The sequence below is a fragment of the Pseudophryne corroboree genome, chromosome 2 (assembly GCF_028390025.1).
Source record: "Pseudophryne corroboree isolate aPseCor3 chromosome 2, aPseCor3.hap2, whole genome shotgun sequence".
In the NCBI taxonomy this organism is placed as follows: domain Eukaryota; kingdom Metazoa; phylum Chordata; class Amphibia; order Anura; family Myobatrachidae; genus Pseudophryne; species Pseudophryne corroboree.
In genome coordinates this window covers 386,439,095-386,511,183 of record NC_086445.1, presented here as the reverse complement: position 1 = coordinate 386,511,183, position 72,089 = coordinate 386,439,095, and the positions used below count along the sequence as shown (strand labels likewise).

Genomic DNA, 72,089 nt, shown 5'->3' with positions numbered 1-72,089 from the left:
TTGGAAAATAACAAAATGTAATAAAACATTATTGAATTTAAAAAAAAAAATTTGTCCAGTCCGTTCTTAAATGCATTTACAGAGTCTGCCATTATTACCATCTCTGGCAGGGAGTTCCAAATCTTTATTGCCGTTACCGTGAAGAACCCTTTCCTACATTGTGTACGGAATTTTCTCTCCTCTAGCCTCAGCAAGTGCCCACGTGTCCTATACAGAGTTCTTTTAATAAACAAATCCCCTGCTAACTCCTTGTAATGACCCTTTACATATCTGAAGATATTAATAATGTCTCCTCTTTGACGCCTCTTTTCTAGAGTATACATATTTAACCTAGTAAGCATTTCCTCATACTCCAGTGTCTCTAACCCTTTTTTTTTTTTTCAAAACAATGTTTATTGAAGAAAGGTAAAGATAGATGTACAAAATTCCATGTCTGGATTCATAGTGGAGAGGTACAAATAATAGAAATACGAGGTAGGTCAGGGTCATACAATAATGTCTCGGTATATGGAAAATACATGCATAATTACATATAGTACATGTAGGAATTTGGTAATAAATGATATCCATAGGATATATTCCACTCCTATTGTCTAGGGTTACCATTTTGCTTAGTGAAATGTGAGATCTGGTATTAAAGAGACATGAAGGTATCTAGTGGAAGTAAAGACTTGTAATAAGCCTCAGTATCTGACCATATAGCCCCTTAGCATCTGAGAGACCACTACAGACAAGGAGAAAGAAAACAGAAAATGAAGAGATGATAACCCTTCTTCAAATAATTTTCTATTTTGTAAAGAAGATTGGTTAGGTAGAAATTCGAATTCGTATAGCTTGTAGAGGGAAGAGAAATGAGAGGAGAAAAAAAGAAAAAAGAGGGGGTGGGAGACGGAAGGGAAGGTGGGGGGGGGGGGGGGGGTGGACAAGACGTGAAAACAGGACAACATACAGCATCATTCTCTAAAGGAAAGATTATACCATAAGGTTGTCAGGTTGGATATATGTCCTGTCGACTGCGATAAGTAGATAGTATTTACCGGCTCAACACATTTCAAACTTAGCAGAGTTAATAACATTAATCAATCTGTCTATACAAATACCAAGTGGTGGGTTCGAAGATTTTCTGGATTCTGAGCTGAGTGGCATTATCAAAGCTTTGTATAACAGTTTCCCATTTCCCATAGAATCTAGGGGCCCCTGACTCTATATCTGGTACTAGAGCCTGTCGCTCGTAAAATATGTTGTTTAGCAGAGAGGTTCTCATTTCTGCAATAGATGGAGATTGTCTGTGTAACCAATGGGTGAGGATTAATTTTTTGGCGATAGTAAGGATAACTGTCAGGGCAGGTATAATCTTCTGTTTGTGTGGTCCCAGGTCCCAATCTGAAAAGCAGTAAAATAGACATGCGGTAGCGAGCTTGTTAATTCGAACTGAAAAGATATCATTAACATGGTTTATCAGCTTGTCCCAGAAAGTTCTTATTTTCCTGCAGTCCCAGAAGTTATGATAGTAGGTGGCCTCAGCCATTCCACATTTAAAACATCGACCCGTAGAGGCCAGGGTGAAATAGGAATGCTGTTTCGGGGAGATGTAGGCTCTATTTAAGAATTTGAGGTGCGTTTCCTGCAAAGCTGCGGATTTTAAATATTTAAATGTGGGGGACAGTTTGGACATAAGTGCCGACATAGCCGGGAAATCAGGTATGTCCCGCTGCCAGCGCGAGTGGAGAGCACTTTGCAAAGGTGTTTTCCCTGAGTCTATGAGAATAGAATATAAATTACGCAGCCTATATCCTATGGTCAGATTAAAACGCAAGAGAGGGGTAAGAGGGTCAATGGCCGTATCAAGGGCCATTCCAGGTGGTAACGACTGTGCAAAATGACGGGATTGGAGGTACATATAAAATTGGGAGTTGGGTAGACCATATCTATCTGATAATGCAGAGAAAGAGTAGATCTTACCCCCAGGGTCAAAGATATCTCGAATGCACGAGATGCCCTTCTCTTTCCACGTCAAGTAAGCACGGCCGTCCAAACCAGGAGGAAATTGTGGGTTGCCCCAAAAGGTGGTGTAAGGGGAGTTAGAGGAATTCCTGTGTAATCGTTTAATGGTAGATTTCCAGGCTTTATAAGTGTCATGAAAGAGTATGTTGGATTTTATATGGGGAGGAATCAGTGAGGTAGGTGCATGAAGGAGAGCAGCTGGGGAGAAAGGATGGAAAAGGTGTTCTTCTATGTTGGGGAGAGTATATACGGAGCCACCAGAAAACTAATCCACCATGTATCGATACATAGCTGCATTTGAAAAAGCAGAGATGTCTGGCATCCCAAAACCACCCTCCGGCCTCGGCAGTCGCAAAATATGGCGGGATACCCTAGATTTCTTTTTTGCCCAGATGAATCTTGTAAACAGGGAGTCAAATCGTTGGATATCTGACTTGGAAAGTTGCAAGGGAAGCATCTGAAGGACATAGGATAATTTGGGAAAAATAAAGCTTTTAATAACCACTACCCTACCAGACAATGATAGAGGTAAATCCATCCATCCGTTCAATATTTTCTCCGCCGAGGAGTATATCTGGCGGAAATTAGCAGAGTATAGGGCGTCCATATTAGGGGGAATCATGATGCCTAAGTATTTAAGTGGAGAGCGGCAAATTGTGAATTGTGTCAGCGTGGGGGATAGAAGGTTTGTGGAGAGACCAGGGCCTAGAGGGAGGAGGCGTGACTTGTCATAGTTCACGCGAAATCCCGAGAAAGAGCTAAAGTGATCTATAATGTGCTTTATAGTAGGGATGGAAAATTGGGGGTTAGAGATAAATAAAAGCATGTCATCGGCAAATAGACTGAGTTTCACTTCAGTCGACCCAATGACAATTCCAGTATATTCTAGAGACATGCGCAGTGCAGTGGCTAGGGGTTCTATAGCTATAGCAAATAGAAGGGGTGAAAGGGGGCAGCCTTGTCTGGTCCCTCTATGGAGGGGGATGGGAGAGGACATATAATTGTTAGAGAGGATTTGAGAGGAAGAGTCATGATAAAGAAGACGTACTGCATGGATGAAGGCCTCCGGGAACCCAAACCTGTGCATGGTGTCAAAAAGGTGATCCCATGTGACTAGGTCAAAAGCCTTCTCAGCATCAAGGGAGAGAAGGGCATAGGGGTTCTGGTCTCCCGAAGTCTCCAACCACTGCATGACAGTCAGTATCTTACGCACATTTACCGTAGAGTGGCGCCCCCATATAAATCCTGTCTGATCCTCCTGGATCAGAGAGGGCAAGAGAAGCTTTACCCGGTCTGCCAAGATCTTGGTATATATCTTGTAATCCGTATTCAATAAGGATATGCGTCTATATGAACTGGGAAGCAGGGGGTTTCTCCCTGGTTTATGGAGAATTTTCAGAATCGCAGCATTGAAGTATAGTGGAGGGGGTGTTCCGGACAACAGCAAGTTGAATTGTTCACAAAGGGGTTTGACCAATTGAGGGGCCAGTATTTTATAGTATTCATTGGTTAGACCGTCAGGTCCAGGGGTTTTGTTTGGTTTCAAACAGTGAATTGCATGGAGCACCTCCTCCTCAGTAATGGGGTTCAGTAGGGGTTGGGATGAGGTAGAGGATAGAGAGGGAAGCGTAAGGGAAGACCAGAAAGAGTGTTGTTGTTGGTGATCAATAGAGGGTTCAGAATATAGTGAGGAATAAAAAGACTGCAGAACCTCAGACACCAGGCCACAATCATGTACCACAGTGCCGTCAGCCCTAGTTAAAGCATGGATAAGTGTTGGGGGATGTTGACCTTTCAGGAGATTTGAAAGCAATCGACTAGATCGATTGCCGAATTTATGGAATCTACATTGAGACATAAATGTTAATTTAGATTCGGTTTGGGTTAAGAGTTTGTCAAAAAGGGATTTCTGTTCATGGTAGAGTTTTCTGGTAATTGGGGTGGGGGACTGCGTGAACGCTTGGTAGGCGTCAGTAAGTTTAGATTGAGCATCAAGGTACAGAGCTTGTGTGTCTTTCCTATGTTTGGAGGTGAAGGAGATGATAGAGCCTCTTAGTACTGACTTAGACGTCTGCCAGAACAGGAGCGGTGATTCATTCTCTGCAGCTATGTTACAATGTGTAAAGTCAGCCATGATGCCTCCAGCATATTTCTAAATTGTATGGAATTGGTCAGGTGGGATGGGAAGCGCCATTGTCTGACAGGGCCTCTATTGGGGAAGGTGGCGAGAGCCATCCAGCAGACCGCATGATCCGACAAGGACACCGGTTCAATTTCAGAAGTTTGCACCCTGGTAAACATAGAAGCCGAGATGAGCAGATAATCGATTCTCGACAGTGTACCATGAGCAGCCGATAAACAAGTGTATTCACGGTCGACTGGATGGCAGGCTCGCCATATATCCACCAAGTGCAGCTGTGACATTAGATATGGTAAACCATATTTGGGGGTATAACGGCTAGATCTGGATTTGGTATTCCTATCAAGAGCATTGGATACAGTAGAATTAAAGTCACCTGCGAGTATCACCTGTTTATGAGAGTGTGGGTGCAGTTTAGCGGCAATGGACAGAAAAAAGGGTTGGGGATCAATATTGGGGGCGTATACATTGCACAGTAGAAAACGTGAGTCATCTAGGGTGGCGTCTACAATGAGATATCTGCCTTCAGTATCAGATTGGGAGGAGTGAAGGTCTACTTGGACTGAGCGTCTAGTCAAAATGAGTACCCCACGGGCCTTGGCAGTAAATGGGGCGGACGCCAGCACTCTCCAGCCCAGGCAATTGAGCTTGTTGATCTCAGGGGGAAGGAGATGAGACTCCTGGAGGAATGCAACATCTACATGCAGTTTAGATAAGTAAAGTAAGATTTTCTTCCTCTTTATGGGGGAGTGGAAGCCACCTACATTATATGTGCCAATTTTTAAACTGGTCATCATTCTGCTGAAGAAAGGTATGATTCATGGCAATAAATAAAACCGATAATGTCATATCTACAAAATACATTGCTATCATGGACATAGAAAACCGACAGGACAAGACACAGAGAGGAGAGAACAATGGGTAGAAAACTGGGGGAAAGTAAAGCAAAGGATCCAGAAAAGAATGGATCAAAAGATTAGCATCAAAAGTGCACTTCAGGTACAAAGATAATCTAAATTGACCTATAGTTCGCCAATTGGAGAACCAGATAAGAACTCCAGGCTTGCCCCAGCCCTGGTACTGAGAAACAATAAGCATAGCTTATATATGGTATAAACAAAACATAACTCAGAATAACATGTGGAGAACTTTAGGTGGAAGGTGCCTTAAAAGAAGCATCCCATTCAGAATGGGATTAATGGTGAGATGGCACCCGCCATAGCATTTACGTCGGTAAGAGAGGCGTCTCCTCCCACCAATAATTTCAAGAACTTCTAGCGATTAACAGCTATAACATAAACAGATATATCAAAGCAATAGAGTAATCGCCAGTAAAGGAGGAGATAACCACGCTAAGGAATTTCATAGTCGTGGTTAGCAGTCAGGAGTCGAGTCCGTTGAGGGCTGGTGCAGTGAAGAACGGCCGTTCTCCTCTTCTAGTAGATATGCTTCCGCATCAGCCACGGTGGAGAAGTCTGTAAATGAAGATCCTTTGAACAGGCGCAATCGTGCTGGGTATATAAGAGCGAATTTTCTATTTGCTTTGGCTAGGCGGGAACAAAGTGGGGTGAATTCACGTCGTGCCCTGGCCACCTCTGCCGAATAATCTTGGAAGATAAAAATCCTCACATCGTTCCATTGTAAGTTCCGCTTACGACGAGACGCAGACCAGATGGTGTCTTTGTGGATGTAATTTAGACAACGGAAAATAACAGCCCGGGGTCGGAAATCCTGCGTAGGCCTTGCAGGACCAATGCGATGGGCCCTCTCCACAATCATACCCGCGCAGGAATCTTGGATATCAAGCAGATCTGGCAGCGTGTCTTGTATGAAGGAAAAGAGTGCTGGCCCTTTAAGGGCCTCGGGCAGCCCAATAATCCTCAGATTATTTCGACGCGATCTATTCTCGAGATCGTCGACCTTATTTAGAAGCTGGTAATGGGATTTCTGAAGAAAGGCGCACTGTTCCTTTAAATCGGAAACGTCATGAAATGTCTCCCCAAGGCGCTGTTCATTAGCCTGCACCCGTTTGGAAAGCTGTTTAAACTGTGATTTGATGTCATGCACTGCCTGTGTGACTTTGGCAGCATGAGATTCCATAATAGGGTTAATAATAGAGTCTTGGATTGCCTTTACCATATCAGAGTATGTAATTGGGCCCTCAGCCTGCTCTGTAGTCTTATTAGACTTCTGTGTAGAGGGGGCAGCATGTACAGGGAGAGCTGTGCTCATAGAGGAGTCAGAGGAGGAATGTAACTCACGATCTGTGTGCATTTGCTGCTGCTGCGGCTGTGTCAGCTGTCCGGCGGCCATCTTGGAATCCCCTTTCGTTTTTGCAGGACGTTGTTTGAGGGGCTTAGCCGCTTCTGGGGCGGCCAGGAAGCGCTCCATCAGGTGCCAGAGGTGTTCCCACAGGCAGGTGAGCGGTCCAGGAGCGGGCTGTAACGCTATGTGCAGCGTGCGGGCTAGCGCGGGCTGGGGCGGCACACGGAGCTCACACTGCTGCTGCTGCACGCATCGGCGCCGTACCCGGAAGTCCCCTTCTCTAACCCTTTAATCAATTTAGTAGCTCGCCTTTGAACTCTTTCTAGTTCCCAGATATCTTTTTTATAATATGGTGCCCAAAACTGAACACAATATTCAAGATGTGGACGTACCAATGATTTGTATGGGTGTAGTAGGGTATGCCAGTGGCCGGTCTCCCGGCGGCCAGCATATCGGTGCCGGAATTCTGACTGCCGGCATACCAACAGCTGCGCGAGCGCAAATGAGCCCCTTGCGGGCACAGTGGGTTGTGGACCCCCAAGAGGGAAAAAAAGGTGTCGGTATGCCGGCTGTCGGGATTCCGGCTCTGGTATACTGTGCGCCGGTATCCCGACAGCCGGAAAACTGTAGACCATCCATTTGTACAGTGGCAGAATTACATCCTCGTCCCTTGTCTCAATGCCCCATTGTATGCACGCAAGCACTTTATTTGCCTTTTTTGCTGCATTTTGACATTGTGTACTGTTATTAAGCCTATTATCTATGAGCACGCCTAAATCTTTTTCCACCACAGTTACCCCTATATTTTTCCCATTAAGAGTATAGGATGCATGCGTGTTTTAATCCCAAAATGCATAACTTTGCATTTTTCTATACTAAACCTCATTCTCTATTTAGACGCCCAGGTTTCAAGTTTAAATAAGTCATTCTGTAGAGACTCCACATCGCATTCTGACTTAATTACCTTGCACAGTTTAGTATCATCTGCAAATATTGACACTGTGCTTTCCAGGCCTATTCCTAGATCATTGATAAATCTATTGAATAGTAGCGGCCCAAGTACGGACCCTTGTGGTATTCCGCTGACTACTGGTGCCCAGCTGAAGAACATTCCATTGACCACTACTCGTTGTACTCTGTTATCAAGCCAATTACCTATCCATGTACAAATAGTATATCCTAGGCCAAGTTCCCTTAATTTGATAATCAGTCTCCTGTGAGGCACTGTATCGAAGGCTTTTGCAAAATCTATATACACCACATCCACTGATTTTCCCTGGTCACGATTCTTGCTCACTGCCTCGTAGAAGCTAATTAAATTAGTTTGACATGATCTGCCCCTTACAAACCCATGCTGACTTTTGCTAATAATCTTATTAACCTGCAGATAATCCTCTATGCTATCCCTCAAAATACCTTCCAATATTTTACCCTCTATAGTGGTCTATAGTTACCAGGATTATTTTTAGTTCCCTTTTTAAATAAAGGCACTACCTCAGCTATACTCCAATCCTTTGGCCTGATGTAATTGAATGATGGAAAATCAAGTATAGTGGTTTTGCTATCTGCGACCTAAGCTTTATAATAATCCCCATGTGAAAACCAGCTGGGCCTGGTGATTTATTAATCTTTATGTTGCTTAGTCTCTCCAGGACTACTTCCTCACTTAAACAAGCATCAAGCCAAGAGTCATTACTTTCACTATCGTTATGCACTACTCTCACCGTCTGATCCTCCCTGGTGAATACTGAGAAAAAAAATTGTTCAGTATTTCAACTTTTATTTTATCATCGTTTTATCAAAGCTCCCAATTCAACTTTTAATGGGCCTACATTCTCCTTCTTTAACTTTTTACTGTTTATGTATTTATAAAACTTTTATTGGTTTTACTCTCTATAGCGATTTGCTTTTCGTTTACAATTTTAGCTGCCTTTATTACAGTTCTGTATTTTTTATTGCATTCCTTATAATGCTGGAATGACTCCTCCTCTTCATTAGATTTAAATATTTTGAAAGCACGCCTCTTTTTAGCCATTGCTTCTTTGACCTCCTTATTAAGCCACATAGGCTTATGTTTCATACTTCTTCGTTTACTGCTCATGGGAATGAATTTGTGAATGTTGCTATCAAGCAATCCTTTTAAAGCTACCCACATTTCCAATGTGTCCTTACCATGAAACAAAACTTCCCAGTCAATGTTGTTTAGCGCCCGTCTCAGTATATTGAAGTTAGCTTTTCTAAAGTTAAATGTTTTAGTTGTCCCCTTACAGCTATGCTTCTTGAAACTGATATTGAATGTGATCATATTGTAGTGGTCACTGTTTCCCAAGGTCTCCCCAACTTCTGTGTTTGATATATTGTCCACATTATTGGTAATAACTAGGTCCAGAATAGTTTAACCTCTAGTTGGGTCCTCGACTAATTGAGACAAGTATTGATCCTTTAACATATTTAAGAATCTGCTGCTCCTAGTTTTTACACATGAATCGTTACTCCAATTTATATCCAGATAGTTAAAATCCCCTAACACTAGGATGTCCCCCATTTCCACAGCTCCTCGTCATGTACGCTAATATCTGGTTGCTTGTAGCACGTGCCAATGATCAGTTTCTTTGCTTCTGTGCCCCCACTTGTGATCTCAACCCATAGTGATTCAACGTTATCTCCAGTCCCCTCGTAAATACCATCTATTAAGTTTGGTTTTAGAGATGGTTTAACAAAGAGACATACCCCTCCTCCCCTTTCGGTAGCTCTATCCCTCCTGAAAAGAGAATATCCCTCCAAATTTGCAACCCATTCGTGAGAGTCGTCCCACCATGTTTCTCTAATACCTATAATATCATACTGAGATTATGATACAAGCCATTCCAATTCCCCCATTTTACCTGATAGGCTTCTTGCGTTTGCAAGCATACATTTTTTGTTTGGCATTTCCCTTGCCCGTTTGTTTTAATGGTATCTTATCATTATTTCTCTTATGTCCTAGAGGATACCGGGGTTCCGTTTAGTACCATGGGGTATAGACGGGTTGATAATGTCGACATTACCTTAGACCGAAAAGCTATACCTCTAGATACACTATTACCGTGGAGCCGCTATGGCCGCTAGACTGAATACACGTGCTACGCACTTTGTACGCTATTGGCGTACAGAGTCCTGCACGTGGTACGTACTTGGCGTACACACGCCGCGCTGAGTGTACAGAGTACACACAGCGCACGCACACACAGTTGATAACCTTCAAACCTTGTTAATGATACAATGTAATGATTTGATTACACTTTAAACCCAAAGTACTGCAACGATGTTATACCTTAAACCTTAAGTAGCGCTGACGGTATTAAGTACCCGCAGTGCGTACACCTTATCAATGCTTATACACCTTATACAGACAAATACACTCTAAAACCCTTGCAGGAAAGTGAAGACACAACACCGATTTGTAGTTGAAACTACAGGGTTCTAAGGCCACCGTGGATTATTCCAAAAGGTAAAACAGTACAAATCATACACTACAGGCTAACAAGATAAATCTAAACAGAATAATGGCTACAGAGAATACACATACATGAGAATGTTCGCAAGCGCAACCCGGCCGGTCCTCCGCTAGTCAGATAGAAAGCGTTCAGAGTCTTCTGACCGGCCAGGCAACAATGGGCTTTTTATACACAATTTACATACACAATACAATGGTCACTGTAATCTCATTGTTCATTGGACACAGAGATGTGTCTTTTCATTACAGAAGAGGTCATAGGTTGATTTGAATAGATGGGCGATGTCTTTCCCCAACTGCTCTTGTGGGTGGTATCCTCTGGATTCCCGCCGCATACATAATATACAGTAAATACAGTTAATATCTATATTCTACTTTTGCACATAACTATACGCTGGAACATGCGATCTTTCTCTAACCAACACCGGAATGTTACCCTCAAAATACCCTACAGCTGGATACTAGACATCACCTTCCAACCTTTATCTGACCCTTCCTATCATGCAAAGACGAATCTCTTAGTCCTGGAACTGTTTAAACTATTGATACTCGCTGATGTGGTGCAAGGGAACTATGGGTACAAAATGCACTATTTGGGTTAAATATGTAATGTTCTAATAACCCTCTACGCGCTCACAAACTCCGCCGTAAATACCCATATCACGCGCATGATCGCCGGAGTGATCCTACGCAAATTGCGGATATGTGCACGCACGGCGGACTGAGTGCACGAGCAGCGGGCATGTGCATGGGGTTAGTACAGGGCATATGCATTACAATATTTTTCGACTTTGACAGTCCACCCTTTGGCAGTCAACAATAACTGCCACTATCTAAACATTAAACAGAAAAATATACAATACAATATCTACATATGGTTGGATAAAAATATACAATACATTATCCATAGATGATTGGATGGTAGGAGGAGAGGTGTAGGCGAGAAATGTATGACCTAGTGGGATAGTAAAAGCATGTATGTATGAAATCCATGTCTGAGGGGCATGTATCATCGTGCCGTATATGTTCTAAATAAGCTTCGAGGTATTGCGAAGTATACATTAAATCCTTCTCATCCCGTATTAAGGGTCTGTAAGTGGGCCAACAAACACTACCGAGCTCTTTTCGGCTTCTTGTTCCAACAAATGGGGTGCACATTTAGTTGATGATACATAGAGGGGGAACACATGTGAATGCTAATATGTGGATATCACCTGTCGACTATGTGTGTCACTACCTGAAGGTTGTAGAGATGAGGATAAGACACATATGTACAATACATTCACATAACATTTTCGTAATCATTCTTGGGTGTTGATTGAAGTCTTCTCCGGATGGGTGTATTTTTGCTGAGGGAAAAACAAAGGAGAAACGGGTGAAAGAAACGGACCGTGGAATCACGTCTTATCACAACATTGTCTCTATTGATGGGTCATAAATTAAATCAGTTGCTGTACCAATGCCCCCGCTCCTTAAACTCATCACTTTGGTACCGCGCTTGCACCGCGTTAAAATTCGAACACATCTAAATATCAAACCAATCATTATGACAACTCCCAGGATACAAAGGAGAAACTTTCCTACACTCACGATAAAATTTTGAACCCATTCTCCTAAACCTGAGAACCAATTGCGTGGGTTCAACCATGAGACCCAGCCGGTCAGTTCATTACTCACAGCAGTAAGGGTAAGGTTGTGTCTCCTTCGGAACTCCCACTTCAATTGCAAGACATCGTCCATCTTTTGATCTATGACCTCGGTTGGGTCATCAGTGTTGTTTGTGATGTACGTGCAACACCTCACACCATACTGAGTTGCCAAGGTGACACAGTACCCGCCTGTCACCGCTGTGATATAATTTAGAACCATCCTGTGCTGGATCAGTTCCTTTTTGTAAGCTTGCAACTCCCTCCCTAGTATACCTGAAGGTGTCATCATACATTTCGGTGATATTATCTATCAGGTTCGCTAGCGCATGGATATACCTATAATTTATAATTCCTCTGGCGGTACGGGTGATATCTAACGCGAGTAGGAATTGAATCCCGGTGGATTCGTGGATCAAATCAGAGGCTGCGTGCTCTGTCCTATCTATAAGGTGTCTCTTAACGATGTGTTCATAGTGAGTGTGAGTGTAAGGAGCTTGAGCATTACGGTGAACGTCTTTCATCTTATTATGGGTTATGGTCATAACTTCTGGCAACACTCTTCCAATGTAACACAATCCCTCTGAGTTTGGGGCAAATCACTTATACGCCTTCCTCCCGCATATGAAATATGCATCATCGGGGAGAACATATGGGACAGAATATGACATTACCATATTGCAAACCTTCCAAGTGAAAAATCCTATCCCTAACTCTCTCATCTGTTCAGTACACGTATCAGGTTGTATGATATGCGCACAGTACCCTGGTGATACTTCTCCAACCCGCATGGTCCTACTTCCTAGAGTATACCTATACCGAAAATACCTTCCACCATCGGCTATTTGGCGTATAAGTTCTGAGTCTACGGGCATTCTGTCGGCTCTGTGTGAAAATGCCATGGTTTGGTTATTCCATGTCACTTCCCAATTTCCCGGCTTTCGGGAATTGGAAATGTTGAAACATACTAAGGATCTATCCACGTGATATTGGTGGAGCTTCAAACTAGGGGGCCTAGAAATATTAAATTTCTTGTCCACCGGTCTCCCACCCCGTAATTCAAGTACCTCATCTATTTGTTAAAGGATACGGTATTAGTCCTGACTTGCTCTGACCTTGAGGTACTTGTGAGCACACCCAACATTCTGTTTGGTTTAAAACCTAACCCACTAATGAGTGATAATCACTCAATGGATGACGGTCCATGTTGATATTAAGGCTGGACTGACATCTCTGGATGCACCCGTCCTCAACTATGTTTTCACAGTTTCTACAAATACAATTTTCCTCAGCCAATAACCTTTCACAGTGCCTCCTAGTTTCTTGACTACCAGATCGTTTTCTGATACTCGCCTTTGCTCGGTGGATGTGTTGCTCTTGGAATTCTACAAATCCGTCCTTGCCATCAGAACCCATTCCAGATCCTTTCTCGACCTCTCTGGTACTCTCACCGAAACAGGCTGCTCTGGTCAACAACAGGGTCAACAGGAAAACCCGGAATGCAGTTTCTTGAAGTCTCCTTACTTGACCACTGTCCCTGGAAGTTCCTTCCCTGAGTGACTGCCCCCCATCCTCGGAGGCTTGCGTCCGTGGTCACCAGGATCCAGTCCTGTATGCCGAATCTGCGGCCCTCGAGAAGATGAGCACTCTGCAGCCACCACAGCAGAGACACCCTGGCCCTTGGGGACAGGGTGATCAACCGATGCATCTGAAGATGCGATCCGGACCATTTGTCTAACAGATCCCACTGAAAGATCCTTGCATGGAACCTGCCGAAGGGAATTGCTTCGTAAGAAGCCACCATCTTTCCCAGGACTCGCGTGCAGTGATGCACCGACACCTGTTTTGGTTTCAGGAGGTCCCTGACCAGCGATGACAATTCCTGGGCCTTCTCCACCGGGAGAAACACCTTCCTCTGTTCTGTGTCCAGAATCATGCCCAGGAAGAGCAGACGCGTCGCAGGAATCAGCTGCGACTTTGGGATATTCAGAATCCAGCCGTGCTGTTGCAACACTTCCCGAGAAAGTGCCACGCTGACTAACAACTGCTCTCTGGACCTCGCCTTTATAAGGAGATCGTCCAAGTATGGGATAATTATAACTCCCTTCTTCCGAAGGAGTATCATCATTTTGGCCATTACCTTGGTAAATACCCTCGGTGCCGTGGACAGACCAAACGGCAACGTCTGGAATTGGTAATGACAGTCCTGTATCACAAACCTGAGGTACTCCTGGTGAGGTGGGTAAATGGGGACATGCAGATAAGCGTCCTTGATGTCCAGCGACACCATAAAATCCCCCTCTTCCAGGCTTGCAATAACCGCCCTGAGCGATTCCATTTTGAACTTGAACTTCCTTACGTAAGTGTTTAAAGATTTTAAATTTAGAATGGGTCTCACCGAACCGTCCGGTTTCGGTACCACAAACATTGTGGAATAGTAACCCCGTCCCTGTTGAAGGAGGGGAACCTTGATAATCACCTGCTGAAGGTACAGCTTGTGAATAGCCGCCAGCACTACCTCCCTTTCCCTGGGAGCCGCTGGCAATGCTGATTTGAGGTAACGGCGAGGGGGAGTCGCCTCGAACTCCAGCTTGTATCCCTGAGATACCACTTGTAGAACCCAGAGATCCACCTGTGAGCGAACCCACTGGTCGCTGAAGTTCCGGAGACGCGCCCCCACCGCACCCGGCTCCACCTGTGGAGCCCCAGCGTCATGCGGTGGACTTAGTGGAAGCAGGGGAGGATTTTTGTTTCTGGGAACTGGCTGTCTGGTGCAGCTTTTTTCCTCTACCCCTGCCTCTGGGCAGAAAGGATGCGCCTGTGACTCGCTTGCCTTTCTGAGGCCGAAAGGACTGTACTTGATAATACGGTGCTTTCTTAGGCTGTGAGGGAACCTGAGGTAAAAAAGTCGACTTCCCAGCTGTTGCTGTGGATACGAGGTCCGAGAGACCGTCCCCAAACAATTCCTCACCCTTATAAGGCAAAACCTCCATGTGCCTTTTAGAATCAGCATCACCTGTCCACTGCCGAGTCCATAATACTCTCCTGGCAGAAATGGACATTGCATTAATTCTAGATGCCAGCCGGCAAATGTCCCTCTGTGCATCCCTCATATACAAGACGACGTCCTTTATATGCTCTATGGTTAGCAATATAGCATCCCTGTCGAGGGTATCAATGTTGTCTGACAGGGTATCAGACCATGCTGCTGCAGCACTACACATCCATGCTGAGGCAATAGCAGGTCTCAGTATAGTACCTGAGTGTGTATACACTGACTGCAGGATAGCCTCCTGCTTCCTATCTGCAGGCTCCTTTAGGGCGGCCGTATCCTGAGACGGCAGTGCCACCCTTTTAGATAATCATGTGAGCGCCTTGTCCACCCTAGGGGATGTCTCCCAGCGTAACCTATCCGTTGGCGGGAAAGGGTACGCCATCAGTAACCTCTTAGAAACCACTAGTTTCTTATCAGGGGAACACCACGCTTCCTCACACAATTCATTTAATTCATCAGATGGGGGAAAAGTCACTGGCTGCTTTTTCTCCCCAAACATAATACCCTTTTTAGTGGTAACTGGGTTAAAGTCAGAAATGTGCAACACATTTTTTATTGCCGTAATCATGCATCGGATGGCCCTTGTGGACTGTACATTTGTCTCATCCTCGTCTACACTGGAGTCAGACTCCGTGTCGACATCTGTGTCTGCCATCTGAGCTAGCGGGCGTTTTTGAGCCCCTGATGGTCTCTGAGACGCCTGGGCAGGCGCGGGCTGAGATGCCGGCTTTCCCAAGGCTGTTACGTCATCGAACCTTTTATGTAAAGAGTTGACACTGTCGGTTAATACCTTCCACATATCCATCCGCTCTGGTGTCGGCCCCGTAGGGGGCGACATCACACTTATCGGCTCCTGCTCCGCCTCCACGTAGCCCTCCTCATCAAACATGTCGACACAGCCGTACCGACACACCGCACACACACAGGGAATGCTTTGACTGAGGATAGGACCCCACAAAGTCCTTTGGGGAGACAGAGAGAGAGTATGCCAGCACACACCACAGCGCTATATAACACAGGGATTTCCACTATACTGTGATTTTTCCCAATAGCTGCTAATACACAAATTGCGCCTAAATTTATGTGCCCCCCCTCTCTTTTTTACCCTTGTCGTACTGGATACTGCAGGGGAGAGCCTGGGGAGCGTCCTTCCAGCGGAGCTGTGTAGAGAAAATGGCGCTGGCTGTGCTGAGGAAGATAGCCCCGCCCCCTCAGCGGCGGGCTTCTCCCGCTTTTTATAATGTTAATGGCGGGGGGGTTTTGCACATATACAGTGTTATACACTGTATTATGTGCTAATTTATGCCAAAAGGTAAACTAATTGCTGCCCAGGGCGCCCCCCCCCCCCAGCGCCCTGCACCCAACAGTGACCGGAGTGTGTGGTGTGCTATGGGAGCAATGGCGCACAGCTGCAGTGCTGTGCGCTACCTTAATGAAGACAGGAGTCTTCAGCCGCCGTTTTTCATCTTTATCTTCCGTCTTCTGGCTCTGCAAGGGGGACGGCGGAGCGGCTCCGGGAACGGACGATCGAGGTTGGGCCCTGTGTTCGATCCCTCTGGAGCTAATGGTGTCCAGTAGCCTTAGAAGCACAAGCTAGCTGCAAGCAGGTAGGTTTGCTTCTCTCCCCTTAGTCCCACGTAGCAGTGAGTCTGTTGCCAGCAGATCTCACTGAAAATAAAAAACCTAACAAATACTTTCTTTTCTAGTGAACTCAGGAAAGCCCACTAGGTGCATCCAGCTCTGGCCGGGCACAGATTCTAACTGAGGTCTGGAGGAGGGGCATAGAGGGAGGAGCCAGTGCACACCAGATATAGTACCTAATCTTTCTTTTAAGAGTGCCCAGTCTCCTGCGGAGCCCGTCTATTCCCCATGGTCCTTACGGAGTACCCAGCATCCACTAGGACGTCAGAGAAACATGTACAAGCACATCTAGGAGGAGGACCCTGCTCCTGAGATCAGTTATTGATGTGTGTGCATTCACTTCCTACATTCTGCAGAAACTGATGAGGGTCAGCAATGCCCACAACAGCAGCAGCACCAGCTTGAGCCGCAGCAGAACCAGCTTGAGCCGCAGCACCAGCTTGAGCAGCAGCAGCAGCAAGGTAAATATCATGGTGTTTCTTGTGTGAATGACAAAACCTGTGTTTAGAAACGTACAGTATTGTAGTTACATATTTGACCAACATATAGCTATTGATGTTTCTGAATTCACAATCATATTCCTGCAGAACCCAGTGTAGAGGAGCCATTTGCTGTAAGTAGCCAGCCTCAGCAGCACACAACTGTGGAGGAGTCTGGTGCAGGGCCTAGTCAGGGCAAGGCTAAAAAAAAAAAAGACATCCTCATTTTAGCAAGCAGGAATTACACATCTTAATTTCAGAAGCCATGGAAAAAGTTCACCATGCCCCCAAAAACATATGTGCGGCTGCAAAAGAGAAAATATGGCAAGATATCACAGATGCCGTAAATGTCGAGGCACCCATTGTGCGTAACCTACATGAAGTGAAGAGCAGGTACAACAATAATCCTGCTTTAACAAATAATGTTACTTTAAAAAACCAAAAATATTTGTATTTGTCTGTGCTTAGATGTGTGCATTTTTTACTACATGCAAATGACCTGTTTAAAATGAATGTAGTGTTGAAAAATGATAAATATGGTGCTCTGGCGCTCTGGAACTACACATCCCAGCATGCCCTGCCACAGTTTGGATATTATGATGTGCAAAATGACAGAGACACGGCATACTTGCCCGTGTAGTAACACAGCAGCTGGAGAACCAAAGGCTGCAGACCTATGCTGTATATCATAGTGTGTGAAAGGGCACATTGACAAAATAAGTTGAGTTTGTTTTATAACATACATAGGAGTAATTCTACCAAAACATGCTATTCATTGACAGATGGGCAGACTTTAGATGTCAACTCAAGTCAAAAATGGCAGCCAGAAAGACATGCAAGGGGTACTGGTGGAGGCACAACACCACACTGGTTTGCCTTTACCACTTTAGAAGAAATGACTCTGGGGTTAATTGAGGATGAGGAAGTGGTAGGGATTTCAAACATCGATAAAGTCCTCCCTACCATTGGAACTCCTTATGTAGCACAAGGTAAATCATTTGAAATTTGTGTTCAAAATTTATTAGTGTAATTGTTCTAAAAAAAACAGCATTTTAAACCAACTTTGTTTTTGCAGAACTATCTTGTGAGGCTGATGCAGGTGAGGCACATCCTGATGCAGAAGAAGTTGTGGAGGGGGGTTCAAGGGCATTTTTGGATGAGGAACTGCCATATGTTGAAACATCACACCAAACCCAAAGGGCAACTGCCCATATCCCACCACCTGTAACTCCTCTACTCAGTTGTCGCCAGATCCAGCAGTTAATACTTACAGAAAGTCGACGCAATTCCCAGATTTTCAGCCAGATTTTAGATGAGATGCGTGAAAGAAACACCCTCAGCAGGGAAAAAAATCAGCTCCTGGTCCAGCACAATACCATTATGCAGAATCTTACCAATGTTGTAGAAGAGAGCATGAGGCAGATTGTAGCAGTTGTGGCTGAAGGACGTCACACCACCATGGCAGCTCCATCATCCACACAGAACATTGCAGACAACATGGTTACTGACAGCTTGCGTCAATCAACCAGACTACCGACTTCCGCTGGTGAACCCACAAACGCAGGGGCCAAAAAAATCAATAACAAAAATGTGGGCTTTTGATTGTGAAGTTTACAAACATTACATAGTATTGTTTCTTTGCTTTTCTTTGCATTAGTTACTTTTAGCTATTATGTGTAAATATTGGTTTCCTAAATTATAAAAATGGACCAGAATTTGGCAAACTTGCTAAAAAATAGATGGTGTTGCTGTTCTTTAACATATATTTATGTGTGTAGTGCACAAAAAAAAGTTATAAAATGTATGTGGGTATATTTTGTTTACCAAAAAAGTGTTGGTTGTTTATAAAACATTACAAAACTGTTAGGAAGCTAATACCGCATTCAGACCGCAAATGCCGGATCCTACCCGGTAAGACAAACGTGTACTTACCGGGTGGGATCCGGCATTTGCGCTCCGCTGCTGGCTTTCCGACCCGGCAATATACCGGGTCGGTTGCCATAGCAGCGGAGGGAGCAGCAGCAGCAGGGGCGGGGGTGGAGGCAGCGCCGGGAGATGAGCTAATCTCCTGCGCCGCCTCTCCCTATGCTGTGAATGGGAACCGTGTCGCATCGACACGGCTCCCATTCACACCGCACCTGACCCGGTAATCAACCCGGGTAAAACCCTTCTTTTTTACCGGGTTGAATTACCGGGTCAGGCGACCCGCTAAATCGTCAAAGGACCTTTCACATCGCACACTGACCCGGTTCGACACGGCAATATGCCGTGTCGATACCGGGTTATTTGTGCGATGTGAAAGGGGTATAAATTACATTCTGCAGATCCTACTAAACAAAATGCTTGGAAAGGTTTTTTTTTACGTTTGCTTTCATGAAATAGTGTAGTTGTCAAACCTCGATTGTTAGTAAGTGTAAACACAAATCTGTTACTAACATATATTTTCACAATCAACATGTGTTACAGAGTTAAAAAAAATAAGAATTTACTTACCGATAATTCTATTTCTCATAGTCCGTAGTGGATGCTGGGAACTCCGTAAGGACCATGGGGAATAGCGGCTCCGCAGGAGACTGGGCACAAAAGTAAAGCTTTAGGACTACCTGGTGTGCACTGGCTCCTCCCCCTATGACCCTCCTCCAAGCCTCAGTTAGGATACTGTGCCCGGACGAGCGTACACAATAAGGAAGGATTTATGAATCCCGGGTAAGACTCATACCAGCCACACCGATCACACCGTACAACCTGTGATCTGAATCCAGTTAACAGCATGATAACAGAGGAGCCTCTGGAAAGATGGCTCACAACCACAATAACCCGATTTTTGTAACAATAACTATGTACAAGTATTGCAGACAATCCGCACTTGGGATGGGCGCCCAGCATCCACTACGGACTATGAGAAATAGAATTATCGGTAAGTATATTCTTATTTTCTCTGACGTCCTAGTGGATGCTGGGAACTCCGTAAGGACCATGGGGATTATACCAAAGCTCCCAAACGGGCGGGAGAGTGCGGATGACTCTGCAGCACCGAATGAGAGAACTCCAGGTCCTCCTCAGCCAGGGTATCAAATTTGTAGAATTTAGCAAACGTGTTTGCCCCTGACCAAGTAGCTGCTCGGCAAAGTTGTAAAGCCGAGACCCCTCGGGCAGTCGCCCAAGATGAGCCCACTTTCCGTGTGGAATGGGCTTTTACAGATTTTGGCTGTGGCAGGCCTGCCACAGAATGTGCAAGCTGAATTGTGCTACAAATCCAACGAGCAATAGTCTGCTTAGAAGCAGGAGCACCCAGCTTGTTGGGTGCATACAGGATAAACAGCGAGTCAGATTTTCTGACTCCAGCCGTCCTGGAAACATATATTTTCAGGGCCCTGACTACGTCCAGCAACTTGGAGTCCTCCAAGTCCCTAGTAGCCGCAGGTACCACAATAGGCTGGTTCACGTGAAACGCTGAAAACAGCTTAGGGAGAAATTGAGGATGAGTCCTCAATTCCGCCCTGTCTGGAAGATCAGATAAGGGCCTTTACAGGATAAAGCCCCCAATTCTGACACGCGCCTGGCCGAGGCCAGGGCCAACAACATGACCACTTTCCATGTGAGATATTTTAACTCCACAGATTCAAGTGGTTCAAACCAATGTGACTTTAGGAACCCCAAAACTACATTGAGATCCCAAGGTGCCACTGGAGGCACAAAAGGAGGCTGTATATGCAGTACCCCTTTTACAAAACGTCTGAACTTCAGGAATTGAAGTTAGTTCTTTCTGGAAGAAAATTGACAGGGCCGAAATTTGAACCTTAATGGACCCCAATTTTTGGCACATAGACACTCCTGTTTACAGGAAATGCAGGAATCGACCTAGTTGAAAATTCCTCCATCGGGGCCTTACTGGCCTCGCACCCCGCAACATATTTTCGCCAAATGCGGTGATAATGCTTTGCGGTTACATCCTTCCTGGCTTGATCAGGGTAGGGATGACTTCATCCGGAATGCCTTTTTCCTTCAGGATCCGGCGTTCAACCGCCCTGCCGTTAAACGCAGACGCGGTAAGTCTTGGAATAGACAGGGTCCTTGCTGGAGCAGGTCCCTTCTTAGAGGTAGAGGCCACGGGTCCTCCGTGAGCATCTCTTGAAGTTCCGGGTACCAAGTCCTTCTTGGCCAATCCGGAGCCACGAGTATAGTTCTTACTCCCCTCCGTCTTATAATTCTCAGTACTTTTGGTATGAGAGGAAGAGGAGGGAACACATACACTGACTGGTACACCCACGGTGTTACCAGAGCGTCCACAGCTATTGCCTGAGGTTCCCTTGACCTGGCGCAATACCTGTCCAATTTTTTGTTTAGGCGGGACGCCATCATGTCCACCTTTGGTTTTTCCCAATGGTTTACCATCATGTGGAAGACTTCTGGGTGAAGTCCCCACTCTCCCGGGTGGAGGCCGTGCCTGCTGAGGAAGTCTGCTTCCCAGTTGTCCACTCCCGGAATGAATACTGCTGACAGTGCTATCCCATGATTTTCCGCCCAGCGAAGAATCCTTGCAGCTTCTGCCATTGACTGCTTCTTGTGCCACCCTGTCTGTTTACATGGGTGACTGCCGTGATGTTGTCCGACTGGATCAACACCGGCTGACCTTGAAGCAGAGGTCTTGCTAAGCTGAGAGCATTGTAAATGGCCCTTAGCTCCAGGATATTTATGTGAAATGATGTCTCCAGGCTTGACCATAAGCCCTGGAAATTTCTTCCCTGTGTGACTGCTCCTCAGCCTCGCAGGCTGGCATCTGTGGTCACCAGGACCCAGTCCTGAATGCCGACTCTGCGGCCCTCTAGAAGATGAGCACTCTGCAACCACCACAGGAGGGACACCCTTGTCCTTGGTGACCGGGTTATCCGCTGATGCATCTTAAGATGTGACCCGGACCATTTGTCCAGCAGGTCCCACTGGAAAGTTCTTGCGTGGAATCTGCCGAATGGCTTTTCTTCGTAGGAAGCTACCATTTTCCCCAGAACCCTTGTGCATTGATGCACTGAGACTTGGCTCGGTTTTAGGAGGTTCCTGACTAGCTCGGATAACTCCCTGGCTCTCTCCTCCGGGAGAAACACCTTTTTCTGAACTGTGTCCAGAATCATCCCTAGGAACAGAAGACGAGTCGTCGGAACCAGCTGCGATTTTGGAATATTGAGAATCCAATCGTGCTGTCGCAACACTACCTGAGATAGTGCTACACCGACCTCCAACTGTTCCCAGGATCTTACCCTTATCAGGAGATCGTCCAAGTAAGGGATAACTAAAACTCCCTTCCTTCGAAGGAGTATCATCATTTCGGCCATTACCTTGGTAAAGACCCGGGGTGCCGTGGACCATCCAAATGGCAGCGTCTGAAACTGATAGTGACAGTTCTGTACCACAAACCTGAGGTACCCTTGGTGAGAAGGGTAAATTTGGACATGAAGGTAAGCATCCTTGATGTCCAGAGACACCATGTAGTCCCCTTCTCTTGAATTTGAACCTCAGTATGTAAGTGTTCAAAGATTTTAGATTTACAATCGGTCTCACCGAGCCGTCCGGCTTCGGTACCACAACAGTGTGGAGTAATACCCCTTTCCCTGTTGCAGGAGGGGTACCTTAATTATCACCTGCTGGGAATACAGCTTGTGAATGGCTTCCAACACTGCCTCCCTGTCTGCTTGTAAAGCCCCAGCGTCATGCTGAGGGCTTGGCAGAGGCGGGGGAGGGCTTCTGTTCCTGGGAACTGGCTGATTTCTGCAGCCGTTTCCCTCTCTGTCACGGGGCAGAAATTAGGAACCTTTTGCCCACGTGCCCTTATGGGAACGAAAGGACTGCGCCTGATAATACGGCGTCTTCTTATGTTGAGAGGCGACCTGGGGTAAAAACGTGGATTTCCCAGCTGTTGCCGTGGCCACCAGGTCTGAAAGACCGACCCCAAATAACTCCTCCCCTTTATAAGGCAATACTTCCATATGCCATTTGGAATCCGCATCACCTGACCACTGTCGTGTCCATAACCCTCTTCTGGCAGAAATGGACAGCGCACTTACTCTTGATGCCAGTCGGCAAATATCCCGCTGTGCATCACACATATATAGAAATGCATCTTTTAAATGCTCTACAGGCAATAATATACTGTCCCTATCTAGGGTATCAATATTTTCAGTCAGGGAATCCGACCACGCCAACCCAGCACTGCACATCCAGGCTGAGGCGATTGCTGGTCGCAGTATAACACCAGTATGTGTGTAAATACATGCTTTCTATCAGCAGGATCCTTAAGGGCGGCCATCTCAGGAGAGGGTAGAGCCCTTGTTTTGACAAGCGTGTGAGCGCTTTATCCCCCCTAGGGGGTGTTTCCCAACGCACCCTAACCTCTGGCGGGAAAGGATATATGAAGCGTGGGTTTCCCCCGATAAAAAACTGATAATTTCTAGAAATTATCAGTTTTTTATCGGGGGAAACCCACGCTTCATCACACACCTCATTTAATTTCTCAGATTCAGGAAAACTACAGGTAGTTTTTCCTCACTGAACATAATACCCCTATTGGTGGTACTCGTATTATCAGAAATGTGTAAAACATTTTCCATTGCCTCAATCATGTAACGTGTGGCCCTACTGGAAGTCATATTTGTCTCTTCCCCGTCGACACTGGAGTCAGTATCTGTGTCGGCGTCTGTATTTGCCATCTGAGGTAACGGGCGCTTTAGAGCCCCTGACGGCCTATGAGACGTCTGGACAGGCACAAGCTGAGTAGCCGGCTGTCTCATGTCAATCACTGTCTTTTGTAAAGAGCTGACACTGTCATGTAATTCCTTCCAGCAGTTTATCCACTCAGGTGTCGATCCCCTAGGGGGTGACATCCCTATTACAGGCAATTTGCTCCGCCTCCACATCATTTTCCTCCTCATACATGTCGACACAAACGTACCGACACACAGCACACACACAGGGAATGCTCTGATAGAGGACAGGACCCCACTAGCCCTTTGGGGAGACAGAGGGAGAGTTTGCCAGCACACACCAGAGCGCTATATATATATACAGGGATAACCTTATATAAGTGTTTTTCCCCTTATAGCTGCTGTATTGTTTATACTGCGCCTAATTAGTGCCCCCCTCTCTTTTTTAACCCTTTCTGTAGTGTAGTGACTGCAGGGGAGAGCCAGGGAGCTTCCCTCCAAAGGAGCTGTGAGGGAAAATGGCGCCAGTGTGCTGAGGAGATAGGCTCCGCCCCTTTCTCGGCGGCCTTTTCTCCCGTTTTTCAGTGTAATCTGGCAGGGGTTAAAATTCATCCATATAGCCCTGGGGGCTATATGTGATGTATTTTCGCCAGCCAAGGTGTTTTTATTGCTGCTCAGGGCGCCCCCCCCCTAGCGCCCTGCACCCTCAGTGACCGAAGTGTGAAGTGTGCTGAGGAGCAATGGCGCACAGCTGCAGTGCTGTGTGCTACCTTGGTGAAGACAGGATGTCTTCTGCCGCCGATTTTACGGACCTCTTCTTGCTTCTGGCTCTGTAAGGGGGCCGGCGGCGCGGCTCTGGGACCGGACTCCATGGCTGGGCCTGTGTTCGATCCCTCTGGAGCTAATGGTGTCCAGTAGCCTAAGAAGCCCAATCCACTCTGCACGCAGGTGAGTTCGCTTCTTCTCCCCTTAGTCCCTCGATGCAGTGAGCCTGTTGCCAGCAGGTCTCACTGAAAATAAAAAACCTAAAACTAAACTTTTCACTAAGCAGCTCAGGAGAGCCCCTAGTGTGCACCCTTCTCGTTCGGGCACAAAAATCTAACTGGGGCTTGGAGGAGGGTCATAGGGGGAGGAGCCAGTGCACACCAGGTAGTCCTAAAGCTTTACTTTTGTGCCCAGTCTCCTGCGGAGCCGCTATTCCCCATGGTCCTTACGGAGTTCCCAGCATCCACTAGGACGTCAGAGAAAAATCCCTTAAGGGCCATACACATTTAATGATCCGCCACCGAGCTGCCCGATGGCGGATACGGGCTACCCAGCGGCGAGGGGGCAGTGATGGGGGGAGTGAAGTTCCTTCACTCCCCCCTGTCACCTGGCTCCATAGAAGTGCAGGCAAATATTGGCCCGCATGCACAGCTGACGAAGCACCAGCAATGAACGAGCACGGGGCCGCACATCATTAATCGCTGGTGCCTCCACACTGAAAGATATGAAAGGTATCTCGTTCATTAATGAACAAGATCGTTGATATCTTTCAGTAACATCGCCAAGTGTGTAGGGCCTATTACATGTTTAGAAGTTCCAATACAGCTGAATAAAGTGATTTGTGGGCTGAGGTGTGAGCTTCTTCAGCTGGGTGTAATGAAGCAATGATTGCAGTATACATGCAGTCTACAACGGAGGTCAGCTTGTGCAGATTTTAAGGTTGACCTGTAGTCACTCAGAAACTGTGCAATCAGTTGTAAAAATTGCGTATGCAGCGCCCACCGAACATGAGTATACACCCCACAACAGGCCCCTGCTTGTAGTTTTTGTGAATCCAGCCCTTTAGTACGCCCCCTACACGACTTATTTTCGTAGTGCATACTCAGTTTTTGCAAAGTCACAGAAGGTGGGTTTTTTATCTCAGTTTTTGTGATCTTTGTAGATTTTGCATTTTTACGCAATTTTTGCAAAATGTTATGCTTTGCGATCCTTACAGAATTAGGCTCAATGTTATAATGCAAATTAATACTGCAGCTGTGTACAAGTTAAACTGTCATAAATAATATTTAAATATAGGAAACTAATACTATTTCATATAACACTTTATGTCTATTATACATATTAACTTCATTCATTTTCACTTGCAGAAGTGTAGCAGGGTTCCTGATGTGGGAAACTATGGAACCCCAGGATTGTTAGGATGAAGTTGCTTCATGAGGTTATCTATTTATAGTATTGTAGCAGGAAGTGTCTGCTTGTCGACGTCTATTAGTAGCACTTATCTGTCCGAAGGATCATTCTGTGAAAGTTGCCACCACCGCTGGATCTTTGGCCCATGAGAAGACACTGTCTCTCATTTTTTTAAAGCCTTAGGGGTATATTCAATTGATGTCGAATGCAAATGGCATTAAAGGGAAAGTATGCCTTTTTGCAAATGACACAAAGATATGCAACAGGGTAAACAAATGATTGAAGATCTAGGAAGACTAGAGGAATGGTCAAGAGTGTGACAACTACAGTTTAATGCCAAAAAAATGCAAAATCATGCACTTGGGTCTCAAAAATCCAAAGGCTAAATATAGTATGAATGGCACTATACTGGAAACTACTGTGGAGGAAAGGGATCTAGGAGTCACTATTTCAGGTGACTTAAAGGCAGGTAAGCAATGTAACAAAGCAATGAGGAAGGCTAGTCAGATGCTTGGCTGCATTGGGAGAGGAATCAGCAGCAGAAATAAGTAATAATGCCACTGTATAGGTCATTGGTACAACCTCATCTAGAATACTGTGTTCAATTCTGGAGGCCATATCTTCAAAAGGATATTAATACATTAGAAACTGTACAAAGAAGGGCAACTAAAATGGTGCATGGCCTACATCACAAAACATACCCAGAAAGACTAAGAAATATCAATATGTATAGTTTGAAGAAGAGATGGGAAAGGGGAGACATGATAAAACCCTTGATATATTTGGAAGATTCTAACAAAGTCCAGGAGGGAAACATTCTCCAAATGAAGAGAAGCAATAGGACACGAGGACATGCACTGAGACTGGAGGGGGGAAGGTTCAGGGGAAATTGGAGGAAAAATTACGTCACAGAACGGGTAGTGGACAAGTGGTAGTGACATCAGAGGTGGTAGAGGCTAAGACAGTGGAGCAATTTAAACATGCATGGGATAGACATAAGGATATCCTTACAAAGAAATAAGGATCAAACAAGGTTAGAGAAAAAAATAAATGAAGAAAAAAAAAGGGGCAGACTAGATGGGCCAAGTAGTTATTATTATTATTACATTTTATTTATAGGGCGCCACAAAGTGTTTCACAGCGCCGTACAAAGGACAGTACAGGGAGACAAAACTTAGCATAACAGTAAATAAATAACAAAAATGGAGTGCAGGTAACAAAGAGCAACACAATTCTCAAAACACAATACAGCTTAGATGTAAGTAGCGAAGGAGTAATCATTGTACTACTTGGGGCTGGCGGCCATAGATAGAGATGAGCCTTTACCAGCAGGAGAGAAAGCAGGTAAAGATGGTCGCTGAGTGAAATGTGTCAAGAAGAGGGTTTAGACAAGAGGAAAGAGGGCCCTGCTCTGAAGAGCTAACAATCTAGTGGGGAGGGGCAACAGACAGATGACATGAGGTGCAAGCAGGTAGAAGCCTGATGGTGGTATGCGAGCAAAGCAGAGATGTCCAAGGCATGGGGCAGGGGGATGGAGGAGCAGCCTAAGAACTAGTTCTTATCTGCCATCAAATTCTATGTTTCTGTGTTACTTAATTTGTCGAAAAACGGGGCTTTTTCAACACAAAAACTTCAACAATTCAATACGGCACTTATCGACAAAAAACTGTTGTTTCAGTTTCAACTTTTGACTATTCGACAATTTAATGTCTGTAATGTTAAAAATGCAGCATTTCGACAAAGTATATTCAATTGAAGAATGTTGATTCGACATCAGTGCTTTTCGACATTACTTACGTCAATTTCATTGCACCTTCTTTTTCTGGCGTTAGCTTACAAGAAATCTTAAATACTTTTATTTTTTGGTGCTTTTTTGATTTCTAATAGCATATCTATTTACAGTATATTTGAAGTAATTATCTACTTTTTTTTTTTGTATTTATGACCCACATTATTATATTTAAATTTTTTAAAAGAATATTTTTTCCTGCACTCGGCTGAGGGAAATGTACCCAAGATTCCACAGTTTTACCCAGGTTACACTTCTCCAAAGCCACTCCTCTCTCCTCACTCCCGTTTTTGAGACTTCAGGGAGAAGAGCAGCCATTACAGTCAGCTCTCTTGTGGAATCGTTTTTTTAGGACAATCCCTGCAGTTTCCAACATATATATCATATTTTTTTACACTGACTACAATAATGGAGCCTTTTTCTGACCAGATTGTGATGTTCATGCTGGCTGCAAGTGTAGAGGATGAAAAGGCTTTGGAACATCAGGAACGTGGTCAGCAAAAGTCTGCATTGGGTATCGCACTAGACGTGTACTGGAGGATCTCTCCGAGTTCGAGGTGATACAAAAAATTATCGCTTATCGGCTCGCAAAATATATTTGCTGTTTGATCTGTTGGAGGCCGACCTGGATCTTCGGGCACGGACCAATCACGCAGTCAGCGGTTTCCAGAAATTGCTGGCTACGTTACTTTTTTTGGCATCAGGCACATTCCAGCCTACTTTGTCTCAAACGTGCGGTTTTTCACAGCCGACACTATTAACGACCCAGTTCATCAGATATCCAGATACAGACAGCGGAAGGCATGAGATCAAATTAGGCTTTTTCAACGAATATAAATTTACCAATGTTCTGGGCGCAATTGACTGTAGTCACGTCCACATCAGGCCGCCACGGAATTCGGAAGAATGTTTTTAGGACCGAAATTGCTTCCATTTCATGAATATTCAGGCGGTCCATGAATATATTGATGCCGATATGAAATCTACAAATCTTTTTGTGGGATTTCCTGGGTCATCTCACGACTCCTTCATCCTAAGCCAGTCATCGCTGTTTCAGGATTTTGAGACAGGAAATATGCCAGGTGGCTGGCTGTTAGGTAAGTTTCATTTTTTCTCATACGTCCTAGAGGATGCTGGGGACTCCAAAAGGACCATGGGGTATAGACGGGATCCGCAGGAGACATGGGCACTTTAAGACTTTAAATGGGTGTGAACTGGCTCCTCCCTCTATACCCCTCCTCCAGACCTCAGTTAGATTCTGTGCCCAGAGAGACTGGACACACAACAGGGGAGCTCTCCTGAGTTTCTCTGGAAAATACTTTTTTTAGGTTTATTATTTTCAGGGAGCACTGCTGGCAACAAGCTCCCTGCTTCGTGGGACTGAGGGGAGAGAAGCAGACCTACTTTTGTGAGTTAAAGGCTCTACTTCTTAGGCTACTGGACACCATTAGCTTCAGAGGGTCTGATCACTTGGTATAGCCTAGCTTCTCGTTCCCGGAGTCGCGCCATCGTCCCCCTCACAGAGCCAGAAGAAAGAAGCCGGGTGAGTAACCGAAGTACAGAAGACTTCAGTAAAGACGGCAGAAAACTTCAGTATCAGAGGTACCGCGCAGCGGTCACGCTGCGCGCCATTGCTCCCACACACAAGTGGCACTACATGGGGGCAGGGCGCAGGGGTGGCGCCCTGGGCAGCAATAAAACCTGAATTTCAGCCTGGCAAAAGTGATATACAGTGCATAGGCACTGTATACGGACCCCCGCCAGTATAAAAAAATTAGCGGGACATAAGCGCGCCATTAAGGGGGCGGGGCTTGGTCCTCCCAGCTCTAATCAGCGCCATTTTCTCTTCACAGTGAGCTGCAGAGATGCTGGTCCTGGCCTCCTACACTTCTGTCACAAGTAACGGTGCTAAACGGGGGGGGGGGGGGGGGGGGGCACAGCAGATTTGTTGTTGGATTATTATTTATAATAAGCGCTGACAGGTTTGGGGCATTATATATATTTTCAGACCGGGATAGGCGCTGGGTGTGAGCTGGCAAACTCCCTCTGTGTTTCTCTAATAGGCCTTATTGTGGGTCTGTCCCCTATAGCCCAATGTGATAGTGGGTGTCGGTACGAGTGTGTCGACATGTCTTAGGCTGAATGCTCTTCCCAGGAGGAGGCTGGAGTGGGGACAGAACAGAGTGGGGTGGTGAATCTGTCGGCACTGCCGACTGCTGATTGGGTAAATATGTGGAGTATCTTGAATGCAAATGTGGCTTTACTAAATAAGAGATTGGATAAATCTGAGGCGCAGAACCAAACATGGAGACAATCCATAGAAGATGCTTTTTCCCTAACGCAGACTCCCTCAGGGTCACTGAAACGGTCGTTTGCCCAAATAGCAGACACAGATACCGACACGGATTCGGATTCCAGTGTCGACTATAGTGATGCCAGGTTGAATCCTAAACTGGCTAAGAGCATTCAGTTCATGATTGTGGCAATAAAAGACATGTTACATATCACAGAAGACCCTGCTGTTCCTGAGACAAGGGTCTGTATGTTTAAAGGAAAGAAACTTGAGGTAACGTTTCCTCCCTCTTATGAACTGAACGCTCTTTTTGAAAAGGCTTGGGAAGGGGGGGGGCGTGGCCAGGACGGGCATGGAGTAGCACTCACTCTGTGCAGCTCCCCAGCCACTCTATCCTGCAAGTATATCCTGATTCCCCCTCTGGGTCCCACTTTGCAGCCACAGATCCATAAAGGTTCCCTGCTCCCCCCTGTAGTGAAATTACAGCCGCTGCTGTTGTCTTTGGAGGCCCAGGAGCTCCGGACTCCGGCGGGCCCTGATCTGTGCCGGGTGCCGCTGCCTTGTGTGGGGACCGGAAATTCGGCTCCGTGACTATCCCGTCAGCCGCCCGCTGCGGCCATCCGAGGCGCCGGGGAGAAGAGGGAGCCGTGCGCTCAGCTGCAGCCCTGCTGATCCCCTGTGAGGTCCGGGGGTAGCTGCGGGGGAAACTCCCTGACCCGTCTCTTCTGCTGCCGGGACGCGCTACCCGCGAAACCGGAAGTGCGGCTCCGCTGTCTGCCGCCGCCTGCATCACCCTTGTGGGACACATATGAGCAGTCAGTGTCTGGATGTGGGGCACCCCTGCACTTGTGGTGGAAATCTGGGAGAGAGAGGGGTCTCCTAAATCCCTGCGGGGTAATTGCCTTGGCGGCCATTTTATGGACTCCATCTGCTACACTGGGATTAGAGTGCTGGGGAAGATATTGTAAATCCTACAACTCTGGTTGGGAGTGATAATCCCTACACTCTTGCTGAAGTGGTTGGTCACGCTGCACTATATCCGGAGATGGTGGCCCTGCTGGCTATTTATACATATCTATAGTTTGCCTGACGACCATTTGCCGGCTGGGGTGGGCAACCCCCCCCCCCCCCCTTTTTGTTTTCTCTGCCTATATTTGCTTTGATAAGACCGGCAGACCAGGAGAATCAACATCGTGCTGTCTAAAATGGTGAAAGGTCGCCAGACCGGCGCGGCGGCGGGAGCGATGGATAAGTTTGTTCGCGACCAAGGTCCCCAACAGAGGAGAGGGGAGACCATTAGATCCGAGACATCGCCCCCATCTCCTGCCTATAGCTCCGTCTCCTCTGACCCTCCGGATGCTGCACTGCAGAGAGTACTAGACGCGGTAAATGCCAGTGAAGTGCGTCTGGCTGACAAAATCGGGCAGGTGCAATCCGACCTCTCCATTATTCATCAGGACCTCCAGCGGGTGAGAGAGAGAGTGGGAGAAGCGGAGACCCGTATTTCCAATATTGAAGATACCGTTGGCCCGCTGGGTCGTCGCACTGATGCTTTGGAGTCCCAGATGAATGATGTATGCAAAAAGCTCACGGATGTGGAGGGGCGTCTGCGGCGCAATAACGTACGCTTAATTGGCCTGCCTGAAAAAGAAGAGGGCTCCACTCCCGAGGAATTTCTTGTAAAATGGCTCCGTGATTCTTTCGGATCTGAGGAATTCTCGCCTTATTTCACTGTTGAACGGGCCCATAGAGTTCCAATGCGCCCACTGCCGCCGGGGGCTCCACCCCGTACCTTTATTGCTAAGTTCCTTCATTACCGGGATCGGGACACCGTTCTGAGGCTGGCTCGTACTAAGGGCCCTCTGAAATGGAATGGATCGCCAATATCGGTATTCCCGGACTTTGCGGTGGATGTACAAAAGGATAGGGCTCAGTTTATACCTGTCAAGAGGAGACTTCGTGAACTTGACCTGCCGTATGCCATGCTATTCCCGTCCAGACTGCGGGTGGTGGCGGATAGGGAAACAAAGTTTTTCACGACCCCTCGTGAGGCCATGGTGTGGCTGGACAGACGATTCCCGGCGAGGCGTGCCCTTGCGGATTAGTAACTATCCGGCTGATATTGGAAGCTGATTTTCTTCTGTTCTCCTTTATGGCTAATTATTTTGTCTATCTTAGATACATGTGTTAGATATTGCGAAGTGATAGGATAGCCTGTTTGAGTGCTGTCAATGCTTCCCTTACATTGTTACCGCAGCTCAGACAGGACATATGTATACCCTTTAAGTCAACCACAATATACTTGATATGTTCTTGTGTATGATTATACCTTGGGGTTCTTTTGCTCTCTTTTCTTCCTGTTATATTAACGGTCTCTGTACGGGAGGATGGGGGGAGAGGGGGGATTGCTGAATGCTTGTCCTGACATAGGTGGTTTTCTGATATCCGAGTGTGTTTTTATTTTGGGTATTAGAGGGACCTAGGGGGCGGATCTTTATGATCCCCCCTCATTTGTTTTTTTGTTTTCGAGGGGGGAAAGGTTAGTGGCTGGGTGCAACCTTCTAATTTTGCTGTTTTCTAGCTGTTCTCTATTCCCGAGAGTCATTACATTCTTGGCCCCGATTAAGGAGTGTTTGCACTGGCCGATGGTGCAATACAGTTTGGTTTATTTTAATTTTTAGGTATGTACACTCAGTTTTGGGATCCAGGTATGCTGCATGTTGGGGGTGGTATACAGGGTGGGGGGAAGGGGAGGGGGTTGGGTTATGTTTATTTTTTGAGCGGAAATGTATGTAGTGAAAGTACATGGTTTACAACTGTGCAATATAAGCAATGGTGTCTGGTTACAGAATTTGTATGTGGCGGGGCTGACCGGCTGTGGGGCGATGCACTGATTATACCTTTGCTGTACTATGACGGGGATTAAGGTGGTATCGTGGAATGTGAGAGGGCTCAATGATAAAGTTAAGAGGTCTCTTGTGCTCCGACAGCTCAAACACTATGCCGCTGATATTGTCTGTCTTATGGAAACACACTTGGTGGGTAGTAAGATTCTCTCACTGAAGAGGCCCTGGGTGGGTTGGGCATACCACTCTATGCACACGTCCGCCTCACGCGGGGTTTCAGTCCTTATTAAACGGACCGTCCCTTTTTTAATGGAATCTATACAAACGGATCCTTGGGGGAGATATGTGTTTTTGAAATGTAGGTTATTTTATGTTCCTGTCCTCCTGCTAGCAGTCTATGTGCCCCCTCCATACTCTCCCGATGTACTTAAGAGGGTTGCTGGGTTCATGGCCTTATCCCCCGGGGTGTCCGTTATTTGCTTGGGGGATTTCAATAATGTGCTAGACGTGGTAATGGATAGGCTCTCCATGTCTCCGTCTGCTGCAGGTCCTGGGAGTTCTGGGTTTGCAAATGTGGTGTCGGGGTTGGGCCTGGTCGATCCATGGAGACTGAGACACCCTTCTCTTAAACAATACTCGTGTTTCTCACACTCCCATTCTTCGTTCTCTAGGATCGACCTGGCCCTCCTATCGAGTGACATGGTTCCCCGCGTCGGTAACATTAGATATGACCTTTGACCTTTAATTTAGACTTTAATTGTGATAGAGGCCAAGCTGTGTGGAAATTTAACCCATTCTGGCTCGTTCACATGGGAGACGGATCTGAAATGGTAGCCGCATGGCGGGAGTTCTTCGAGCTGAATAGTACCGACCAGTCTATCTCTAACTTATGGGACACATTTAAGGCCTTTTTACGGGGGAGTTTGATTAAACGGGTGTCTGAATTAAAATCCTTCTATAGGAGAAGGGAGGCTGAGTTGGAGGCCCGGAGTGTCGCTGCAGAACTACAATACTTGCAGGATTCCTTGATCAGTTCCAAGTCAGCCTGGTTGTCGGAGAGAGACCTAATGGAAAAGACTCAGCATAGACTCCTTTTCTCATCCCATACCTTTTACGCTACGGGGGACAGGCCGGGGACATATCTGGCCTCTCTGGCTCGGGGAGACAGACCTACTAGTGTGGTGGTAGAGATTGTGAGCACTGAAGGTGTCCACCTGACCCAGACTCCACAGATGACGGCTGAATTTGTATCCTTCTATAGTCGCTTATATGAATCTAAATTAGATTGTACCTCATCACAATTAAATGATTACTTAGACGGTGTCTGCTTCCCCACCTTGTCCGGGGAGGCTTGCGACCTTTTGGAGGCGCCTATTTCCCCCGATGAAGTTAGAGCAGCGATTGAGGCCTCTCCTAGTGGTAAAGCCCCGGGCTTGGATGGAATACCATCCGAGGTTTATAAGCATAACTTGGATTTTTTTGTCCCCCGCCTACTTGAGTTATATGGCCAGATGTTTACACAGGATTCTCTTCCCCCGTCTATGGCGGAGGCAGTGATTGTGGTTCTCCCTAAACCTGACAAGGATCCTAAGAAAGTGGAGTCCTACCGTCCTATATCCCTCCTACCCACTGACATTAAAATTTTGGCTAAGATATTGGCTGGTAGACTAAATACAGTTATTTCCCACATTATACACCCAGATCAGACGGGATTTATGCCTAATAAATCGACCTCCATTAATCTCAGACGTCTGTTTACCCACCTACAAATCCCCCGGGCGGACCCTTCCTCCTCCATTGTTGTTTCGCTGGATGCCGCTAAGGCTTTTGACTCTGTGGAGTGGGAATATTTATGGGAAGTTATGCGTAGATTTGGCATCAGCCCGAAATTTATTAAATATGTTCGACTGATGTACTCCTCTCCCTCGGCAAGGGTGGCGGTCAATGGTTTCGTATCTCACTCCTTTCCCTTATCTAGAGGCACGCGACAGGGTTGTCCCTTGTCCCCTACCCTGTTTGCTATGGCCGTTGAACCCCTTGCATGTCTTCTGAGAACAGATGCGGGTATTTATGGACTTAAAGTGGGTGCTCGGGAGGACAGAGTGGCCCTATACGCTGATGACATCCTGATGTTTGTGGATCGCTATGCTGAGTCTATGCCTAGGATCTTGGAAATTATTGATGGGTTCGGGCGATACTCTGGTTTACTGATAAACTGGGAGAAATCCTCTATTATCCCACTTAAGGGCGAGGTCCCTGCCTCCCCGTTGATGGTTCTTCCATTGAAGTGGGTGGAATCATTCAAATATTTGGGTATTTGGGTGTCTAATGACTCTCAAAAATTCTCTTCTCTTAATATTACTCCTCAAATAGTATATCTCCGCGGCCGGGTGCAGACGTGGGGTAAGTTGCCCTTAACAGTCACGGGGAGGGTTAATATGGTTAAAATGGTCTTCCTGCCCAAGCTTCTCTATGTCCTGCAGCAATCACCCGTCTATATTCCACAGAAGATTTTTAAACAAATAGACGGGTTGCTTTCCTCCCTGGTGTGGGCCAGTAAACGTGCACGCTTAAAACTAGATACCATTACCAGAACACGTGAACTGGGGGGTCTGGCCCTCCCCAATTTCCGTTTCTACTACTACGCGGCGCAACTGATACATGTCTGGGAGTGGGTTAATGATCTCGATCCCCTGGCTACTTCTCTGTGGCAGCGTTAAAATGTCCACAATACCGCTTATTAAGCAAGCCATCCTGGTGTGGAAAATGGTGCACTCGGTGATGCGGGGCCATGGCGTCGACCCTGACACCCCTCTGGATAACATATATGGGTTACCCGAACTGTGTCATCTTCAGGTCCGAGAGGTTTGGGGAAGATGGGGAGTATCATCTATGGGCCATATATATAGTGATGGGATTCTTAATTCTTTCCAACAACTTCAACACGCACACAACATTCCCTCAAGGTTCTTTTTTAAATTCCTACGGTTGAGACATGCACTGGCAGCCCAGTTCCCAAATGGCCCTCCAGTCTTAGTTGACTCCCCGGTTAAAACAATGTTGCAAACACTAGACTCGGGACACTTAGTCTCTAGGATATATGGTCGTATCCTGCAAATGCACCACGGTGACGCTCTTACGGCTCTTCGGGGTAGGTGGGAATCAGATGTGGGCATGCTATCGGATGATGCATGGAATACTGCCATAGGGGCCCATCGGATCTCCACTTCCTCTGTTAGATATCAGCAAATACAACTATACATTCTACACAGGGTGTATATGACCCCGGTGAGATTAGCACATATCGGGGGTGCTCACAACTCGCATTGCCCTAGATGTGGAGCCGTGGATGCAGACTTCTGGCACTTACTGTGGTTGTGTCCTGGCGTGTCTGTGTTTTGGACGGCGGTTATACGGATCTTGTGTGACACAGGTATTCCCTCCTTCGTATGTACTCCTGTGCTCTGTACACTGTTGATTGTGGACGAGGAAGCCTTAGACCCACCTAGTAGGCGATATGTTATTAACCTATGTGCTTTAGCTAGGGTCTGTATTGCCCGGCTATGGCTGGCCAGTGAGGCCCCGACATCTGGGGCGTGGATATCCCTGGTCAATGAAACAATTGCGCATGAAAAATTTCTGTTTCTGGCTAGGAAGGTGGAGAGGAAATGGTCCACAATGTGGGGTAGATGGATGGACTCTAAATATTACAAAGAGAGATATAGCTAAACCCGTGTTCTTCCCCGTGTGTCAGTGTGGGATGTTGTGCGAGAGGGGAGTCCCCGCGGCCGGTCTTGCCTTGCTATGATATTTGTAACATAATGTGACAATTCTGCTGTGCTTATGAGTTTAAGGGAACTGTTATGCTTAGGATGTGTTGAACTAAGACACCGTTGCTATGTGAATATATGTTCTATGGGTAATAATGTTTACTAAATATATTATAGACTGCATACATGTACTGCTGTCTCCACACATGTTGGGTGTGGATATTGTTTGTGTGTTGTATGTGTGAAGTGTTAAAGCAAAATTGAAAATCTCAATAAAAAATATTGAATTAAAAAAAAAAGAAAAGGCTTGGGAAATTCCTGACAAAAAGTTGCTGATTCCCAAGAGAAATATTATGGCATACCCGTTCCCCTCTGAGGATAGGGAAAAGTGGGAGTCAACCCCCAATGTGTACAAGTCTCTAGCATGGCTGTCCAAGAAGGTGGCGCTTCCGTCCCCTGACACGGCGGCCCTAAAGGATCCTGCGGATTATAAGCAGGAAACTACTTTGAAATCTATTTATGTCACTACGGGTATGCTGCTCAGACCTGCCGTGGCATCGGCATGGGTGAGTAGTGCAATTGAAAAGTGGGCAGATAACTTATCATCTGAATGGGACACCCTGGATAGGGATAGCATTCTCTTGACACTGGGTCATATCAGGGACGCTGCAGTCTATCTAAAGGAGGCTGCGAGAGATATTGGCCTCTTGGGATCAAGGGCCAATGCCATGGCAATCTCGGCTAGGAGAGCATTATGGACTCATCAATGAAATGGTGATGCTGACTCTAAGAAGGCTATGGAGTCTCTGCCATATAAATGTGGTGTTTTGTTTGGTGAGGGCCTCGCGGACCTGGTATCTACAGCTACCGCGGGTAAGTCATCTTTTCTACCGTATGTCCCTGCACAACGAAAGAAAACGCCTCTTTATCAGATGCAGTCCTATCGGTCTAATAAATTCAAAAAAGGATGAGGGTCCTCCTTCCTTGCTGCTAGAGGTAGGGGAAGGGTAAAAAAGTCGCCGGCTGTGGCAAGCTCCCAAGAGCAGAAGTCCTTCCCGGCCCCTACCAAATCCACTACATGACGCTGGGGCTCCGCTGCTGGAGTCCGCACTGGTGGGGGCATGTCTTCAACTCTTCAGTCAGGTATGGGCTCATTCGGCCCTAGATCCTTGGGTGCTAGAAACAGTGGTCCATGGGTACAAACTGGAGTTTCAAGACGTGCCCCCTCACCGATTTTTCAAATCAGCCTTACCAGCTTCTCTTCCGGAAAGGGAAGTAGTATGCGCTGAAATACAAAAGCTGTGTCTGCAGCAAGTTATTGTCACGGTCCCCCCGTCACAACGGGGAGAAGGCTTTTATTCAAGCCTATTCGTGGTCCCGAAGCCGGATGGCTCGGTCAGACCGATTCTGAACTTAAAATCCCTCAATTTATATCTGAAAAGATTCAAATTCAAGATGGAATGTCTCCGAACAGTGATCTCCAGTCTGGAAGGGGGGATTTTATGGCGTCAGTCGACATCAAAGATGCCTACATACATGTCCTAATATATCGTCCACATCAAGCTTACCTGAGGTTTGCTGTTCAGGATTGTCATTACCAATTTCAGACGTTGCCATTTGGTCTTTCCATGGCTCCGAGGATTTTCACCAAAGTAATGGCGGAAATGATGGTGCTCCTGCGCAAGCAGGGTGTCACAATTATCCCGTACATGGACGATCTCCTGATAAAGGCGAGATCAAAGGAGCAGTTACTAAGAAACGTTGCGCTCTCCCTGACAGTCCTGCAACAACATGGTTGGATCCTAAATTTGCCAAAGTCACAGTTGGTTCCGACAACACGGCTGTCATTCTTGGGCATGATCCTGGACACGGAACTGCAGAGAGTGTTTCTCCCAGGGGAAAAAGCTCTGGAAATCCAGAACATGGTCAAGGAGATTCTGAAACCGGCAAGAGTGTCAATTCATCAATGCACTCGGGTGCTGGGGAAGATGGTGGCAGCCTACGAATCCATTCCGTTTGGCAGGTTCCATGCCAGGGTCTTTCAGTGGGACCTGTTGGACAAGTGGTCCGGGTCTCACCTGCACATGCACCGGAAAATAAGCCTATCTTCCAGGACCAGAATATCTCTCCTGTGGTGGCTCCAAAGTTCTCACCTCCTAGAGGGACGCAGGTTCGGGATCCAGGATTGCGTCCTGGTGACCACGGATGCAAGTATCCGAGGCTGGGGAGCAGTCACACAGGGGGGAAATTTCCAGGGAAAATGATCAAGCCAGGAAGCTTGTTTGCACATAAACATTCTGGAATTAAGAGCCATCTACAATGGCCTTCTACAAGCAGAACATCTTCGCGGTCTGCCCGTCCTGATTCAGTCGGACAACATAACAGCAGTGGCGTACATAAACCGCCAGGGTGGAACAAAGAGCAGAGCGGCGATGGCGGAGGTCACAAAAGTTCTCAGCTGGGCGGAAACTCATGCAAGTGCTCTGTCAGTGGTCTTCATTCCGGCCGTGGACAACTGGGAAGCAGACTACCTCAGCAGACACGATCTCCATCCAGGAGAGTGGGGTCTTCATCAAGAAGTCTTTGCAGAAGTGACAAATCATTGGGGAATTCCTCAAATAGACATGATGGCATCTCGCCTCAACAAGAAGCTTCAGAGATACTGTTCCAGGTCAAGGGACCCTCAAGCCAGTGCAGTGGACGCCCTGGTGACACCGTGAGTGTTTCAGTCGGTATATGTGTTCCCTCCACTTCCACTCATTCCAAAGGTGATAAGGATCATAAGAAGAACAAGGGTTCAGGCGATACTCATTGTTCCAGATTGGCCACGGAGGGCCTGGTATCCGGATCTTCAGGAATTACTCATAGGAGATCCCTGGCCTCTTCCTCTAAGAGAGGACCTGTTACAGCAAGGGCCGTGCATGTTCCAAGACTTACCGCGGTTGCTTTTGACGGTGTGAACACCAAATCCTATCTCGAAAGGGTATACCCGGTGAAGTCATCCCCACTCTACTTAAAGCTAGAAAGGAAGTAACAGCGAAGCATTATCACCATATTTGGAGAAAATATGTGTCTTGGTGTGAATCCAAGAAGGCTCCTACGGAAGAATTTCAGCTGGGTCGTTTTCTCCATTTTTTGCAAGCAGGTGTGGATGCAGGCCTAAAGTTAGGCTCCATTAAAGTGCAGATTTCGGCCTTATCAATTTTCTTTCAAAAAGAATTGGCCGCCCTTCCAGAGGTTCAGACTTTCGTGAAAGGAGTGCTGCACATCCAACCTCCATTTGTGCCCCCAGTGGCACCATGGGACCTTAACGTGGTGTTGCAGTTTCTTATGTCACACTGGTTTGAACCTTTACAAAAGGTTGAGTTAAAATTTCTCACTTGGAAAGTTGTCATGCTTTTGGCATTGGCGTCCGCAAGGCGGGTGTCGGAATTAGCGGCTTTGTCTCACAAGAGCCCTTATTTGATCTTCCATGTGGATAGAGCGGAATTGAGAACTCGTCAACAATTTCTGCCAAAGGTGGTTTCTTCGTTTCACATGAACCAACCTATTGTGGTGCCTGTGGCTACTGAAGCCTTGGTTGATTCGAAGTCTCTCGATGTAGTCAGAGCTTTGAAAATGTATGTCACCAGAACGGCTCAGATTAGGAAAACAGAGGCTCTGTTTATCCTGTATGCTCCCAACAAAATTGGGGCTCCTGCTTCTAAGCAGACTATTGCACGCTGGATCTGTAATACGATTTGGCATGCTCATTCTATGGCTGGATTGCCGTTACCGAAGTCGGTGAAGGCCCATTCTACCAGGAGGGTGGGCTCATCTAGGGCGGGTGCCCCAGGAGTCTCAGCGGTTCAACTTTGCCGAGCAGCTACTTGGTCGGGTTCAAACACTTTTACTAAGTTCTACAAGTTTGATACCCTGGCTGATGAGGACCTCATGTTTGCTCAATCGGTGCTGCAGAGTCGTCCGCACTCTCCCGCCCGGTCTGGAGCTTTGGTATAAACCCCATGGTCCTTTTGGAGTCCCCAGCATCCTCTAGGACGTATGAGAAAATAGGATTTTAATACCTACCGGTAAATCCTTTTCTCTTAGTCCGTAGAGGATGCTGGGCGCCCATCCCAGTGCGGACTCTATCTGCAGTACTTGTTGATAGTTATTGCTTTTGTTACACAAAGGTTGTGTTTCGGTTATCTTCAGCCTGTTGCTGTTTTTGGTTCATGCTGTTAACTGGTATTTAAAAAAAAAACCATGTTGTACGGTGTGTTGTGGTGTGAGCTGGTATGTATCTCACCCTTTAACAAAAATCCTTTTCCTCGAAATGTCCGTCTCCCTGGGCACAGTTCCTATAACTGAGGTCTGGAGGAGGGGCATAGAGGGAGGAGCCAGTTCACACCCATTTAAAGTCTTAAAGTGCCCATGTCTCCTGCGGATCCCGTCTATACCCCATGGTCATTTTTGGAGTCCCCAGCATACTCTACAGACTAAGAGAAAAGGATTTACCGGTAGGTATTAAAATCCTATTTTTTTTAAATTACCCACCATTTTTTCTTTTTCCCATAGGCGATGCGGGTTATCCCAACAAACCTTGGCTCTTGACCCCATTGTCTAATCCTGTCGGTGAAGCTCAAGAACGGTACTAAGAGGCACACACTGCATCGCGGGGAGTAATTAAGCGTGCCTTCAGTGTACTTAAAAGCCGGTTTAGATGTTTAGACACTTTGGTTGGTGCTCTTTTATACTTACCGGCGAAGGTTTGCAGCATAGTAAATGCATGTTGTATTTTACACAACATATGTGTCGCAAACCATTTGCCGGTGACTCTTTGTCGCAGGGCTTTCCGCAATGGGAACCATTCTTCATCTTCACCGGTGGGTATGGACGAAGGAGATGAAGCTCGAAGAATGTTGATCGAGACGTATTTTTCCTCAGCCTGTGAGTATACTTGTAATATTTGTCTTTACATGTAAAATCAGTTTGTCATATTTTTTTAAAACTTTTTTATTTTTTTATTTATGACAGAGTTGTCCCTTTGACGTCCTGGTATCCACAAGTTGCTTTCTGTTGTTGGGTTGTCGCAGTTCTTCTGCAAGTTTACCCCCTCTACCATGGACGTTCTATTTGTGATGTGGACCTGCCCCTCCACCATGTTACAGAGACACCCCTCAGGTGAGATGTATTGGCCAAAACTCCCTCTTGGTGTAACCTGTTTGTATGCGAAGTGTTGCTGGTACCTCTTGTTCTTTTCCAGGAGGGATGACACGCTTTCAAATTACCTTGTACTTAATCCTTTTTCTCTTCCACAGGTCCTATGGAGTAGCCTTCCCAGTACCCTCGCTGGATGTAAAGTGACACTACAGTGCCCCAGCTATATCATGGATGGCCTACTTGTGATGTGAACATGCCCCTCCGCCATCCTTACAGAGACACCCTTCAGGTGAGATGTATTGGCCAAAACACCCTCTTGTCGGTGTAACCCAGGCATGTCCAAACTGCGGCCCTCCAGCTGTTGTGAAACTACATATCACATCATTCCCTGACACAGCTTTGCTGTCAGAGAATGCTAAAGCTGTGAGAAAATAAAAAAGAGAAAAAGAAAGACTCTGTGCTGGGGCATTCATATGAAAAATTAATAGACAATAAAATTTAATCTTTATTAAGAATCATATAAAATATAGTGTGACAAACACGATATGGTATTCTAAATAAACAGTAGAAACTGCCAAGGTGAAAAATTATTTTGTACAATAGCAGGAGTAGCCTTGCATATGTTTACTGACAATAAGTAGATGGCTAAAATCTCCTAAAGTGGTATCCCGTATATCAATCTTAGCACCAGTAAGATAAGTGGTTTGTTGCCTAATTTGGTGTTAATCCAACTTCTGTATAGATGTCTAACAGTGGTGTCACCATAGGCATTTTGATGCAGCAGGTTAGACGGGAGTGTATAACCTGCTAGATAAATGATAAATTATTTATAAGCTATTGATTGAACAGTTAAGTGGTACTTGAGCCGAAATAAGATATTGAATTTGAAGAGAGGACTCGTGTGTTCTCCAGTGGGACCTTTTAAGGATAATATTTTCTATATCAAAAGAAGAGAAAAGAAAAAAGTGAGGGAATGTTCCTTCTGCTTTCCAGCCAAGTTTACTGCACCTGGTGTTCCTTGGCAGTCTCCCAAACAAGTACTGACCAGACCTTCCAGAGCTTTGCTTCCAAGATCAGACGGGATTAGGCGTCTCCTGTGGAGTATGGCCGTAAACAGCTGGATGAGAGAGTACTAATTCCTGATAAACAAAGATGTGCTTCTGCTGTCCAAATAAATTATATACCCAATTCATGCCATATGGGCATTTATTGCTATTTTTCTCTTTCCTTGCACTCATTGCATGTCTGTGCGAATGTGCTCTCTCATCCAACCCCAGTCTCTACGGCGGTAGTGACCAACTCCTGCGGAGTTTCATTTTTGGACAGCAGAAGCACATCTCTGTTTATCAGGAATTAGTACATATTGGATCATAATCCTACTGTATTTTATATGCAACAACTTAAAGCTTTGGTTGATGGAGCTCTGTCAGAGGGGACTATAACCAGAGAGGAATATGGTTATCTCCTACCCTCACACCCTGTCACACCCACCTATTACCACCTCCCGAAAATACACAAATCCCTCACTGCACCTCTTAGAAGACTCATTATTTCTGGTGTTGGGTCCCTAACTGCTAACCTTTCACATTTTGTTGATTATTATTTACAGCCCTTCACAGTCTCTCAGCGTTCACATATTAACGACACTACCACAATTTTAAATGAAATATCTAAAATCCAATAGAAGGAATCATATTGGTTTGTCACCTGCGACGTTCAAGCACTTTATTTTAATATTCCTCACGATAAAGGCACCTCGGCAGTTGAGAGATGTCTCAGTGAGTTTGGTTTAATGTCTGAGAGCCTGCGTAGGTTTGTCATCGATTTTATCACTTTTATTTTGTCACATAATTACTTTTTATTTGATCACTCATATTATTTGCAGACACTGGGGACGGCCATGGGGACGAGGTTCTTGCCGAGTATCGCCAATATATACATGGGTGCGTTTGAGGACGAGCATGTGTGGGGGCGGGACTTGGGCGCAGATCTCGTCTTCTATGGCCGTATATAGACGACTTATTTTTTATTTTTAGTGGTGATGGTGATATTTCTTTTCTTTCTAATTTCACAACACTATTAACAAGCAGAGAAAATGCTCCTAGCCTATAAGGATAAAAGGTATCCCAATGAGATGCTTACAGCATATATGGAAGCTAAAAGTTTGAATAGAGATGAACTTTTGGTATACAAAGATAAGAGGACTAGTACAGATTCACTCTCCTTTATTGCTAAATATAATAATGTATCTAAGCAGATTAAGAATATTATTAGGAATAATGATCCGATTTTGAAAGTTGACCCTCTTTTAGAATTATCTATTTCAGCTAATCCTAAAGTTATTTTTTAAATATCTGAAAATCTTAAACACTGGCTTACACCAATTTTCTTTACTGATAAAAGAACAGGTGACAATTGTATAAAAGAGGCATCTACAACTAGCACCCCCTCGAATTGGTTACCTACAAGGTTTAATGGATGTTTTAAGTGTGGTGCAAAAGTGTGTATAATTTGCTCGTATATCAATAAAAATGTGAAAAACTTTAGTTCCCGTAATATAGAGGAACGATTCGACATCGCAGTATACATTAATTGTAAAACAACATTTGTTATCTATATAATCAAATGTAGCTGTGAATTAATCTACGTAGGCAGGACAACGAGAAGCCTAAAAACCCGGTTTTTAGAACACAGAAGAAACATCCTGAAAATTTCCTGTACCAGTGGAATATCCAAACATTTCACAGAACATCATGCTGGGAACCCTAGGAGTCTCAGCATTACAGGGATAGAATGGATTAAACCCACAGCCAGAGGTGGTGATAGATATAGGAAGTTATGCCTACGGGAACATTTCTGGATACATACATTGAGAACCCTCGTTCCCGAGGGACTAAATGAATGCATCGAGATAGATCTTTGAGAGGGATAGGTATATTCTGAAGGGTATAATGTATAATGCAATAGTTAAGTTAGAATATTAATGTATATTAGTAGGACTTTAGATATAAGGGTTTTGCGGATGTTCAACCTATAATGCATATATATAAATCTTGTGTCTTTGGTCTGTGGCTCGGGGAGTGTACAGCAGGAATAGATAAGTTTGGTTATAATGTATTATGTTGTTAAGTATAAGGGACCTGCTGATTTTTATCCATCAGCTATCGGCCGGTAGCTCGAAAAGTACACGTTTGTAGCTATAATAGCAATTTCAAAGGGATGCTATATAGAAGTCTATAGATATATTTCTTATGATGGGATTCATTTGAAAATAAACGAATAAATAAATAAAGAAGTAGATAATGGTAATGCTTTCGACCATTATTTGCTTTAAATATTCATAGGCATATTAAGATTAGAACTAGGAGTGAACCATATGAATGTATAAATTTAAATAGCTTCCTTTTTTTCCCTATATAATGTCAGTTATGATCGTCATCAATTAATAAATTAATTAAAAACATTGTATTATTATATATAGTCTTTTTTAAATTTACTATTAATGTGTTTTTCTTTAAAACATATAACATGATACGTATAAGAATCATTTTTGAAGCCTGCCAGCGGTTTCCTCTGACCATAAGATATAAATGATGGTGTTCTCTTTTAAGTGATTATATTGAATTATAAACAGGTGTGTGAATCCCAACAAATAAAAGGGATTCTACTAATGACAGGGAGTACCGCCTATTGAGAAAGTCACCGGAAGTGACGAAACGCGTCTAGGACTCCCACCCGCTACCACAATCATTTGGGGTTTATCTTGGAGTTCGGATACGGAGACCCATGGAGAGGACTCGTTGAGGAAACCTACTATCCTGCTGACGTTTGGAGACGCTGATAATTCCATTGCCGCTGCATCCGGGGACGCTCGGAACACGACCTTCTCCTCCCACTTTGCAATAGGTCCCCGTGTACTGGGATAGAGTGAGTAACAGCAGCTGAATATTGTCTGATTTAACCAACGTCACAAACATCGGGATTATCCTCACGGACACAATATATAGAACTCTCCAGGCGGGTATTGAATATAATATCCCAAACCACATGAACCAATACATGTTTTCTCCTGGACTCCAATGTTAATAACCCCACAAATATTGGTCCTTTAATTACCGTTACCACCTGGGATAGGAACTATCCATTTTTTACTTTGTTTATTGTGGAGGAAATTATACTTAGTAACCTTTTTTTTAAAATTGGCTTGATACATATTGTTTTATTTTATTTTATGAATCTTTGTTTCTAAATGTATGCCTATAAGTGTGATTGTCCTCCTGATTGTGATTTTATATGAAGAGAGCATATTAATAACTTATTGATTATAAAACCGCTGGCAGTGATAAATATAAAGGTTTTTTAGCGCTACCTTTTTTCTTTTATAATTCTCTTCTCTACTTGAAACCTTCACAGAAAGGTTTCTAAGGTCATTTGCAATTGAACCTTTTTTTATGGTATACATTTTTAGAACTCACATAATCTCACCTCTGTGCTTTAGATATTTGTATAGTGCAATGTTGCTTGTACCTGTTCTTTTCCAGGAGGGATGTAACGATTCCAAATACCTTGAACTTAATCCTATTTCTCTTCCACAGGTTTTACGGAGTAGCCCTCACAAAGTTAAAAGTACCCTCTCCGGATGTAAAGTGACACTTCTACCATGGACGGCTTACCAGAAGACCTTTAATACCACCACATTCCTGAAATGCCCTATTGTAAATTTCATTTACTAATAATTTAAAGAAAAAACACAAAACTTCTAAATTGAAAAATTAATTGAAGAAAATTAAACACTTGAATTTTCTATTGTGAAAAAATAAATTGTAATAAAACAAAATAAAAAAGTGTTTGTTCTTCATACATTCCTTTTTCTTGTGTAGATATCTGTTGAAAAAATATACTGTTATGGTAAGAACTTACCGTTGATAACAGAATTTCTCCTATGTCCACAGGTATCCACTGGATAACATTGGGATATGCCGCAGCGACAGCGAAAATGGCATCAAATAGTCACAAGCTTTCTGGCCTCCCAGGATGCATCGGGCTCGTCCATATAATCCTGCCCACCTACTCAGTCAAATCAGTTGTTTTCACAGCAGTTAGGCAGGAGCATCATGTAGAACCCTATTCAGGCAATATGAACACACATGCACACCCTTCCATACAAGAGGGAAGAGGTTTAGTGATTGTAAAGATCCTCAAATCAGGTGCGTCCGGGTGGGATCCCTGTGGATACCTGTGGACATAGGAGAAATTCCGTTATCAACAGTAAGTTCTTACCATAAAGGTATATTTCTCCGGCTGGGTCCACAGGTTATCCACAGGATAACATTGGGATTCCCAAAGCCATTATTAGTGGTGGTGACGCTCCTGATTAGACAGGAGAACTTCCTCCATCAATCTTTTGCTGTGAGTTCCTCCCTGATGGTTGAGGTACGCTACTGCTGTTGCAATGTCTGAGCGGATCTGGACTGGTCTTCCTTGCAGAATGTCCTTTGCCTGAATCAGAGCCAGATATATGGCCCTTATTTCCAACAGATTAATTGGCAGGCAACTTTCCCTTGTGGTCCATTTTCCCTGGAACCAAAAATTTTCTAACACTGCTCCCCAGCCTTGAAGACTGGCATCCGTTGTCAGTACTTGCCAATCTGCTATCCAAAAGGGTCTCCCCTTGTCTAGATGATCCGTCTGTAGCCATCAGGCTAGTGACCTTTTTATGTTTACTGGAAGCTTTATCATCTGTCTTTTTATTGTCTGATGTCTTCCATTCCATCTGTTTAGAATGAGGTGCTGTAGGGGTCTGGAGTGGAATTGTGCATATTCCACCATGTCAAATGTTGACACCATCAGACCCACCACTCGCATTGCTGCATGGACTGATATTGTGTGACTGTGCAACAATTCCTGAGTCATTACCTGCACCTTGGATATCTTTTTCCCAGGTAAGATTATTCTTTGTAGACTTGAATCCATTATGGCCCCCAAGTGAACCATCTGTTGTGATGGATTCAGAGACGACTTTTCCCAATTTATGAGCCATCCATGTCTTTGTAGACAAGCTATTGTCTGTTGGAGATGGCCCAAGACTAATTCCTGGGATTAAGTCAGGATTAAAAGATCGTCGAGGTATGGAAAAATTCTTATCCCCAGTTTGCGGAGATAGGCTGCCATAACCACCATAATTTTGGTAAATACCCTGGGGGCTGTCGCTAGCCCAAAGGGCAGAGCCTGGAACTGAAAATGTTGCTGGAGGATGGCAAACCTGAGGTAACACTGATGGGACTGTGCTATGGGCACATGCAGGTAAGCATCCTGTACATCCAGAGATACCATGTAATCTCCTGGTTCCATGGCCAAAACTATGGAGCGTAACGTCTCCATGTGAAACTTTGGAACCCAAATGTATTCATTTAAACTCTTGAGATTAAGAATTGGTCGGAATGATCCATTTGGCTTCTGAATCAAAAATAGGTTGGAGTAAAACCCCTGTTCCCTTTGTGTCAGGGGTACTGGGATAATTACCCCAGACTGAAGCAATTTCTGAACTGCTCCTTGCAGAGCTCTGGCCTTTGACTCTATACGAGACGGACTGGTGCAAAAAACCTTTGAGGAGGCTGCTTCTTGAAAGGGAAACCATAACCGAGAGATACCACCTTCTGCACCCAAGCATCTGTCGTCGACTGCTGCCATATGTGTGCAAAGTGAAGGAGACGGCCCCCAACCCTGGAATCCTCTAGGTGGAGGCCCGCACCCTCAGACTGATGGCTTCTGTTCTGGCTTGGAAGCTGGCCGTCTATTGGCCCATTGCTTCCTACCCCTAGCTGATTTATTGTACTGGGGTTGGTTAGAATCATCTTTTCCTCTTGCTTTACTTTGCCATCAAAATGACCTAAATATTGAACTTTTCGGTTTAGGGTTATACTTAGCCAGAAACCTGACCTTTTTGGATTCAGCTTCCGATTCCAGAATATCTGTCAATTGTTTTCCAAACAGAATATTACCAGCGCAAGGCAACGCTTCCAGAGCTTTCTTGGATTCTGCATCCGCTTTCCAAGTACGTAGCCAAATTGCTCTACGAGCGGCTACCGTTAAGGCTGATGCTTTAGAAGCAATCATACCCATATCAATTGCTGCTTCTTCCAAATATTGCACAGCTTGTTTTATATGGCCTTGATGAGACTCCTGCTCCCTGGTAGGTGCGGAGAGGCCTTTCTCTAGTTCCTCCGCCCATTCTACCATTGCTTTTGCCATCCAGGCCGAAGCCATAGCTGGCCTTACAATAGCCCCTGACAGAGAAAAAATGTTTTTCAAGAAACCATCTACCCTTCTATCTGTGACATCATTCAATGAGGTAGAGGGCAATGGTAAAATAGATTTTCACACAAGTCGCACGACATGTGCATCTACTTTAGGAGGAACTTCTCTTTTAGAACAGTCCTCAGCCGGAAAACGATAGCAAGAATCCCACTTTTACGGAATTCTATATTTCTTATTGGGTGTAGCCCAAGGTTCTTCCATAATTTCCGTCAGATCTTCTGACCCTGGAAACTCAATCCTAACTGTTTTTGGACGTTTAAACACAGGTGTTTTAGATTTTATTATTGCTTTGGCTGATTCTTCCAGAGACAGAATAGCCTTCATGGCATCAATAAACTCAGCTATATCCTCTGAGCTGAAACCCTCCGATTGGTCATCATATGGGGTATTTGAATACACTGTATCCTCATCTGTTGTATCGTCTTGTGTAGTCTGTAACATAGATGTGAAAAAAATGTTTTGGTAGAATGAGTGAGGCGCTCCTGGTGGGTGAAAATACCTGCTGCCTCTCTTTTGCACCACTGGATTAATCCCAGATAGTAATCCAAAGGGGTAGAACTGAACAAAAGGTGTGGGTGCAAGGAGTGGGCGCTGGTCGGGGTGGGGAATGAAACGCAATTCTTTAAGTTAATTTGGTACCGGCCATGCGAGCTTTTGTGGATAGTCTTGCCGGTTTCCCTGTCTGACGGTTCCCTCCTCGTGGCCAATACTCCCCCCTGCATTTTATTGTATTTCATTTACTTGTTTTTATCCAATAAACCCCTTTTAACATGGGCGGCTGAATCAGCATTTTGATTGGATAAAAGAAACCTTGATGCGCAGACTGAATACGCCCTCCACAGTGAGTACCGGTACGCAGCACAGCTTACAAAGATACCTTGATGTGTTTATACCTACATTCTTTATTGTAAGTTAGGTACGCTGAAAATTCCAGCATCCCTTTTCAAAGATATCCATATGTGTTTTAAACCATACCCACCTAGTGTAAGTGAGGTACGATCCCCCCACCAAAGATCTTTCCACCTGTAAGAAGAAAAAAGTGCACATTATCCCCATTTTTTCCCCAAAAACTCAAAATTTGCTATTTTGTTCTTTTTCATAACACTACACCGTCTGACCGCACCATCGGTGGAGGAAACATCATCCTTTCCTCAGGAATCAGAAATACACTGAAAACATCCAGCTAAGTATCTTTCTCCATTTTTTTCATCTCTTCATTTTTTCAAAAATACCCATAATTTCCCAGCTGAATCATCAGTTCATTCCCCACCCCGACCAGCGCCCACTCCTTGCACCCACACCTTTTGTTCAGTTCTGTAACATAGATGTATCTACCCTGGTTTCACTAGCCTGCTTACTTGTTGAAGCTGCTGGAATTAACCCACAAGAAGGGAGCAGCATGTAAGGGTTAATAGTGTATCCTACTCCCGGGTGTGGCACTACAGGTGCTAATCTGTCAGCTATTGTTGACAAAGTCTGTGCAAACACAGCCCATGGTGGATCTACCGGTTGCTGAACCAGAACCTGTCTTTTGTTTTGCTGATACGCACAACAGTTTGCACATAACCCGTCATAAGTTAGATACTGGGCTAACACCCCTGCTTTACAAGATAGACATGTTAAGGGTGTAGGAGTCCCTGATAAAGGATCCTCGTCACTTTTGCCGCTCACAGACATGGTAAATAATAAGAATTTACTCACCGGTAATTCTATTTCTCGTAGTCCGTAGTGGATGCTGGGAACTCCGTAATGACCATGGGGAATAGACGGGCTCCACAGGAGACTGGGCACTCTAAAGAAAAGATTAGGTACTATCTGGTGTGCACTGGCTCCTCCCTCTATGCCCCTCCTCCAGACCTCAGTTAGGGAAACTGTGCCCGGAAGAGCTGACATTACAAGGAAAGGAAATTTGAATCCAGGGTAAGACTCATACCAGCCACACCAATCACACCGTACAACTTGTGATAACCTTACCCAGTTAACAGTATGAACAACAACTGAGCCTCACTCAACGGATGGCTCATAACAATAACCCTTATTTAAGCAATAACTATATACACGTATTGCAGAAAGTCCGCACTTGGGACGGGCGCCCAGCATCCACTACGGACTACAAGAAATAGAATTACCGGTGAGTAAATTCTTATTTTCTCTGACGTCCTAGTGGATGCTGGGAACTCCGTAAGGACCATGGGGATTATACCAAAGCTCCCAAACGGGCGGGAGAGTGCGGATGACTCTGCAGCACCAAATGAGCAAACACAAGGTCCTCCTCAGCCAGGGTATCAAACTTGTAGAACTTTGCAAATGTGTTTGAACCCGACCAAGTAGCCGCTCGGCAAAGCTGTAAAGCCGAGACCCCTCGGGCAGCCGCCCAAGAAGAGCCCACCTTCCTCGTGGAATGGGCTTTTACTGATTTTGGATGCGGCAATCCAGCCGCAGAATGAGCTAGCTGAATCGTGCTACAGATCCAGCGCGCAATAGTTTGCTTTGAAGCAGGAGCACCCAGTTTGTTGGGTGCATGCAGGATAAACAGCGAGTCAGTCTTCCTGACTCCAGCTGTTCTGGAAACATATATTTTCAAAGCCCTGACTACGTCCAGTAACTTGGAGTCCTCCAAGTCCCGAGTAGCCGCAGGCACCACAATAGGTTGGTTCAAATGAAACGATGATACCACCTTTGGGAGAAATTGGGGACGAGTCCTCAATTCTGCCCTGTCCATATGGAAGATCAGATATGGGCTTTTACATGACAAAGCCGCCAATTCCGACACACGCCTAGCCGATGCTAAGGCCAACAGCATGACCACTTTCCACGTGAGATACTTTAGTTCCACGGTCCTAAGTGGCTCAAACCAGTGGGATTTCAGGAAATCCAACACAACGTTAAGATCCCAGGGTGCCACTGGTGGCACAAAAGGGGGCTGAATATGCAGCACTCCCTTAACAAACGTCTGAACCTCAGGCAGTGAAGCCAGTTCTTTTTGAAACAAAATGGATAGGGCCGAAATCTGGACCTTTATGGACCCCAATTTTAGGCCCATAGACACCCCTGACTGTAGGAAGTGCAGGAAACGACCCAGCTGGAATTCCTCTGTAGGGGCCTTCCTGGCCTCACACCAAGCAACATATTTTCGCCATATACGGTGATAATGCTTTGCTGTCACATCTTTCCTAGCCTTTATCAGCGTAGGAATAACTTCATCCGGAATGCCTTTTTCCGATAGGATCCGGCGTTCAACCGCCATGCCGTCAAACACAGCCGCGGTAAGTATTGGAATAGACAGGGCCCTTGTTGCAGCAGGTCCTGTCTGAGAGGCAGAGGCCATGGGTCCTCTGTGCGCATTTCTTGCAGTTCCGGGTACCAAGTCCTTCTTGGCCAATCCGGAACAATGAGTATTGTTCTTATTCCTCTCTTTCTTACTATTCTCAGTACCTTGGGTATGAGAGGAAGAGGAGGAAACACATATACCGACTGGTACACCCACGGTGTCACTAGGGCGTCCACAGCTATCGCCTGAGGGTCCCTTGACCTGGCGCAATATCTTTTTAGCTTTTTGTTAAGGCGGGACGCCATCATGTCCACCTGTGGCAGTTCCCATCGCTTTGCGATCTGTGTGAAGACTTCTTGATGAAGTCCCCACTCTCCCGGGTGGAGGTCGTGTCTGCTGAGGAAGTCTGCTTCCCAGTTGTCCACTCCCGGAATGAACACTGCTGACAGTGCTTGCACGTGATTCTCCGCCCACCGAAGAATCCTTGTGGCTTCCACCATTGCCATCCTGCTTCTTGTGCCGCCCTGTCGGTTTACATGGGCGACCGCCGTGATGTTGTCTGACTGAATCAGCACTGGCTGGTTTCGAAGCAGGGGCTCTGATTGACTCAGGGCGTTGTAAATGGCCCTTAGTTCCAGTATATTTATGTGTAGAGAAGTCTTCAGACTTGACCACAGCCCTTGGAAGTTTCTTCCCTGAGTGACTGCCCCCCATCCTCGGAGGCTTGCATCCGTGGTCACCAGGACCCAGTCCTGTATGCCGAACCTGCGGCCCTCGAGAAGGTGAGCACTCTGTAGCCACCACAGAAGAGACACCCTGGCCCTTGGGGACAGGGTGATCAGCCGATGCATCTGAAGATGCGATCCTGACCACTTGTCCAACAGATCCCACTGAAAGATCCTCGCATGGAACCTGCCGAAGGGAATGGCTTCGTATGAAGCCACCATCTTTCCCAGGACTCGCGTGCAGTGATGCACCGATACCTGTTTTGGTTTCAGGAGGTCCCTGACCAGAGATGCTAATTCCTGGGCCTTCTCCACCGGGAGAAACACCTTCTTCTGTTCTGTGTCCAGAATCATGCCCAGGAAAAGCAGACACGTCGTAGGAATCAGCTGCGACTTTGGAACATTCAGAATCCAGCCGTGCTGTTGCAACACTTCCTGAGAGAGTGCTACGCTGATCAACAACTGCTCCCTGGACCTCACCTTTATGAGGAGATCGTCCAAGTACGGGATAATTATAACTCCCTTCTGCCGAAGGAGTATCATCATTTCGGCCATTACCTTGGTAAATATTCTCGGTGCCGTGGACAGGCCAAACGGCAACGTCTGGAACTGGTAATGACAGTCCTGTACCACAAACCTGAGGTACTCCTGGTGAGGTGGGTAAATGGGGACATGCAAGTAAGCATCTTTGAAGTCCAGTGACACCATAAAATCCCCCTTTTCCAGGCTTGCAATAACCGCTCTGAGCGATTCCATTTTGAACTTGAATTTCTTTATATAAGCGTTCAAGGATTTTAAATTCAGAATGGGTCTCACCGAACCGTCCGGTTTCGGTACCACAAACATTGTGGAATAGTAACCCCTTCCCTGTTGAAGGAGTGGGACCCTGATAATCACTTGCTGGAGGTACAGCTTACGAATTGCCGCCAGTACTACCTCCCTTTCCATGGGGGAAGCTGGCAAGGCTGATTTGAGGTAACGGCGAGGGGGAGTCGCTTCGAATTCCAGCTTGTATCCCTGAGATACAATTTGTATAGCCCAGAGATCCACCTGTGAGCGAACCCACTGGTTGCTGAAGTTTCGGAGACGCGCCCCCACCGCACCTGGCTCCGCCTGTGGAGCCCCAGCGTCATGCAGTGGACTTAGTGGAAGCAGGGGAGGACTTTTGTTCCTGGGAACTGGCTGCATGGTGCAGCTTCTTACCTCTACCCCTGCCTCTGGCAAGAAAGGATGCGCCTCTGACCCTCTTGCCTTTCTGGGAATGAAAGGACTGCATTTGATAATACGGTGCTTTCTTAGGCTGTGAGGAAACCTGAGGCAAGAAAGTCGACTTTCCAGCTGTCGCTGTAGACACGAGGTCCGACAGACCGTCCCCAAACAATTCCTCACCTTTATAAGGTAAAACCTCCATGTGTTTTTTAGAATCAGCATCTCCTGTCCATTGCCGAGTCCATAAGACCCTCCTGGCAGAAATGGACATAGCATTAATTCTAGAGCCCAGCAGGCAAATGTCCCTCTGAGCATCCCGCATATATAAGACGACGTCTTTGATATGGCCCAGGGTTAGCAAAACAGTATCTCTGTCGAGGGAATCTATGTTGTCTAACAGAGTATCTGTCCACGCTGCTACAGCACTACACATCCAGGCTGAAGCAATAGCAGGTCTCAGTAGAGTACCAGAGTGTGTATACACTGACTTCAGGATAGCTTCCTGCTTTCTATCCGCAGGCTCCTTTAGGGCGGCCGTATCCTAAGATGGCAAGGCCACCTTTTTAGATAAGCGTTTCAGCGCCTTGTCCACCCTAGGGGATGTTTCCCAACGTAACCTGTCCGTTGGCGGGAAAGGGTACGCCATTAGTAACCTCTTAGAAATCACTAATTTCTTATCAGGGGAACTCCACGCTTCTTCACACAATTCATTTAATTAATCAGATGAGGGAAAAGTCATTGGCTGCTTTTTCTCCCCAAACATATAAACCCTCTTGGTATTAACAGGGTTTATCTCAGAAATGTGTAATACATCTTTCATTGCAATAATCATGTATCGGATGGCCTTGGTCATTTTAGACTGTAAATGTGCCTCATCATCGTCGACACTGGAGTCGGACTCCGTGTCGACATCTGTGTCAACCATCTGAGATAGAGGGCGTTTATGAGCCCCTGACGGTTTCTGAGTCGCCTGGGCAGGCGCGGGCTGAGACCCCGGCTGTCCCAAGGCTGCAGCGTCTTCAAACCTTTTATGTAAGGAGTTTACATTGTCATTTAAGACCTTCCACATATCCATCCAATCAGGTGTCGGCCCCGATGGGGGCGACACCACACTTATCTGCCCTTGCTCTGCCTCCACGTAACCTTCCTCATCAAACATGTCAACACAGCCGTACCGACACACCGCACACACACAGGGAATGCTCAGACTGAGGACAGGACCCCACAAAGTCCTTTGGGAAGATAGAGAGAGAGTATGCCAGCACACCCCACAGCGCTATATAACACATGGATTTTCACTGATAATAAGTAATTTACCCAATAGCTGCTTTATATGTCTTATTTGCGCCTAAATTTATGTGCCCCCCCTCTCTTTTTAACCCGTCTTGTACCTGGATACTGCAGGGGAGAGCCTGGGGAGCTGCTTCCAGCGGAGCTGTGAAGAGAAAATGGCGCTGGTGTGCTGAGGAAGAAGGCCCCGCCCCCTCAGTGGCGGGCTTCTGTCCCGCTTTCTGTGTAAAAAAATGGCGGGTTTTTTTACATATATACAGTGCCAGACTGTATATATGTATTTTTATGCCAAAAGGTACTTCAATTGCAGCCCAGGGCGCCCCCCCCCAGCACCCTGCACCCTACAGTGACCGGAGTGTGTAAGTGTGCTGGGAGCAATGGCGCACAGCTGCGGTGCTGTGCGCTACCTTAATGAAGACAGGAGTCTTCAGCCGCCGATTTCGTTGTCTTCAAGCTTCTGTTCTTCTGGCTCTGCGAGGGGGACGGCGGCGCGGCTCCGGGAACGGACGATCGAGGACAGGTGCCTGTGTTCGAACCCTCTGGAGCTAATGGTGTCCAGTAGCCTAAGAAGCACAAGCTAGCTGCAAGCAGGTAGGTTTGCTTCTCTCCCCTTAGTCCCACGTAGCAGTGAGTCTGTTGCCAGCAGAAGCTCACTGAAACTAAAAAATCTAATAAATACTTTCTTTACTAGTAAGCTCAGGAGAGCCCACTAGGAGCACCCAGCTCTGGCCGGGCACAGATTCTAACTGAGGTCTGTAGGAGGGGCATAGAGGGAGGAGCCAGTGCACACCAGATAGTACCTAATCTTTTCTTTAGAGTGCCCAGTCTCCTGCGGAGCCCGTCTATTCCCCATGGTCCTTACGGAGTTCCCAGCATCCACTAGGACGTCAGAGAAAATCTGTTTATACAATATACTACACTCTCTGTGACTGAGATCACTTATATAAATATAGAAGTGATATCAATCTGACCACAACCCGAGCACCCGAATTGAGGTTCAGAAACAATACCGACAAACATATAAAAGTCAGCAATCACACTAGCAGTCAGTCACATGTTAAATATTAGCCATTGTCATATGAGTATATAATCAACCACAAAAATACTTGTCCAGTATGTAGGAGTACAATTTAACATTTCTGTTTTTAAACAGCTATTTCAATAAGTTTTTCAGTCATATTATGCAGAAAACCACAGTACTGTACAGGCCTCATATGCATTGTGTACCAAAATTAACTATTTATACTACACAGTAGATAGAATTTTAGTACTGTATAACCCTTACTCAGTAGAGTGGGATACAGGGAGACTCACCCCACTTCCAGGATCAATCAATACGCTCGAAAGACGCTGAGTGGATCAAGACGCTACTAGTGTACAATCCCGCGCCGGTTCCTGATAAAGGACACAGACGCTCAGTGAACAATTAGTGTATGCAGACGCTCCTGTCCGTGACCCGGTCTTGGCGGTAAACTCTAGTGTACACAGTTGCAGCGGCCTAAGCTGCAATCGCGTTCCCTCGTGGTAGCGTCTGAGCCAGAAGTGAGGCAATCAGTTCATGGACGGGAGACGCACGGAAACTGGTCATGAACTGGGGGGAGAGGCGACCAGGAGAACGTCTGACTCCCCCTGCTGACATAAACTCCAGGGATCGCAGCCTCAACCTAGTCCTGGCACCTATGATCCCTAAAGCATAGCGCTGGAGCACCTAAGGGTGGCGGCGCATCAACCACTGTTTGTAGTCTCCACCAATACAGTGCGGCTGTGTCTGAATTCCCCTAGTAAGTGGAACCGATGCCTTACCTTCTCCCCATGCTCCGGCCACAGCCTGATAACGTCTGCTGGACCTGCTAGAACATTCGACACAGACGCCAGCCGAGACAGCACTAGTACCCAGAGGTAAGCGCTGTTGTGACCCGGTGGAGAGTTGTTGGAGCGACTCTGTCTAGCATGCGTTTAAGACGCTGTTAAGAAAGGTCACTCAAAACATAGTAAGACTGTAAAAAGAAAATAATAAAGCTTAGGGCTGCCATAACAGCAGCCCTGTGACCATGGACCGGCTCCTGCCGCACCAAACAAAAAACTGATTTGACTGAGTCAGTGGGCGGGATTATATGGACGAGCATCGATAAATCCTGAGAGGCCAGAAAGCTTGTGACTATTTGGTGCCATTTTCATTGTCGCTCCGGCATATCCCAATGTTATCCTGTGGATAACCTGTGGATAACCTGTGGACCCAGCCGGAGAAATCGAAAGTATAGGACACTGTAATGATGTCACGTTCACATTCCTTTTCCAAGAACATTTGTGGAACCACATAGTCCAGCAATGGGTTTTGCTGGACTGTGTGGTTCCCCAAGGGTAGGCGGGCCAAAGTGGAAGAGTCGTGGTGTCAGTATTCTGCACTTTGCCATGCCTGCACTTGTGGAACCACACAGTCCAGCAATGGGTTTTGCTGGACTGTGTTGTTCCCCAAGGGCAGGCCGGACAAGGTTTGTGTAATTGTGTATATAGGCCCTCATTCCGAGTTGTTCGCTCGGTATTTTTCATCGCATCGCAGTGAAAATCCGCTTAGTACGCATGCGCAATGTTCGCACTGCGACTGCGCCAAGTAACTTTACTATGAAGAAAGTAATTTTACTCACGGCTTTTTCTTCGCTCCGGCGATCGTAATGTGATTGACAGGAAATGGGTGTTACTGGGCGGAAACACGGCGTTTCAGGGGCGTGTGGCTGAAAACGCTACCGTTTCCGGAAAAAACGCAGGAGTGGCCGGGGAAACGGTGGGAGTGCCTGGGCGAACGCTGGGTGTGTTTGTGACGTCAACCAGGAACGACAAGCACTGAAATGATCGCACAGGCAGAGTAAGTCTGGAGCTACTCTGAAACTGCTAAGTAGTTAGTAATCGCAATATTGCGCATACATCGGTCGCAATTTTAAGAAGCTAAGATTCACTCCCAGTAGGCGGCGGCTTAGCGTGTGTAACTCTGCTAAATTCGCAATGCGACCGATCAACTCGGAATGAGGGCCATAGTGAAACATGGCTTTACTCACCTTTGTAAGCACAACACGAACAACGCTGTCCACGACTCTTTATCAACCATCCCTAAGAAGAATTAAAAATATATATATACTAGTGAATGGTCAAATAACACAAAAGTGAATGAATAATTTACACACTTTTTCACCAATGTTTTATTTTTTATTTTATTTTTTCAAAATATTTTTTATTCCAATTTCTCACAGTACAGAGAAGAAACTGCATAAACAGCAATTTGGTACATTGAGTAGTGAAACAATAAGATATTATAGTGTAGATATATTGCCACCCTGCCAAAGGGCCGCAAGAAATCGAATAATCAAACTCATAGCTGAACAAGGAGAAATCAGAACCCATTTTCAAAATTTTCCTCAAATAAAACATTTAAACGTTCTAATGGAAAAAATCGTGTGTGTAACAAGTAATAGCGGAGAATAACCTTTATGAGCATAATGCAGAATGGCTAGAAGAAAACATATGTAAAACAGACGTCTTCCGCTGATGCCAATATATTATATCTAATTCTCCAGATATAGACACAATAACTAAAACAAAATAAAAGAAAAAAAAGAAAATAAAAAATACTGAAAACATGTAAAGTAGTTAATGCCCGCTAGAGGTCACGGGCCGTCGACCCATCCATAGAGATATTCACAAATCTAAGAGATCAGTTTCCCAATCAGCCCGGTAATAGAGGAGAATAAAGAGAGAAGGAAAAGAAAGAGCTAAAAGAGGAGATAGAAAGGTGTGGTATTCAAAGACCTAAGGGGTTAGAATGATCTATAGAGTGAAGTAAATACCATGAAGTAGATTGGAAGCAGTTGTGAAGTGCTTGTCTAGTGGTTATGGGGAGTGTCCGAATATAGTTATCCCAACACTGGAATAGAGTTGGAGTGAGCTTTTCTTTGTGGATGGAAGCCTCCAGCCAATCCATGGTAAACAAAAAGAATAGTCTGGATGTTACCATTGAGAGAGTGGGAGTAGAATCATGAATCCACTGTTGTAAAATAGCTTTTCTGCTAGCCGCTGACAGTATCACAAGAAGCTTTTTGTTGGTCCTTGGGATGTCCGTCTGGTCTGCTAAATATCCAAACAGAGCCCAAGACATAGTGCATCGGAAAGACACGCCTAGCGTCGTAGTTCCATATTGGTGTACCTCATGCCAAAACTCTTTAACTAAACCACAATCCCAAAAACAATGCCAAAGATCCGCCCCATCAGTTAAACATTTAGTGCAACTCGCTTCTTCCGAGATGCCCATTAAACATCTGCGATTAGGTGAGATATAGGCTCTATGGAGCATTTTATAGGCCATTTCTTGGTACGAGCTAGCTGGAATGAGTTTCAGAGTCAGCTGAAAATTATTTAAGAGGGAGTCAGGAGTGACCGATGGAATGCGGGAGGACCATTGGGACAGTTCTGGAAGATCCATAGTAGGGTCAAGTTCTATGCGTATGCATGCATAAATAGTCGAGACAGAATAGAAGCCAGAGCGGAGAAGTATGAGAAGGGGATCTAGAAAATCATATGCTGTCAAGTTAGGCAAAACAGTTTTGAGATAGTGGACTGCCTGGAAGTAGGAAAACTCCTGTCGAGGGTGTAAGCCATATTTATCCCTTGCTTCTGCAAAGGACAATGGGAGGTGGGAAGTATTAAGCAAGTTGCGTAGATTACGGATACCAGAAGAATACCAGGTAGTGAAGGGTCTCAAGGCCCTCCCCTCCTGAAACTCCAGGTTGCCGACTAGGGGTAGCGAAAGTGAGTAGAAATATTGAAGCTTAAGAGGCTTCCTTGCCATTCTCCACGCCTGTATAATGGGAAATAGTAATAAATTATTAGTGATACTTAAGGGCAATTTGGAAGGTCTGGCATGCAGTATGTAACTGAGAGATAGAGGAGCGCAGAATTGTGAGTCTAGAGTGGAGTCTGTATAGTAATTGTTATCTCCGATCCAGTCCTAAGCAATGCGAAGGAGACAGGCAAGGTTATATTGTTTGATGTTGGGCAGTTTAACTCCACCTCTAAGTACTGTTTGGGACAATTTTTTCATACTAATCCGGGGTCGTTTTCCCGACCAGATGAAATTGGTAATTGAAGTATTCAGTGAGGAGAGGTCTGAGCTAGATAATAATAAAGGAGTCATCTGTAAGACATAAAGAAGTTTCGGGAAGCTAGCTATCTTTAACAGGTTGCAGCGTCCTAGCAAGTTCAGAGGAAGGGTTTGCCAAAGATCTAGCTCAGTTTTAATCTTGCGCAAAACCGGGGTAATATTGTATCGATACAAATGACAGGGATTTGAGGGGAGTGCAACACCAAGAAAAGTTATATAAGTAGTCGCCCATTTAAAGGGAAAGGTGTCCCCCCACCCTGTTCTCGCCCGTCCAAACATGGCCAATGCCTCCGACTTCCCATAGTTAACAGAAAATCCCGCGAAAGAAGAGAAGCGGTCAATTGTGGTGATCAATTGGGGGACCGAAAGGTGGGGGTTGGACAAAAAGAGGAGAAGGTCATCAGCGAATGCTACCACCCTCAATTCCCGAGCACCTACGGCAATGCCTTTGTATTCCCTATGTAACAGAATAGACCTGATAAGGGGTTCCAACGCCAAATTAAAGAGAAGGCGAGATAACGGGCATCCCTGTCTGGTGCCCCTTTCCAACGTGAAGGGGGCGGATGCTACACTGTTAACTAAAACTTGTGCCACAGGGTTAGTGTAGATGGTCTGCACCAAGTTACAAAATAATGGGCCGAAGCGTTGGTGGATAAGCACTCTAGCCAGATGAGGCCAGGCAATCTTATCAAACGCCTTTTCTGCATCTAGATTTATAATAATATTACTTTTGGCCTGACAAAGATGGGTATGAGATATTGCAGCCAGAGCTGCCCTTATTCCCCATGTGGATTGCCTACCCTTGACAAAACCCATCCGCGCAGGTGAAATTAGGCGGGGTAGGCAGGTCTGTAATCTGTTAGCCATAATTTTAGTTAGGATTTTAAAATCCTGGTTGAGGAGCGAGATAGGGCGGTAAGAGCCTACCAGGGTGGGATCCTTGCAAGGCTTTGCCAGCACAATGAGTCTTGCCTCATTAAAACGGAGGGGGGTCTCTCCTGTCTTAAGGACATGGTTATATAGCTTAGTTAGAACAGGGAGTACGTCAGCAATTAGCATCTTATAGAATTCGGCACTAAAGCCATCAGGACCAGGGCTTTTTCCATTAGGGAGGGACTTAATGGTGGCCTGAACCTCATCATCGGTGACAGGAGCATCTAATAAGTCTCTTTCCTCCGATGTGAGCTCCGGCAGTTGTGCTTCATTCAAAAAGGACTGGCCATCTAGCGCACTATCAGCATCCGCAGTATAAAGAGATTTATAGAAGCGCATAAAAGCAGAACAAATATCAGTGGGATTGGAAAGGATAGTTCCAGAACTGTGCAACGCAGCGACCCATGTTTTATTCCGTGGTCCTCTGACTAAATTAGCCAGAAGCTTTCCTGACTTATTTCCCCACCTATGGAATTTATTCCTGCCATAGTCATAGCTCATTTGGGCTTGTTCCGTAAGGAAGGTGTCATAGATTTGTTTTGCCATGAGGTACGTTTCCCTGTGGATAGGACTATCGCATTGTATATAGGTACGATAAGCAAGCGTGAGCGCCGTACTCAGCTCTTGCAATTTAGCATTTCTTGCGTTTAGAGTTGACATAAGAAATAATATGTCCTCTAAGGACAGCCTTAGAGGCCCCCCAAAAAAGTGGGGTATTAGATTCTTGTTCCAAATTGTCAGCGACATAGTCAAGCCAGGTATGTTTAAGATGCAGCAAGAAGTCCTCGGAGTGCATGAGATGTGCCGGGAACCTCCAGCATTTGGAGATACATTGAGGTAAGGCCAAGTGTAGGGACAGAGTTACAGGGGCATGGTCTGAGATTATAATGTCTTTGACCGAGGTGTGAGATACTTTAAAGAGCAGATGTTTAGATAAGAATAGATAATCAATGCGAGAGTGGGTGGAATGCGGATGTGAGTAAAAAGAATAGTCTCGATGGAGGGGATGATGTATACGCCAAGGATCTAGTAAAGCAAGTTGAGAACAAAAGGAGAGAAGAAGAGTGGAAGACAGACCGAGTCTGTTGGTACTCACCCCTGATCTGTCTATGGACGGATCGACGACCGTGTTGAAGTCACCTCCTAAAATCAAGTTCTGACCTCCCCAAGAGAGTACTCTCTGAAGAATATCTGCAAAAAAAAGGTTATTAGATCCAGTAGGTGCATAAAGGTTCAAAAAGGTATAAATCGTGTTATCAATAGATACATCCAGCAAGATAAATCTACCTTCGGGATCAATACATTTTTTAAGAATGGAATATTGGAGACTGCTATGAAAGAGGATAGCGACACCCCTAGTTTTGTTAGTATAAGGAGCAGAGATACACTCTCCAATCCAAGGGGCTTTCAGGGAGACAGAGGAGTCGTGTAGCCAGTGTGTCTCCTGCAAAAATACAATGTGAGGGGTCATACGGGAGAGGTGTGCGAGCACCTTTTTACGTTTAATGGGGCTATTAAGACCCTCCACGTTCCAGGATATTATATTAAAATCAAAAAGTGGGGCGGTTACCGGGCCAGAGGGTTGGGAAGTGGTATTGTCAGACATACTACCCTATCCCCACATGAGGAGAGTAGAGTAGCAAAATATCATAATTAAATCGGTGTCCCTCCCAGTCCCAGCAAGCAAGGAGGGGCCAACCTATGGAGGATCGAGACCGAGCATTCCAGCAGGCAAAATAGAAATAAAAATAAACATTTAAGAACAACAACTCAACAAATAGAAAATAAGTAGAGGCATAGCCTCTGGCATACATATATGGTATGCCAACAGTGTATCCTTAACACTACGTGACCCGTAGGTGATAACATTTGAAGAAGAGAGCAAACATAAAGAAGAACCTAAAGTCAAGTATCAGGGGCAGCAAAGTGGGCCTTCGCCGCCAGTGGATCATCAAAGAAGAGCGGTTTTCCATTTTGAAAGACTCGAAGGCGGGCCGGGTATAGTAGTGAGAACTTGACTTTATCTTCAAACAGCTGTTTGCATAGTGGGGCGAACTCTCTGCGCCTATTAACGACATAGGTGGAGAAGTCCTGGAACATAAGCAATCTTTCCCCCTTGTAAAGTATAGACTCCGACTTGCGATAGTGATCTAATAGCTTGCTTTTATCCGTGTAATTGAGAATTCTCATAATAACAAGGCGGGGCCGTCCAGCAGAGTCCCTGCGCTCAGGACCCAAACGATGAGCCCTTTCGATGGCTAATGGTGATCCGTGGAGGTCCATGTCGTTTTTCTGGCAGCCATGTAGAAAGAAGGTCCAACAGCGCATGGCCCCTCACCGACTCTGTAATGCCCACCACCCACAGGTTATTACGACAGCTCCGATTCTCCAGGTCATCGAGCTTGTCAGTAAGGCCTTTGATTTCTTTAGTTTGGGCCTCTATAGTGGTCTGTGCAGACTGCAGGTCATCTTCCAACGTCGAGACCCTCTGCTCGACATCATCTAGACGGCCATTATGTTGGGTCAGTTGGGTCAGGGTGGAATCAATGGCCTCCTTGATGCCCGCCAATTTTTCATCTAGGAGAGGCCCCAGTACCGCTGCAATATCTGTGGGTTTCATTTTAGGCTGTTTAGTAGCCGCAGTGTTGGTACGTTTCCGTTGGGAGCGAGAACGAGTGGTGGAGCAGTCAGAGTCGGATGAATTTCTGTGGAAAGTATCTTCACGAACGCCTGATGTAGGGCCAGAGGAGGACATAGGTGTGGACACCAGGAATTTTTCCATGTGGGGTTACAAAAGATAGAAATACACCATAAGCAGTAGTAGTCGGCTTAGAGAGTAGATTGATGAGGGTCACAGCAGTGAAAAGGACAATCTAAAGAGTTACATCTTCATGAGGTAGGGAGGCATGGTAAAAGTCCCGTGTAGTTAAGACGTGAAGGAACAATATGTTGAAGGTGTCCACGTTACATTGCAGCGTGACAAAGCGGGACCGCAGGAAATGATGACAATAAGCCTATCGTTGATATATGTTGATATATGAGGCAAAGGCAGCACCCATAGACGTAGAAGGCCTCCGGCCGTCAGAAGTAGTAGCAGGACTCCTAAGCAGTAAGGGGGAGAAAGTACCTTGATCCTATCCCAGGATGTTACGTGTCGTCCCCTTGTAGCGGCTGTTCTGCAGTGCAGCAGGTTACCTCAAAAGAGCTGATATATATCCCGCAGGGCTAGGAGCACAGGACAGTTGAAGCTGAAGCTTTATTCTGCAGTATGCGGAGAGGCTGGTGACAGGGAGCGTAACGCCGTTAGCATCGGCATGGGCATTGTCAAGGGGTCCCCCCAGCAGGGGAATGTGATAGAAGGGGTACACAGGGGTTCAGGGCCCACACAGCCTGTAGTCAGGGTCCTCCGCGGCAGCCAGCATTCAAGGACAGCCCGAGCCTGGGGATCCAAGATGGCCACCGCAGCGTCCAGGAGGCAGCCCCTCTCGTCACTCACCCGCAGCTCCGGCTCCCCTCCCGAGCAGTATTCCCGGCCGCTGGAGATCTCAGGTGACCAGAGAGGTGAGCAGGCGGCGGGGGAGTAGTAGGAGTCAATCCCCAATGTTCGAGCGCGTCACCGTGGGACGTCCGCGCCTGGAGCTCCAGACCCGGGTAGGCGCTATACGCAAGTCCCCGGCTTCAAGGTACGCCAAGGCTGCAACCTGCAGGGACCGAACCAGCGGTCCCCCGGCTCCGCAACCGTCAGCGGCTGGTCCCGAAGGGTGTTAGGGAGGGTGAGGAGGCACAATGAGCGGGCTGTAGAATGGCAGGAGCCCAGCAAGGGGAGAATTATGAGGGTGAAGCAGGAGCTCTATGAAAAAGCGGCCTCTCCCCAGTGCCGTCAGGCCACCCCAATGGTTTTTTTTTATAAAAAAATAAAAGTGGTATCAAATTAGCTCTTTGGCCCATATATGTAACCCCAAGGAGCTTTCATCAATTGCCACACTCATACATGCCCATGCATGTATGTCTAGACATAGCTCCTTGGTAGTACCCGATCAGGGGGTGGGGGAGGAGAACATATATTGGGGGTAATTCTGAGTTGATTGCAGCAGGAAATTTGTTAGCAGTTGGGCAAAACCATGTGCACTGCAGGGGAGGCAGATTTAACATGTGCAGAGAGAGTTAGATTTGGGTGTGGTGTGTTCAATCTGCAATCTAAATTGCAGTGTAAAAATAAAGCAGCCAGTATTTACCCTGCACAGAAACAAAATAACCCACCCAAATCTAACTCTTTCTGCACATGTTATATCTGCCTCCCCTGCAGTGCACATGGTTTTGCCCAACTGCTAACAAAGTTCCTGCTTTGATCAACTCAGAATTACCCCCATTAAATTGAAACAATACAAAGGAAAAAAAACTAATGGGAGGGCGAAAAGGGGAAGCAGAAAAAACCCAACATTATAAATAATGAAATAATACGACGTACTATCGTGTGTGGGGGCTGTCCTGACCCTCTTCCTCCGGTGGTGGTGACAGTGTCCTTGGCAGCTGTTGAGTGCATTGGATTGGCCTTGTTGGCCGTGCTGGTGTAGATGTTGAGGCCGGTGGTGGTGGAGGCATCTGGTAAGTGGGGTACATCCCTGTATATCCTTGGTACTGCTGTGACTGTCCATACCAGGATTGTGGTGGAGCAAGGGCAGGAGGCGTCAGTGTGGCTTGTGGTGGCGGATGTGGTGGTTGACCAGCATGTTGATGAGCTGGTTTTGGGAGTTTGTCGTAGATCTGTAGCATTGTTGCGATGATCTGTTGGTTGGCTGCGGGATGTCGCTGGCTCCCCGACATGTTGTGAACGCTGTGTGACTGGCATGCCGTGTTGTCCACCAGCCGGTTGATGGATGTGACCAGAACGTGAAGTGTGTCCATAGTCTCCCTGTGCTCTGCCTGCCTGGTCTTTCGCATTTCTGCCATGCTGTCGGCAAGAGCCTTTTGCATTTCAACCATACTGGCTGCCATCTTCACCGTTGACTTCTCAATGGCGTCCAGTCTGATGTCAACGACATCCCGAAAACTCTCCTGGCGGTCATGCATCTCTGTTGCCAGGGTGTTTACCCTCTGAATATTTGAGGGATCCTGCCCTTGCTGAATGTCTGCCACCAATTTCATTTGTGCAGCTGCAAAGAAAATTAGAAATAAATTAGAAGACACATTCCTACATGTTTGAAGGTTCACAAAGATTATTTTTTTTTTTTAATTTGTTTCATATAATTACACAGGGATGTAGAAACTGCGGGCTGCTGCAATTCCACCTCGTCGTCAGACTCTTCCTGTAACAGATCCGGCCTGAAGTAGGGACCAATCCCTGACGTGAATCCACTGCTGGTCCGTGGCACCTCTGTTTGCAAAAGTAAATAAAAAAAATAATAAGTTAGTAAACTATACAAAATGGTGAACTAAAAAATCAATGGATTGATATATTAACCTTCTGCATCCTGTGGTGCCGCTGCTCCAGGAGCTTCTCTGGGCCTCAAATCAGGAGACTTTTCTTGGGTATGGCTGGATGCGTCTGCACGGCTGTCATCAACCCTGTCGACTCAAACAGCTCAGGTGATGGGTCCACAAGGGTAATGTCTTCTTGAGGCTCTTGGGTCACAGTCTCTGAGCTCCCGGAGGTTAGATCAGGAGCTGGGGATGCCCTGCGCGCAGGTGATGTACTGCGTACTGTTGAAGTTTGGCACCCAGGTGCTGGTCTGGGCGCTGATGATGTCCGGCGAGCAGGTGATGGTCTGTGCGCAGGTGATGTCCTCTGGGCAGGCGTGTCTAGGAGAAAGAACAAACGCATTAGCAAAGAAAAAAAATAGTTTAGTACAGCTCATCTGAATGTATTCTTACCATCACGCCTCCTTTTGGACTGCTATGCTGCCACCTTCTTCCGTCTTCTGGGCGGTTTTTCCTCCTCGGGAAAGCCAGCAGGACGGGTGGATTCAACACCTCCGCGAACTTCTTGGACCATGACAGGGTTCATGCACCTTTTTATAACTTCCTACCAGGGCAGCCACTTGAAATTGAGAGGCGGACCACCTCCGGTTCCTGTCTCATGTCAGTGCTGAATCCCCATCTTTTTTTTGGTCTGTCTACGGCAACCACTGTACCGCTTTATGCAGTTTCTGGTGCTCCAGCGGTTTTCAGATACTGCAGTGACGACTCGCCGATGGTGTCCCAGATATTTATTTTTGTCTTTGCTGCTGTTGTCTGTGCCCTTGGTCTATAAAGAACGTTGTAGGACCTGTCGACGCCATCCACTAGAGCACAGTTTTCCACCTCGGTGTACCGGGGTCCACGTGGAATCTTCCATCCTGTCTCTTGTCCAGAGGCTTCCTCCTTTGACTGATCATCTGGCTGGTGTGCCTTGTGGTGTGTTGGTGTGCAAACTAGCCCATGGGTATGTCAAGTTGGATGCTATTGTGGCTGCAGGTACTGAAAGTAATTACCTGTCTTGGCCTTTTCTTTTTCTTTCTACTTTCTGGTTGGTCCCTTGATGACCGCGACTGATCGCTAGATGCCTGTTCGGCCATCTCCTCCTCCTGGGTCGGCGCCCACTCCTCGTTGCTGTCCAGCAATTCTTCTGAGGAGTAGGGGAAGGGGATCAGGGGTGCTGGTCCCTGGACATCCCTGGTGTAGAAATAAAAATTATTTTTACATATGTACCCCAAAAAACACAACCAAACACACCAGAAATAAAACAGACGTGCACCCCACATTACATAATTCATTCTATTAAAAAAAAAGAAGAAGCCACCCCTGCACCACAACATGTCATGCTGCTGGTACACCAGTGCTCAAGCATGACCAAACACACATTATCACATTTAAAAAAACCACGCCCAAAGCACCAAAAAGACTAGTAAATGTGCCAGCAGCATGACATGTTGGGGTGCACCAGTGCTCAAGCATGACCAAACATTAAAAAAAACATGAAAAACCACCCAAAAAGCCAGTAAAGCCACCCCAACATGTCATGCTGCTTGTACACCAGTGCTCAAGCATGATCAAACACATTAGCACATTAAAAAAAAACATGAAAAACCTCGCCTAAACAACCCAAAAAGCCAGTAAATGCATCCCTGCACCCCAACATGTCATGCTGGTAGTACATCAGTGTTGAAGCATGACCAAAAAGACATTTTAGAAAAAACAACATGAAAAACCATCCCCAAACACAAAACTTCAATAAAATGCAGCAATACAAGCAGGACCTTAAAAATATACACCTGTACACATATACATACCCCAAACACACCCAAGAAGCACCACATGTACACCTCATGGCACCCCCCCACCATCCAAACATTACATTCTGCACTCATACCTCATCCAAAACAGTAGCCAAGCACTCAAAACAACACCCATACACTACACAAACACCTACATGCAACGCCAGACCACATGTGGTACTTACCTACAAATGTCGAATTCGCTCCAAAAACGTCTCTCCTCCGGGGAGACTGAAGGTCTTCTGTCCGTCCTGGATGAAAGTCTGCTGGGTGTGTGAACGATACCACAGCAAGCAAAACCAAATTGATCACTCTGCTCTGCAGGTTCACAAAATGGCTGCTGAGCACGCAGCAAACTAGCCCTATATATGATTCCAAACGGAGGGAAGTCGAATCCAGGCCGCCCGCTATTCGACGATTGGTCCGTTTTTGACCGGGGGCGTGTCGAATCCGTTTTTTATTGAATAAGTCGAAATTCAGGGTCCTGGGTGGAGGGTTTCTGCTGTCGAATAGTGTTGAATCTGAAAACTGACGAATCCACGCCGTAATTCGACATCAATTGAATATACCCCTATTTCTGTGTATCAGGTGGAATACTGATTACGCATCGTGGCAACATTTGTGCATTTAATTGATTTTAATGATCAAGAATAAGTGAATGAGCCTTTTTGCCTTTTTTTCTTTTTTTCTTTTTTCTGCCTCATATATATATATATATATATATATATTATATATATATATATATATATATATATAACAATGAAATAACAAAACAATGATATAACAAAATTGGGTAATAACAAACAGTCATAGAGGTAGGAAGGCCCTGCTCACAATCTTACAATCTATATATAAATGCAAAAGCCATCACTCGCTGGGGGAAAAGTCAGTTGAGAGTCTGTTTTTTCCTATCTAATAGACAGCCGACCGACTTTTCAAACATTTGAATCTCCCCCAGTGACTGACTCATCACTAATTCTTTCTCATACGTCCTAGAGGATGCTGGGGTCCATTTCATGACCATGGGATATAGACGGTTCCGCAGGAGCCATTGGCACTTTAAGACTTTTCAAGGGTGTGAACTGGCTCCTCCCTCTATGCCCCTTCTCCAGACCTCACTTTTAGAAATGTGCCCAGGCACACTGGATGCACTCCAGAGGAGCTCTACTGAGTTTCTCTGAAAAGACTTATGTTAGGTTTTTTATTTTCGGGGAGAACTGCTGGCAACAGTCTTCCTGCTTCGTGGGACTGAGGGGGCAGAAGTAGGAACCAACTTCCTAAATAGTTTCATGGCTCTGCTTCTGGCTGACAGGACACCATTAGCTCCTGAAGGGAACTGAACGCTAGCCGTGCCTAGATGCTCACTCCCACAGCACGCCGTCACCCCCCTCACAGAGCCAGAAGTCAGAAGACAGGTGAGTGTTAGAAGACAGATCTTCAATCAAAAAAGTGACGGCTAAAGGTACCGCGCGGCTGGCGGGAGCGCAGCGCTCCATGTTGCACACATACACAGGCACTGCAGGGTGCAGGGCGCGGGGGGAACGCCCTGGGCAACATGAAAGCTATGGAAACTGGCATAATTAAGGGGCATAAGTTGCTGAGGCACAGTCCTACCCCCGCCAGTATAAAAAATTACCTCATAAAAGCTGAGGAGAAACACGCCATTGACGAGTGGAGCTTCCTCAGTCAGCCAGCACACTGCTCAGCGCCATTTTCTCTCTCTCCTCAGGCTGCAGAGACAACGCTGGTCCTCCTCCACTACTGAACAAGTATCAGGGTGCAAAACAGGGGGGGCTTCAGTGAATTTAATGCTATATAATTGTGTGATTAGCATTATAAAAGCGCTGCATGTCAGTGGGCATTTTGTGTTCACAGACATTGTGTTAATGGCGCTGGGTTGTGAACTGGCAAATCCTATCTGTGTCCCTCTGACAGATTTTACTGTGGGCCTGTCCCCTATAAGTCCTGGAGTGTCTGTGGTGTGGTTGTGCACGTGTGTGACATGTCTGTGGCAGGGAATATCTTCCTCTGTGGAAGACATGTTAGAGACACATAGGTGTAATATGACACCAAGAGCCTGACTGGGAGAAAGGTTACATGATAGTGTGAACCACTACTGAATCTCATACAGAAAACTGAATATAATCTGAAGATGTGATTTTTAATAGTTCTGCCTTTCATCCACAGGGACCCCTCTGGGTCATGTTGAAGTTGAAAAATATTGTAGTACACACATCACGTACAAACTACACACAGATGGCCTCCATGCGCGTACTTGCTCTGCCGTGCGTGCGCATATTCGCAATTTGCGTATGGTCGCTCCCGCAGTCCTGCGTATTAACGCGTGGTATGAGTAATTACGGTAGTGTTTGTAATCGCATGGAAAAGCCATAAAAACACATTACATATTTAATCCAAATAGTGCACAATGTACACATAGTCTCCCTGCACCACACCAGTGAGTTACACATGTTTAAATGGTATAAGAACAAAGGGATTCACCTTTACAGGACAGGAGGGGACAGAACTTGGTTATAAGGAGGTGTTTGGTATCCAGCTGTAGGGTATTTTAAGAGCAATATTCCGGTGTTAGTTTGCAGAAGATCTCACGCTCCTGCGAATAGTTAGGCGCAGGAGCAGAATACAAATATTAACTGTATTTACTGTACACTTGATATGCGGCGGGAACCCAGAGGAAACCATCTGCAAGTGCACCTGGAACAGACATCGCCCACCTATTCAAACTGACCTATGACCTCTCCTGTACTGTAAATGACCATCCCTGTGTCCAATGGATAAAGAGATTACAGTTCCCATTGTGTTAGGTTTTTGACAAATGTATAAATAGCCAGCTGCAGGCCAGGTCACTCTCTCACCTCTGAAGATCATCAACCTTGATGATTGAGGACCGGACCGGGAAGCGCAGGCGAAACCAAAACGTATGTACCATTGACTGTAGCCATTTTCTTATTGTATTGTATTGTTGTTATTGTAACCCCCTGCTAGTAAAGAACCGTTGGTGGGTCAGATCCCAACATAGTCTTTGAAATACAAATTGGTGTCGTGTCTCTCTTTCCCTGCTAGTGTTATATAAGTGTAATCTAGTCACACGTGTAGCTGCAAAGTGCTCACGGCGTGTCTTTGTGTGTGTATGCACCGCGTGTACTTTGTACGACCATTGTGGCATTTGTATGCAAAGTGCGTACACGGTACATGGATTTGTACGCAAACTGGGTAAAAAGTACGTAGGCTAAGGATTGATCACAGCGGCCGCAGCGGCTCCATTTAAAGTGTATTGAATGTCTTTTTAAAGTGTTGCTTTTAGTCCTGTAAGTAAATCAACATTTACAATTGGGAGCTCGATCCGGTTTTTCACATACTCAAAGGCTAGCAGGTCATAGCAGACTTTTATCTATCAGCAAAGGGTGGAAAGATATCTACGTTAAACCTTTTCCTGGTTGTTGGATGTTCTAAAAACCCTATTTGTGTGCTGATTAGATTGTGTC

At 45.9% G+C, this 72,089-nt stretch overlaps 1 long non-coding RNA gene and 1 pseudogene across 1 annotated transcript; both read right to left on the bottom strand.

The window, feature by feature from the left end:
* Positions 1-42,000: 42,000 nt before the first annotated feature.
* Positions 42,001-65,978, bottom strand: LOC135050821 (uncharacterized). The gene is made up of 4 exons (XR_010241849.1): positions 65,799-65,978; positions 62,427-62,521; positions 58,302-58,353; positions 42,001-42,373 (listed from the first exon to the last, which is right to left on the bottom strand). It is a non-coding gene; the product is annotated as an uncharacterized LOC135050821 (long non-coding RNA).
* Positions 42,433-42,551, bottom strand: LOC135052253 (5S ribosomal RNA; annotated as a pseudogene).
* Positions 65,979-72,089: the final 6,111 nt, after the last annotated feature.